This window comes from Nomascus leucogenys, chromosome 23 (genome assembly GCF_006542625.1).
Source record: "Nomascus leucogenys isolate Asia chromosome 23, Asia_NLE_v1, whole genome shotgun sequence".
Classification (NCBI taxonomy): Eukaryota; Metazoa; Chordata; class Mammalia; order Primates; family Hylobatidae; genus Nomascus; species Nomascus leucogenys.
Genome location: NC_044403.1, coordinates 25,535,494 through 25,605,453, shown reverse-complemented (window position 1 = coordinate 25,605,453; position 69,960 = coordinate 25,535,494). Strand labels below are relative to the sequence as shown.

The following is a 69,960-nucleotide window of genomic DNA, read 5'->3' as shown; positions in this document are numbered from 1 at the left end:
AGCTGCTTATTCTTAATCTCTGTCTTTTTCAGCTTTGCTGGTGTGACTTGCTCTTGATTTTTCATCTACTGCTGTACTGTTTCTCAGGCTCCTTTTCCAGCTCCTCCACCTGCCTGTAAATTCTGCTATTCCCCAGGACTCTCTCACTGGCCCCTCTCCCCACCCACCCCACCCCTATTCTATAACAAGCCCCTACTCTACTTTGGGGCCTACAGAGGCCAGGCAGATAGTGCGATTAAGTGAAGTGAAATATCATTTATTTTTTCTTCTCACTATTGACCTTGGCAGAGTCATTGATTTTCTTCATGTGGTGTCTTCAGTAGAAGCTTTTTTCATAACAATCTTGTAGGAACATTCTTTATTTCCATAAAGATATAGTTTCTCTCCAACCTTTTTTTTTTTTTTTTTGGGATGGAGTCTCACTCTGTCACCCAGGCTGGAGTGCAGTGGCATGATCCTGGCTCACTGCAACCTCCGCCTCCCGGGTTCAAGCGATTCTCTTGCCTCAGCCTCCTGAGTAGCTGGGACTACAAGCGCCCACCACCACAGCCGGCTAATTTTTTGTATTTTTAGTAGAGACGGGGTTTCACAGTGTTAGTCAGGATGGTCTCCATCTCTTGACCTCCTGATCCGCCCGCCTCGGCCTCCCAAAGTGCTGGGATTACAGGCATGCGCCACCGCGCCCGGCAGCTTCTCTCCAACTTTTAATCTTGTTTTTGGTTTTTCACTTTTGACAGATGCAGGCCATAAACATAATTCTCTTTACTCTCTACAAAAAGCACAGTGATAAATGATAACTGTTGATCTCAGAGTCAGGAACAATAAGGAGTAGTGGAGAGTATGGAAACCTTATAGAGTATGTTCCATGTAGAACTGCACACTAGATATTCTGTTTTATTCAAAGGAAAATGGAAATATGGAGGGGTATGTGTGTGTATAACTTTCTATTTTTAATGTTTTGGCATCTAATTATACTGTGTAGCAATAGTAAAGACGTGGAATCAACCTATGTGCCCATCAACAGTGAATTGGATAAAGAAAATGTGGTACATATGTACCATGGAATACTATGCAGTCATAAAAAAGAATGAAATCGTGTCCTTTGCAGCAATGTGGATGCAGCTGGAGGCCATTATCCTAAGTGGTTAACACAGAACCTGAAAACCAAATATTGCATGTTCTCACTTATAAGTGGGAGCTAAGCATTGAGTAAACATGGACATAAAGATGGCAACAATAGACATTGGGGATGTGTTAGGCCATTCTTTTTTTTTTTTTTTTTTTTTGAGATAGAGTCTCACTCTGTCACCCAGGCTGGAGTGCAGTGGCACGATCTCGGCTCACTGCAACCTTCGCCTCCTGGGTTCAAGCGATTCTCCTGCCTCAGCCTCCTGAGTGGCTGGGATTACAGGTGCCTGCCACCACACCTGGCTAATTTTTGTATTTTTAGTAGAGATGGGATTTCACTATGTTGGCCAGGCTGGTCTCGAACCCCTGACCTTAGATGATTCACCTGCCTCAGCCTCCCAAAGTGCTGGGATTACAGGCATGAACCACCGTGCCCGGCCATGTTAGGCTATTCTTGCGTTGCTCTAAAGTAATACCTGAGACTGGATAATTTATAAAGAAAAGAGGTTTAATTGGCTCATGGCTCTACAGGCTGCACAGGCATGGTGCTGGTATTTGTCCAGCTTCTGGGGAGGCCTTAGGGAGCTTTTACTTGTGGCAGAAGGTGAAGCAGGAGCAGGCATGTCACATGACCAGAGCAGAAGCAAGAGAGTTAGAGTGGGAGGTGCCACACACTTTTAAAACACCAGATCTTGAGAGAACTCACTCATCACCAAAGGGATGGTGCTAAGACATTCATGAGGGATTTGCCGTCATGATCCAAACACCTCCCACCAGGCCCCACTTCCAATATTGGAGATTACAATTCAACATGAGATTTGGTGGGGACATATATTCAAACTACATCAGGGGTCTACTAGAGATGGGAGGGAGGCAGACAAGGGTTGAAAAACTACCTTTTGGGTAGTATGGTCACTACCTCGGTGATGGGATCAATTGTCCCCAAACCTCAGCATCATTCAGTATACCTGTGTAACAAACCTGCACGTTTACCCCCTGAATCTAAAATAAAAATTGAAATTATTAAGAAAAATATAATTGTAAGTCACTTTATAAAAATGCTGTGTAGGCCAATATGACATAAGGCGAACCAAATAGATTCGCTGGCCAGGTTTGGCCATAGGCCACAAATTTAGAGCCTCTGGTTTGATGTGTTTTATCTCAGTGGCCTTCCTTTCTGACGGCTTCACCTACGTGGTGGGAGGCTGAGGGTGGCGACTTGGGATTCGTATATCTCTGCTCTCCCTTGTGAAGGGGTGAGGTGGGATTATGAGTAATCTATTTGCATGAGGAGCCTCTTGGGAAATAACTCACCCAAAGAGAAGAAGGCACTTGGCAGGATACGCTCAACTCAGTAACAAAAATCTCAGGCTCAGAGTTGACGTGCGGCTCTCCTGCACTGCACTGTAACTCTGGGAGGGTGAGGACTGTGTCCATTTTGTTTGCACCGTATAGGGTAAGCACAGAGCCTGGCCCAACTGTAGATACTCAATGAGTATTGGCTGACTGATTGAATTTATATTACTGCCCTGTGCATGTCCCCTAATTTGATGTTCACCTCAACCCTGATGAATTCGTGTCTGGATCCCGCAGGCCATATGTAAAAAATGCAGGAATCGTGTCACTGAAAACTCAGAAAGGCATTGGGAACACTTGCACGCTGCCTTGGTGCTCCCCAAAAAGAGTAACCAAAAAATAAAAGGAAGTGTTTTCCTCCTCTCCATTCCTTTCCTCACTCTACATTGCTGTGCAGTTTTAGTCCTTGTGGGCTTCTGTGCAATGGCAGGGGCCTCCCACCAGGAGATGACGCTGCTGGGGTGTTCTGGTCCTCACTGTATAGTGTGGAAGGTGCTGGGTGCTAACAGACAGACGTGTTTATAAACACGGGGCGGGAGAGCCTAAGTGGGTGGAAGAAGAGAGCCAGAGAAACGTTAATAGGACCCCAGGTGCACCCACAGGATGGAAAAATATGCATTATACTTGGAGTTTGTGAAAGAGGCCACTAGCTGCTCACCAAATCCTACTTTTCTCACGTTTCTGGGCATGCATCCTGTGGTTAGGTGTGGCCTGTGGTTGGGTTCCAGCCAAGAGAATATGAGTAGAAGTTATGTGTGCCACATGTAGGCCTGGCCCATACAAACCTCCTACTGTGTGACTGTCCATGTTCTTTTCTCACCGTGACCCTGGGAGGAATGTGCTGAGGATGGCAGGGCCTTTGCTGTCCTCCTGGGTCTGTCAGGGGTGAGCCCCACTGACCATTCGGAACCGTTTTGGACACTTTGTGTGGGGAACAATACACTTCCATGGCAGGCACAGTGGTTCATGCCTGTAATCCCAGCATTTTGGGAAGCGGGAGCAGAGACATCGCTGGAGCCCAGGAGTTGGACACCAGCCTAGGCAACATAGCGAGACCCTGTCTGTATTAGGAAAAAACAAACAAACACTTCCATTATATTTGAGCCAAAATAGTTTTTAGATGTATTTGTTATTGAAGTGAGCCTGCCTGACTAGTCCAGAGACTCAGCACCTGCTACTGGGTACATCTGCAACATGGGCGTTCAGGAATGGAAGTGGAGGCTCAGAGGCCACTGAAGATTTTGAGAATACTAGTCAGCTATGACAAGGCAGAAGGTGAAGAGATGCCCTGAGCCAGCGTGGGGTGCTTGGAAGGATTTTCAAAAGGGAAGGAAATATGAACGCAGCTTGTAGAGCTTTCTAGGAATAGCAGCAGGAAATGCAGCTTCCTGTAAAGTGATCTTTAAGCCCTCTAATTTGGACACTGAATTCAAAAAATACTGAAGCTCTTCCTAGAGAAAGAGTTGCAACGTGTGTGACAAGGAAGCAGTCCAATCTATTTCTGAATAATGAAACTGCCCTACAATTTAGTGCTTAAAACAACAACGTTCATTTTGAAGAATTATCTCTCATGGTTCTGGGTGCTCACAAGGCTCAGAGAGGTGGTTCTCAGAGCGTCTTCTGCAGCTGCGGTCAGAAGGGGCTGGAGTAATCTTGAAAAGGTCTTCATTCAGATGTTTGGTCCTGAATTCATGCTAATTGACAGCTGCAACCTTAGTGGGGGCTCAACCAGCACCCCAGGACATGGTCTGGGCTTCCCCACAGCATGGCATCTGGGTTCTAAGGGTGAGTGTCCCAAGAGGACTGGACAGATGCAGGATTGCCCCCACCTTCCTTCCCCTCCTCTCCCCTTCCTTTCCTTTCCTTCCTTTCTTTCTTTTTCAGAGTCTCGCTCTGTCACCCAGGCTGGAGTGCAGTGGCGTGATCCCAGCTCACTGCAAACTCCACCTCCTGGGTTCACGCCATTCTCCTGCCTCAGCTTCCAGAGTAGCTGGGACTACAGGCGCCCACCACCACACCCGGCTAATTTTTTATATTTTTAGTAGAGACAGGGTTTCACAGTGTTAGCCAGGATGGTTTCTATCTCCTGACCTCGTGATCTGCCCGCCTCGGCCTCCCAAAGTGCTGGGATTTCAGGCACCCACCACCACGCCCAGCTAATTTTTTATATTTTTAGTAGAGATAGGGTTTCGCCATGTTGGCCAGGCTGGTCTTGAACTCCTGACCTCAGGTGATCCACCTGCCTCAGCCTCCCAAAGTGCTGGGATTACAGGTGTGAACCACTGCACCTGGCCAGGATTACCTTTTCTTCCTCCCCTCCCCTCCCCTCCCCTCTCCTCTCCTCTCCTCTCCTATCAAGCTAGGAAGTCTAAAGATTGCCTTTTCTAATCTAACTTTGGAAGTCAAACAGACTCCACTGTGTTGTCTATTGGTTGTAGCGATCACAAATTCCCAAGCCACATTCAAGGGAAGAGGTGACATAGACCCCACCTCGCAATGGGAGGAGAGTCAAATAATTTTGGGACATGTTTATTTTTTTTTTTTTATTTTTTTATTTTTTTTCAGACAGAGTTTCGCTCTGTTCCCCAGGCTGGAGTGGAGTGGCGCAATTTCTGCTCACTGCAAACTCTGCCTCCTGGGTTCACGCCATTCTTCTGCCTCAGCCTCCCAAGTAGCTGGCACTACAGGCTCCAGCCACCACGCCCGGCTAATTTTTTGTATTTTCTTTTTAGTAGAGACGGGGTTTCACCGTGTTAGCCAGGATGGTCTCGATCTCCTGACCTTGTGATCTACCTGCCCGGCCTCCCAAAGTGCTGGGATTATAGGTGTGAGCCACTGCGCCCGACTGGGACATGTTTATTTTTTAAAAAGCTTTTAGTTTAGGTTCAAGGGTACATGTGCAGGTTTGTTATGTGGGTAAACTTATGTCACAGGGGTTTGTTGTACAGATTATTTCATCACTGAGGTACTAAGCCTAGTACCCAATAGTTATTTTTTCTACTGCTCTCCCTCCTCCCACCTCTACCCTCAAGTAGGCCCCAGTGTCTGCTGTTTCCCTCTTGGAGTCCATGTGTTCTCTTCATTTAGCTCCCACTTATATGTGGTATTTGGTTTTCTGTTCCTGTGTTAGTTTGCTAAGGATAATGGTCTCTAGCTCTATGCATGTTCCTGCAAAGGACATAATTTCATTCTTTTTTATGGCTACATCAATTTAGGTTGATTCCATGTCTTTGCTATTGTGAATAGTGCTGCAATGAACATATGTGTGCATGTCTCTTTATGGTAGAACTATTTATATTCCTCTGGGCATATACCCAGTAATAAGATTGCTGGGTTGAATGGTAGTTCTCTTTTATTTGAGACAGAGTTTCCCTTTGTTGCCCAGGCTGGAGTGCAGTGGTGTGATCTTGGCTCACTGCAACCTCTGCCTCCCAGGTTCTAAGAGATTCTCCTGCCTCAGCCTCCAGAGTAGCTGGGATTACCGGCGCGCATCACCACACCCAGCTAATTTTGTATTTTTAGTAGAGATGGGGTTTTGCCATGTTGGCCAGGCTGGTCTCAAACTCCTGACCTCAGGTGATCCACCTGCCTCGGCTCCCCAAAGTGCTGGGATTACAGGCGTGAGCCACCGTACCTGGCTGGTAGTTCTTGTTTTAGCTCTTTGAAGAATTGCCACACTGCTTTCCACAATAGTTGAACTAATTTACACTCCCACCAACAGTGTATAAGCCTTCTCTTTTTTCTGCAAACTTGCCAGCATCTGTTATTTTTTTGACTTTTTTTTTGAGACAGAGTCTCACTCTTTCACCCAGGCTGAAGAGCAGTGGCACGACCTCTGCTCACTGCAAACTCCGCCTCCTGGGTTCAAGTGACTCTCTTGCCTCAGCCTCCCGAGTAGCTGGGATTACAGGCCTTGCCATCACACCTGGCTATTTTTTTTTTTTTTAAAGTAGAGATGGGGTTTCACCTTGTGGGCCAGGCTGGTCTTAAACTCCTGACCTTAAGTGATCCGTCTGTGTTGACTTCCCAAAGTGCTGGGATTACAGATGCGAGCCACTGTGCCTGGCCTACTTTTTAATAATAGCCATTCTGACTGCTGTGAGATGGTATCTCATTGTGGCTTTGATTTGCATTTCTCTAAAGATCAGTGATACTGAGCTTTTTTAAAAGTTCTTTGGCTGTGTGTATGTCTTCTTTTGAAAAGTGTCTGTTCATGTCCCTTTGCCCACTTTTTAATGGAGTTGTGTTTATTGCTTGTAAATTTAAGTTCCTTTTAGATGTTGGATAGTAGAACTTTGTCAGATGCATGGTTTGCAAAATTTTTCTCCCATTCTTTAGATTATGTGTTTACTCTATTGATATTGTCTTTTGCTGTATAGAAGCTCTTAAGTTTAATTAGATCCCATTTGTCAATTTTTGCTTTTGTTGTGATTGCTTTTGGGATCTTTGTCATGAAATTTTTCCCAGTTCATGTGTCCAGAATGGTATTGCCTAGGTTGTCTTCCAGGGTTTGTATAGTTTTGGGTTTTACATTTAAGTCTTTAATCCATCTTGAGTTGATTTTCGTAAACGGTATGAGGAAGGGGTCCAGTTTTAATCTTCTTCATATGGCTAGCTAGTTATCCCAGCACCATTTATTGAATAGGGAGTTATTTTCCCATTCTTGATTTTGTCAGCTTTGTCCAAGATCAGATGGTTGTAGGTTTGCGTCCTTATTTCTGGGCTCTCTATTCTGTTCCATTGGTCTATGTGACTGTTTTTGTACCAGTACCATGCTGCTTTGGTTACTGTAGCACTGTAGTATAGTTTGAAGTTGGGTAACATGGTGCCTCCAGCTTTGTTCTTTTTGCTTAGGATTGCCTTGGCTATTTGGGCTTGTTTTTGGGTCCATATGAATTTTAAAATAGTTTTTTCTAATTCTGTGAAGAATGTCATTGGTAGTTTGGCAGGAATAGCATTGAATCTGTAAATTGGTTTGGGCAGTATGACCGTTTTAACGATGTTGATTCTTTCTATCCACAAGAATGGAATGATTTTCAATTTGTCTGTGTCATCTCTGATTTTTTAGAGCAGTATTTTATAATACTCATTGAAAAGATCTTTCACCTTCCTGGTTAGCTGTATATATTCCTAGGTATTATGTTCTTTTTGTGGCAATTATGAACGGGATTGCATTCCTGATTTGGTTCTCAGCTAGGCTGTTGTTTTTGTGTAGGAATGCTGGTGATTTTTGTAGGTTGACTCTGTATCCTGAAACTTTGCCGAAGTTATTTATAAGCTTAAGGGGTTTTGGACCAAGACTATGGGGTTTTCTAGATACAGAATCATATCATCTGCAAACAGGGATAGTTTGACTTCCTCTCTTCCTATTTGGATGGTCTTTATTTCTTTCTCTTCCCTGATTGCTCTGGCCAGGACTTCCAATACTATGTTGAATAGGAGTGGTGAGAGAGGGCATCCTTGTCTTGTGCTGGTTTTTAAGGGGAATGCTTCCAACTTTTGCCCATTCAGTATGCTGTTGATTGTAGGTTTGTCATAGATGACTAATTATTTTGAGGTATGTTCCTTCAATACCTAGTTTATTGAGAGATTTTTTTTAACATGAAGTGATGTTGAATTTTATCAAAAGCCTTTTCTACATCTTTTGAGATAATCGTGTGGTTTTTGTCTTTAGTTCTATTTATGTGATGAATCACATTTATTGATTTGTGTATGTTGAACCAACCTTGCATCCCAGGAATAAAGCCCAAGTACTTAATCATGGGGGATAAGCTTTTTGATGTGCTGCTGGATTCAGTTTGCAAGTATTTTGTTGAGGATTTTGCACTGATATTCATCAAGGACATTGGCCTGAAGTTTTTCTTTTTTTCTTGTGTCTCTGTCAGGTTTTGGTATCAGGATGATGCTGATTGCATAGAATGAGTTGGGGAGGAGTCCCTTCTCCTCAGTTTTTTGAGTAGGTTTCTGTAGGAATGGTACTAGCTTTTCTTCATACATCTGGTATAATTTGGCTATAAATCCATCTGGACCTGAGCTTTTTAGTAGTTGATAGTCTATTTATTACTGATTCAATTTTGGAGCTCATTATTGGCCTGTTCAGGCAGTTTCTTCCTGGTTTAGTCTTGGGAGGGTGTATGTGTCCAGGATTTATTAATCTCTTCTAGGTTTTCTAGTTTGTGTGTATAGAGATACCGGTAGTAGTTTTTTTGCTGGTTGTTTGTATTTCTGTGGTGTCAGTGGTAACATCCCCTTTGTTATTTCTAATTGTGTTTATTTGAATCTTCTCTCTTTTCTTCTTTATTAGTAGCCTATCTATCTTATTAACTTTTTCAAAAAAGAAAAAAGAAAAAACCCTCCTGGATTTGTTGATCTTTGAATGGTTTTTTGTATCTCAATCTCCTTCATTTAAGCTCTGATTTTGGTTATTTCTTGTCCTCTGCTAGCTTTGGGGTTGGTTTGCTCTTGCTTTTCTAGTTCTTTTAGTTGTGATGCTAGGTTGTTAACTTGAGATCTTTCTAACATTTTGTTGTGGGCATTTAGTGTTGTAAGTTTCCCTCTTAACACTGCCTTACCTGTGTCCCAGAGATTCTGGTATGTGGTATCTTTGTTCTCATTTGTTTTAAAGAACTTCTTAATATCTCCCTTAATTTTATTATTTATTTACCCAAAATTCATTCAGGAGCAGGTTGTTTGATTCCATGGTTTTGAGTGATTTTTTAAAGTCTTGGTTTCTATTTTTATTGCATTGTGGTCTGAGAGTGTGTTTGTTATGATTTCAGTTTTTTGCCATCTGCTGAGAATTGTTTTGTGTCTGATTGTGTGGTCAATTTAGAGTATGTGCTATGTGGCAATCAGAAGAATGTATAGTCTGTTGTTTTTGGGTGGAGAGTTCTGTAGATCTCTGTCATATCCATTTGGTCCAATGCTGAGTTCAGGTCCTGAATATCTTTGTTAATTTCTTGCCTTGATGATCTGTCTAATACTGTCAGTGGAGTGTTGAAGCCTCCAACTATTATTGTGTGGGAGTCTAAGTCTCTTTGTAGGTCTCTAAGAACTCACTTTATGAATCTGAGTGCTCCTGTGTTGGGTGCATTTATATTTAGGATAGTTATGTCTTCCGGTTGAATTTAACACTTTACCATTATGTAATGCCCTGTTCTTTTTTGATCGTTGTTGGTTTAAAGTATATTTTGTCTGAAATTAGGATTGCAATCCCTGATTTTTTTCTGATTTCCATTCACTAGACAGATTTTTCTCCATCCCTTTATTTCAAGCCTATAGGTGTCATTGTGTGTGAGATGGATCTCTTGAAGACAGCATAAGATCTTGCTTTTTTATCCAGCTTGTCACTTTGTGCCTTTTAAATGGGGGTATTTAGCCCATTTACATTTAAGGTTATTATTGATATGTGTGGATTTGGTCCTGTGTTGTTAGCTGGTTATTATGCTGGTTTATTTGTGTGGTTGCTTTATAGTGTCACTAGTCTGTATACTTAAGGGTCTTTTTGTATTGGCTGGTAATGGCCTTTCCTTTGCATATTTAGTGCTCCCTTCAGGACCTCGTGTAAGGCAGGTCTGGTGGTAACAAAATCTCTCTCGGCATTTGCTGATCTGAAAAGGATCTTATTTATCCTTTGCTCAGGAAGCTTAGTTTGGCTGGATATGAAATTCTTGGTTGAAGATTTTTTTTCTTTAAGAATGTTGAGGCCGGGTGCGGTGGCTCGTGCCTGTAATCCCAGCACTTTGGGAGGCCGAGGCGGGTGGATCACGAGATCAGGAGATCAAGACCATCCTGGCTAACATGGTGAAACCCCGTCTCTACTAAAAATACAAAAAATTAGCCAGGCATAGTGGCGGGCGCCTGTAGTCCCAGCTCCTTGGGAGGCTGAGGCAGGAGAATGGCGTGAACCCGGGAGGCGGAGCTTGCAGTGTGCCAAGATCGCGCCACTGCACTCCAGCCTGGGCGACAGAGCCAGACTCCGTCTCACAAAAAAAAAAAAAAAAAAAAAAGAGAATATAGGCCTCCAGTCTCTGCTGGCTTGTAGGGTTTGTGCTGAAATCTATTAGCTTGATGGGGCCCCCTCTGTAGGTGACCTGCCCTTTCTCTCTAGCTGCCTTTAACATTCTTTTCATTTTGACCTTGGAAAATCTGATGATTATACGTTTTGGGGATTATCTTCTTGTGTAGAATATTGCACGGGTTCTCTGTATTTCCTGAATTTGACTGTTGACCTCTCTAGGGAGGTTGGGGAAATTTTCATGGACAATATCCTGAAATATGTTTTCCAAGTCGTTGGCTTTCTCCCCATCCCTTTCAGGGATGCCAGTGATTTGTAGATTTGGCCTCTTTACATAATCCCATATTTCTCAGGAGTTTTGTCATTCCTTTTCATTCTTTTTTCTTTATTTTTGTCTGGCTATCTTATTCAGAGTGCCAGTTTTCAAGTTCTGCGATTCTTTCCTCAACTTGGTCTCTTCTGCTGTTAATACTTGTTATTGCACTGTGAAATTCTTTTATTTTTTATTTTATTTTATTTTTGGGACAAAATCTCACTCTGTTGTCCAGACTGGAGTACAGTGGCATGAACTTGGCTCACTGCAGCCTCTACCTCCCAGGTTCAAATGATTGTCATGTCTCAGCCACTTGAGTAGCTGGGATTACAGGTGTATGCCACCATGCCCAGCTAATTTTTGCAGTTTTAGTAGAACAAGGGTTTCACTATTTGGCCAGGCTGGTCTTGAACTCCTAGCCTCAAGTGATCCACCTGCATCAGCCTCCCAAAGTGCTGGGATTACAGGTGTCAGCCACTGTGCCCGGCTGCATTGTAAAGTTCTTGTAGTGTGTTTTTCAGCTTTATCAGATCAGTTAGGTTCTCTTTTATACTGGTTATTTCATCTGTCAGGTCCTGCATCATTTTATGGTGATTCTTAGTTTCCTTGGATTGGGTTTTGCCATTCTCCTGAATCTCAATGGTCTTCATTCCTATCCATATTCTGAAGTCTATTTCCGTCATTTCAGCCAACTCAGCCTCATTAAGAACCCTTGTTGGAGAACTAGTGAGGTTGTTTGGTGGACATAGGACAGTCTGGTCATTTGAGTTGCTGGAGTTCTTGCATTGGTTCTTTCTCTTCTCTGTGTGTGGGTGCTCCTTTAACTGTTGGGCTGCCTCTGATTGAAGGGGCCAGGTAAGGGCATGGTGGTTGTGCTGGAATCCCAGGTCAGACAGCCCTTCCCAGTGAGCAGAAGGTACATGCATTGGGATTCATCAAGAAAACAACTCGACCCACAGAGAACACAGAAAACAAGACAGGATGACCACCCACCCGGGAGCGACACCTAGTAACAACCTCAGTTCAAAAATCTGCTGAGGGTGCTGCTTTCAGCTGAAATGAACATGAGGGTGTGGGGAAAGCCCTCCTTAGGAAGAAGGCTTTTTAGGTCTTAGTGAGTCCAAAAAAGAGGAGTGGCAGAAGTCATAAAAGAAGCACACGATGGAAATGTCTGTCCTTTTTAATATCATGGAGGCTGCTAGAGTTCTAAGCTCACCAACTAACAAGACACTGAGGAGCCAACAGCTTGGGCTCATGGGGACAAGGTCAGGAGATGGTGGGAGGGGATGCAAATTTAAAAGTCCCACCTACGAGGATCCCGATATGGCAAATACAAAATGCCCAATTAACCTTTTTCTACATGATTTCTTCCAATGGCGTTTAAGTTCACAGGACATAGACTTTTTTTTTTTTTTTGAGAGGGTCTCACTCTATTGCCCAGGCTGCAGTGCAGTGGTGTGATCACAGCTCATTGCAGCCTTGACCTCCAGGGCTCAAGTGATCCTCCCACCTCAGCCTCCTGAGTAGCTGGGACTATAGACATGCACTAGCATGCCTGGCATTTTTTTTTTTGGTGGAGATAGGGTCTCACCATGTTGCCCAGGCTGATCTCAAACTCCTGAACTCAAGCAACCCTCCTGCTTTGGCCTCCCAAAGTACTGGGATTACAGGCGTGAGCCACCACACCTGGCCCACAGGACATGGATTCTGAACAATTGGCAAAAATCGACTGGCCTCAAGGTAAGGTTTTAAACCAAGCTTGAGCTTTTCTGTTGCCCTCAGATACCACTGAATTTCTTCTTCAGATTTTGGTGACATTCAGTGGTGGTTTCTGGAAATATAATTTACATTTTGCCTGGGATGATTGTCTTGGGGTCTGGGGATAGCTCATTTTCTAAATTTTGTGGTTGTGGGGCTGGTGTTGCAATATTCTTGTGTCTCATTAACTTTTTGGAATTTTAAAAACTGAGGCTCATGGAAGGTTTGCCTCAGAACTCAGTCTTTGAAGCCTTGGAGGAATTAACCTGTTCCAGCCCAGGCTGCAGCTTCTGAAGGGACCACAACACTGCCCAGGGATTGGAAACCCACTAGGTGGGATTAAACAGAACATAAATTGAAACTGATGGTTTTGTGACCTTAACATAGAAACTTTGGGCTTCAATTACTTTTGACTTTAATATCATAGTTTTAGTTTGCAATGAGATTTGAACTTTAATTTTGGAGTTTGATAAATGGGAGGGTTATTTGTTGTTCAAAAACTTTATTGTTGGCATTTCATTGTTGGAGCTTCTTAATACCATCATTTAATCTCATTGTGGATCTCCGATAGCTACTCAGATAACATGGCTGGATGAAATTTTATTTTATTTATTTTTGAGACAGAGTCTCACTCTGTTGCCCAGGCTGGAGTGCAGTGGTGTCATCATAGCTCATTGCAGCCTCAAAATCCTGGGCTCAAGTTATCCTCCTCCCTTGGCCTCCTGAGTAGCTGGGACTACAAGTGCATGCCACTATGCCTGACTAATTTTTTGACTTTTTGTAGAGATGAAATCTCGCTATGTTCCCCAGGCTGGTCTCAAACTCCTGGTGTCAAGTGATCCTCTCTTTTTGGTCTACCAAAGTGCTGGGATTACAGCACTTTGGCATGAGCCACCATGCCTGACCGAAGAAATTTGAGGTGGGAAACAGAGCACCCAGGCTGAAGGGCAGTGCTGTGGTCATAGCTCACTGCAGCCTTGAACTCCTGGGCTCAAGCAATCCTCCTGCCTCTCAGCCTCCTGAGTAGCTGGGACCACAGGCTGGCTAATTTTTAAACTTTTTTGTAGAGATGAAGTCTCCCTATGTTGCCTAGGCTGGTCTTGAACTCCTAGCCTCAAATGATCCTCCCGCCTCAGCCTTCTGAATTGCTGGGATTACTGGTGTGAGCCACTGCTCCTGGCAATGTATTTCAATTTCGTGGCAAAATTGCAGAAGTGAAAATAAAACACAGGTGAGGATAGGAGAGAGTCTAACTTTTCTGGCAAGACTGGGCAGTGTTGAGTTCCAAGGAAAAGGAGAAGGAACGCAGGACACGTTGATAAGGTGTCCTCTTTTCCTTGGTATTAACTGAAGCATGCTCTTGATGGGGAGGAAGCTGCTGCTACTGCTGCCATGTTTGGTGTTTGGGGAAGTTAATATGGTTTGTTATTTGTTAAAAGCTTACTGAGTACCAGGTATATGCTGAATGCTTAGCATACGTTATTTTGTTTAATCTTGGCCACAATGGGCCCTGACAGTGATAGCTATGTCTGAAGTAGGTGCTGTTATTCCCATTTTACACCTGACAAAGCTGGAGCTCAGAGAGGCAAAGTAACTTTTTCAAGGTCACACGGCTAAAACGAAAGGTAGTGAATGGTTTGAATTCACTTTGGCACATTCAATCAACCAATCCTCAGATACTCACTGAGTGTGTTGTATCAGCCATTATTTTTAGCTGCAAGCAGCAGAAAGTAACTCTGGCTGAGTTTAGCAGAAGATGAATTTATTAAAGGGGTCCTGGATTGCTCACGGAAATGCCAGGGGAGCTGCAGAGCCATATGTGGAAACTTCCCAGCAGGGACAATGGTCAGAACCTGGCTGCTGCTGCTGCCACTTCTTTGGCCGTGCCTGGATGCTTCAGCTTGCAATGCTTACCCACTGGGGCTGGATGCTGGGTGCTGCTGAAAACTGTACCTCCTCTGTGATCTTGCTGTGGCCACCACTGTCCCTACAGGCTCTAGGGTCCCTGCTTCCTGGCATTACTGCCTCTGGATTCAAAGCCTGGGCCTCTGATGAATGGAACGTGTGTGCATGTGAAACTGCCTTTGCAAAGATGATGACAGGGAGGGAAGTCTAGCAAGGGTGACTCCATCTTGCCTCTACCCTCACAGGCTGGCTGTCCTCACTCATTCCCAGGCATAGGCCAAGCTAACCATGGGAGGAATTTAGTTTACAGTTTAACTCTGAAGCAAAGATGATACTAGTCCCTCCCTAAAACAAACCCCCTCCTAGCTCAGGGACCTGCCTTTGTAAAACTAATGAAAGGCCACAAGATTAGAATTATGGGAGGGGCTTGAATTTTGCTAAGATGTGGGTGTAGCTAACCGATGACCAACCATTGACCCCTAGCTTGCCTTTCTATAATCCTTTGCTGCTCAGGAGTCATGCGGTCAGAGGTCACAAGATCTGTGACTTCCCCAATTGCTCCTATAGATAACCTCACTATTGTAAAACCAAATATTGGTCTTTTGAGATATTTTTCAGACTTTTGCATTCTGAAATGATTCATGACTCAACTGGTCCTATGGCTCCCACCCAGAGGTGGACTTAGTGCACAAGGTCTGTTTTCTACATCCTGTGATTTTATCCCCAACGAATCAGTAGCACCCATTCTCTGCTCCTACCGCCCACCAAATTCTCCTTAAGAACCCCAGCCTCTGAGTTCTTGCAGGGACTGATTTGAGTACTAAACTCCCATCCTTTCACTTGGCTAGCTCTGTGTCATTAAATTCTTTCTCTACTGCAATACCATGGTCTCAGTGAATTGGTTTTGTCCACGCAGCAGGCAGGAAGAACCCGTCGGGTGATTACAAATTAGCCTGCTCCAGAGCTGCTGGGGATGGGGGTGACACACTTCTTGTGCCTGCGTCTTCTTTCTTGGGAGGTTGGCTCTGTTCCCAAGACTGATATGGTGGGGAACTCCTCGAATGTGGCAAAGCAGTTTGAATGCTGGGCAGCCAGGGGAGCCACAGATGGTCGCATACACATCTGTGGTCTGCATGACACTGCTAGACATGGTGGAAAACACCAAGATGAGTCAGACCCAGCACCTGCCTTCCGAGACCTTATGGGCTCATGATTCTCTTCCTTTTAACATGTACATTTATTAGGTACCATAGTGTGCAAAGCTTGTTCACTCGAATTATTTTATTAGGTCCACCTGATAGTCATGTAGGGTAGGCAGAACTGATAGGATTTCTGTTTTATAGTTGAAGAAATTAGGTCTGTCAATAGTGAACCAGGTAAAAAAAAGAAAAAAAAAAGAAACTAGGAAGTTAGGTGATGAGCCTAAGGCCTCACCGCTGGTGAGGAGCAGAGCTAGGACATGAGCCTATCTTCCGACTCCAGGCCCAGTGCTGAGCCAACTAAAGGGGCATAAAGGGGAGCTGAGATCAGGGAAGGCTCTGTGGAGTGGCACTGCCCCTCGGTCCCTTGTCTGCAATTCTAAAATCCAAAGGACTCTGAAAACAAAGTCTCTCTCTTTTTTTTGTAATGGGATCTCATTCTGTTGCCCAGGCTGGAGTGCAGTGGTGCCCTCTGCAGCCTCGACCTCCCCGGCACGAGTGATCCTCTTGCCTCAGCCTCCTGAGTAGCTGGGACTACAGGCGTGTGTCACAATACCTGGCTATCGTTTTTTGTTTGTTTGTTTTCAAATTTGGGACTAAAACTCAATGTGGCAGCAAAACCTGACCCGAACTGATGTAATTTGTAATTTTTAGTTATCCATTTACCATAAGATCAATGTGTTTAGCTGCAGAAATCTTAATGTTCGTTAATAGGAAGTTATCCCAGTCCATAAAGGGAGGGAGAGGAGGAGGTGTTACCTAATATTGGGTCCATGGACTACACAGCCTTAAAGAAATCTATAAAATTTCAAAACACACCTGGATTCAGGGGTTATGGATAAAGGACTCTGGGTCGGATCTGAAAGGGGGCTTGGTTGTGGGGTAGAATTTCGATGTTTGGAAGGGATGTGGAGGGATGTTATGAAGAGGAAGCCTCAGGCCAGACCACCTTGGGTCTTGGTATAAGTCAGTATCAACCATCACATTTGCTTTAAAGCAGAGATGACTTGCATTTCTGTTAATTACTTTCCCTTAATTCATGATTCACACACATTTGGAGGGCTGGACTTTCTGGGTTTGGTTTTTTCCCCTGGTACCAATCCCCGCCTTTTCCCACAAATCACTTGACTTCCCCGAAAACTCAGAAACGCACCCTTTGGCTGAAAAATAGCATTAAGCAATCGGTGAAATTCCCCATTTCTCCTTTCCCCGCTGGAGCCCTGGACAGAACCAGGCCTCTCAGGCCTGGGAGGAGGACGCTGTCCTTGTTTCAAAAGCAGAGGGAGCTCCAAGATCAAGGCTGAGTTACTCTTTCCCTATGTCATGCTCTCCCAGCCCCCTCTGTTTTGATCAGGAATTTCAGACATGCACACTCGGGTAGGGAATCTTATGAACAGAACCCGGACAGGGAGGCTGGCCGGAGGTTCCTGCAGAGGGAGCGTCAAGGCCCTGTGCTGCTGTCCCTGGGGGCCGGAGGGGTTGCCCAGCATGCCCACTGGCAGGAGAGAGGGAACTGACCCACTTGCTCCTACCAGCTTCTGAAGGTAAAATCCTTACAAACGAGGAGCAGAGCTTTGATGGAGGAAAGAAGAAAGGCAGAAAACTTCACGTAGGAGGGCTTGGGGCAATGATAGAGGGCTGACAAAGGCAGCATAAAAAAAAGGCAGAATATAGACAACCTATTTCTCTTAGGCTCACCCCATCTACCCCTACTTCACCCCCTTACCTACCACTGTTTTCACGGTTAAAGCAATTTTAGCAAGACTTTGCTAGGAACTGTGGGGAGATAGCTTGTATTTTCAGTAAGTTGGTGGTGGGGAGCAGGGACAAACCCCAAACAAACTCTGGAAAACGAATGTAGGAAGTTTTTATGTTCCTTGTCATTTGGCCGTCCCTTTTCTCCTTCCTCACGCAACCCGGTCTCAGCGGGGCAGCACTTCCTTCTCAGACCGCTTGTCCCAGGGTCCCTGCCTTCCCCTAGTGAAAGAAGCTCCTGCCTCCATCCGTGGGCGTTGGGAGCATCAGTGGAGATGCACGCAATGATAAACAACAGACAGGGCTGCTTGAGGAGATAAGGAGATCATGGTTAAAGAAGAGGGGCTGTCCTAGATGGATGGTCATGATGCGTGAAGACTGCTGAAAACCTGAGTGGAAATGGGAGCATTGTTCTTGAGGGCAGGAGAGAGACTGATACCATGGGGGTGGGGCTGGTGGAGGACAATAGAGGAAGAAGAAAACTGGGAGAAAGTACTCGATTCCTTTGGAGAAAAATTAGGAGAAAGTCCAGAGAAGCAATGAGGGAAGGATACAATTTAGCTATAGTCTAGAAAGTTATTCGAAGTTGAACTAGGGAGGGTGTGAGGGGCCCGGTGCCATGTGGCGATGTTGGTGATATGCCCCCTGTGTTATCCCTTTGAAGGTGACACTGAGCCCCAGGTGACACCACACCACCAAAGAAGGTACCTGTGTTTGTCAGACAAATACAGCCAGGCCTGCCACCCCTTAGGCTCCAAAGTCCGGAGGTGCAGAAAGCCAGGACCAAGAGACAGGCAGCTCACCAGGGTGGACAAATCGCCAGAGATGTGGTAAGTGATCAAGGGTCTCTGAGATTACACAGACTCTATTCCCTTCATCTTCTCAAGAAAAGCACTCATGGACCAGGCATGATGGCTCACGCCTGTAATCCCAGCACTTTGGGAGGCAGGAGGATTGCTTGAGCCCAGGACTTTGAGACCAGCCTAGGCAACATAAGGAGACGCTGTCTCTATTAAAAAAAAAAAATTAGCCCAGCGTGGTGCGTGTCACCTGTGGTCCCTGCTACTCAAAAGGCTGAGGTGGTAGAATCACTTGAGCGTGGGAGGTCAAGGCCACAGTGAGCTGAGATCACATCACTGCACTCTAGCCTGGGTGACAGAGTGAGACCCTGTCTCAAAAAAAAAAAAAAAAAAAAAAGAGGGCTCTTATCTGAAGCCTGGGTTTTGGTTTGATCTGGGCCTTTTCTTTATTCCGACCTAAGATTCTCCCCCATGGCCAACTGACTGCCTCTCTTCTTCCCCCTTTCTTCTGCCTCTGGCAAATAGCATGTTCTGTCCTAGGCTACTGGTGCCTGGGTCACCCGCCAATCTATGCCTCTTTTTTTTCAGGTGCATTGTCCTGTTTTCCCTTTTGGCGTGGGTTTATGCTGAGCCTACAATGTATGGGGAGATCCTGTCCCCTAACTATCCTCAGGCATATCCCAGTGAGGTAGAGAAATCTTGGGACATAGAAGTTCCTGAAGGGTACGGGATTCACCTCTACTTCACCCATCTGGACATAGAGCTGTCAGAGAACTGTGCGTATGACTCAGTGCAGGTATGTTATAAGCACAAAAAGAATAGAGATGGAAGACTAGGGCTAAGGTAGTGGAATAAGGATGTGGGAGGGAGTGCCACGTGTACTCACAGTGAACTGGAGTCAAGTCCTAGGGGCGTAAATGTTCTATTCTCTCTGTCCCTTCTCTTAACCTCCATACCAAAATATTACCCTTTCCTAGATTTTTTTTTTTTGACTCTTCTCTTAGATAATCTCAGGAGACACTGAAGAAGGGAGGCTCTGTGGACAGAGGAGCAGTAACAATCCCCACTCTCCAATTGTGGAAGAGTTCCAAGTCCCATACAACAAACTCCAGGTGATCTTTAAGTCAGACTTTTCCAATGAAGAGCGTTTTACGGGGTTTGCTGCATACTATGTTGCCACAGGTAAGGCTCACCCTTCTGCATGTGCCTTATTGACCCAGCTAAAAGATTAGAAGTGAGAAATACACTGAGCAACGCATTGAATGAGGATTCTGTTCGTAATTCTTACAAAAAGTGTTGACTTGGCCTGGGTCCCTCCATAAATCACTTTTGTGAAATTCAAATGCATGATTGTATCTTAGTGGTGATGATGATAATGGTAATAACACATATTACATAATAAACAGTAATTTATTGAGAGCCACTATAAACTGGGTATGTATTGGGGATTTTTCCTATTTTAACACAATCATCACTTTAATTCTTCAAGGTAGGTATTATTTGCTCCATATAAAGATGAAGAAAATAAGGACTAGGAAAGTTAATAACTTGCCAAGAATCACACAAGGAATGGGTAGTATTTAAACCCATTCGATATATGGCATTCAAACCTTCAAATTCTGGGTACTTCTGTATCTCTCTCCAGGTTAAAATGAAGCTAGGACATCTCATAAAGCCAAACTATTGTTTAGATTTGACAGAAGGACCAACATCATATAAAGCAATGAATCTACTGATTCCTCCCTGCAGAAGGCATCGTCATGATGTTTACCTTGCAGAGTGTCATCCCTAGAGCTGAAACCCTCTGTACATGAGAAAAGTCAAGGTTCTCTGACATTAAGAGCTACCTAGGCCGGGCGTGGTGGCTCACACCTGTAATCCCAGCACTTTGGGAGGCTGAGGTGGGTGGATTACCAGAGGCCAGGAGTTAAAGACCAGCCTGGCCAGCATGGTGAAACCCTGTCTCTATTAAAAATACAAAAAATTAACCAGGTGTGGTAGTGCGTGCTTGTGTTCCCAGCTCCTCGCGAGGTGGAGGCACGAGACTTGCTTGAACTTGCTTGAAAAGGTGGAGGTTGCAGTGAGCCAAGATCTCACCACTGCACTCCAGCCTTGGTGACAGAGTGAGGCTATGTCACACACACACACACACACACACACACACACACACACACACACACACAGCTTCCTTATAGCTGTGTAGTGGTAGGGCTCAACTCTGGAATCATATGTCAGAAGAGTAATATAGAATAATACTAGCCTGAAATGTGATCCCTTTAGGGATCTTTAAGCAATAGGCCTTTCCTACTTTTTCTTACCCTTTTGGTTTTGGGAGTAACCTCATTCTCCCTTCTTGGTGTTTGTTCTTGACCTCAGCCTCTTTCTACTCTTTTTAGACATAAATGAATGCACAGATTTTGTAGATGCCCCTTGTAGCCACTTCTGCAACAATTTCATTGGTGGTTACTTCTGCTCCTGCCCCCCGGAATATTTCCTCCATGATGACATGAAGAATTGTGGAGGTGAGCTTGGCATCAAGAGGGTTGCATGTTCCCTGGGATTTGGAACGGGTGAGGCCTCAGAAAGGGCTTTGTCCACCCTTCCAACTGCGATTAGGCCAAGCCTTCATTTGGCACTTCTTTTTTATTTTAGAATTTATTTATTTATTTATTTATTTATTTATTATTTTTAATAATTTCAATGGTTTTGGGGGTACTGGTGGTGTTTGGTTACATGGATGAGTTCTCTAGTGGTCAATTCTGAGATTTTAGTGCACTTGTTACTTGAGCAGTGTACACTATACCCAATGTGTAGTTTTCTCGTCCCCCTTTCAACCTCCTCCCACATTGAGTCCCCAGAGTCCATTATATCACTCTGTATTGGCATCTATTCTTAGTTACTCATAAGCTGAGATGAAGCCACAAGAAGGGAGGAAGATAAGACTATAGGGTAAAGTTAGTTAATTGGAGAAGAGAGATAGATGCCTGTAAAGAGTCTACTGGGGGCTGTTCATAACCAGAAGAGGCTCCATCCTAAGCAAAGTGATGGAAACCTAATAGGGATTGGGTATTCCTACTGATATGTATTGCATGTGTAATTGCTATATCCCTCCAGTTAGGGCAGGGATCTTAGGTTAGTTTGAGTGCAGGACTGTCAGTTTCTGAGAGAAGGAATCATAGAATAGTGCAGGAATTCCTTTGCTTGACCCTGTATTTGATTCTCCCTTTCTCTTTTTCTCTATTAGTTAATTGCAGTGGGGATGTATTCACTGCACTGATTGGGGAGATTGCAAGTCCCAATTATCCCAAACCATATCCAGAGAACTCAAGGTGTGAATACCAGATCCGGTTGGAGAAAGGGTTCCAAGTGGTGGTGACCGTGCGGAGAGAAGATTTTGATGTGGAACCAGCTGACTCAGAGGGAAACTGCCTTGACAGTTTAGTTGTGCGTGATGGTTGATTAATACCCCCACCCTCAACTCACACAAAGAGATCTCTCCCTGAAGACAAAGAAATTTTTTTTTGAGACAGCGTCTTGCTCTGTTGCTCAAGCTGGGGTGCAGTGGTGCAATCACAGCTCACTGTAGCCTTGACCTGTTGGGCTCAAGCAAGCCTCCCACCTCAGCCTCCTGAGTAGCTAGGCCCACAGGCTTGCGTCATCATACCCAGCTAATATTTTTATTTATTTTTTTTTTTTTTTACAGAGATGGGGTTTCGCTGTGTTGCTCGGGATAGCCTGAAACTCCCGGCCTCAAGCAATGCTCCCACCTCGGCCTCCCAAAGTGCTGGGATTATAGGCGTGAGCCACTGCACTCAGCCTGAAGATAAACTTATCTTTTCTCCTGACCCTTATTTTCCTTCTTCTTATTTTATGTGACATTTAATGCCTCTCTTATTTTTATCTCCCACTCCCCAATTTTACCTCTTTCCTTTAGTTCTTTCCCTCTTCTGATTTCATAATTTTGTTCAGTTTGTTGCAGGAGATCAGCAATTTGGTCCTTACTGTGGTCATGGATTCCCTGGGCCTCTAAATATTGAAACCAAGAGTAATGCTCTTGATATCATCTTCCAAACTGATCTAACAGGGCAGAAAAAGGGCTGGAAACTTCGCTACCATGGAGATCGTGAGTAACCTAGAAGTGCCTCTTTGGTTGGTGATACCAAAGTCCCCAAACAATGTGGGATTAAAGCAGGTAGATGATCCAGGCACACTGGAAGCACCTGTGATCTCAGCTACTGGGGGAGGCTGAGGCAGGAGGATCCCTTGAGCCCAGGAAGTAGGAGTTTGAGTCCACTCTGGGCAACAGAGCAAAACCTTTTCTCTAAAACAAAACAAAACAAAACAAAAACAAAGCAACAATAATTTAAAAAACAGATAGATTGTTGTTCTGATAGAATCCTGAGATACTTCACTTTCTCAGGAAAATCTAAACCAGTCAATGGTTGCTAGAAATGCCTCAACCTCTAGTAATCCTTTAACTAGACCTGAGAGTGCAGACAGCTTGGGGGTGGTTAGTTGGTAACGCCATACAATTTTAGACATCTGCTGTATTGGAATGTTAAGCATCAGGATTGAGGACAACTGGGCGATTTTAGAAAGCGTGAGAATGATGTAAATAGAGTGAGAGTCTTCAACTATTTAGTAATTTTTTTTCCTGTCCCAACTTCTGTTCTTTCAAGCAATGCCCTGTCCTAAAGAAGACACTCCCAATTCTGTTTGGGAGCCTGCGAAGGCAAAATATGTGTTTAGAGATGTGGTGCAGATAACCTGCCTGGATGGGTTTGAAGTTGTGGAGGTAAAGTACCATCTTGGCTTCTCCCCAATCCCTGGCCCCAGATCAGGATGAGTGGACTGAAATTGTCCAGTTGTTTACCCAATGTATGTGTGTGATCAAGGTATAACACCTTTCCCATAAACACAACAGCTTAAGATCTGTAGTTCTTCCTTGTGAGTCATGGAGCTCCCTGGCCAGCTTGGCATTCTCTCTGCCTTCAGTCTTCTTGGGGAAGGGGAGTTGACACGTTGGGGCAAAGCTTTCTGTCAACCTCATCTCCTGGGTGCTTTGGGTCTGCTAAGATGTTCCCAAGCTTCTTGTGGTGAGGACTTCTCATTGATCCAAGGCCAGAGATCAATTCCAGTTTTGATTTTGGTTTCCCATATCTCTCTTCAAAAATAAGTGGTGATGTTTATTATTCTCCAGGGACGTGTTGGTGCAACATCTTTCTATTCGACTTGTCAAAGCAATGGAAAGTGGAGTAATTCCAAACTGAAATGTCAACGTATGTGTCTCTTCAAAGTGGAAGTCTTTCTTTTTCTCTCAGAGAGAATGGAAAGATCAGCACATCAAAATTCAAATGCATGGTTTCCTCTTAGGCATGTGAAGGAGTGGGTTGGGTTTTTGAAGGGAAGCCAGTCATGGAGGCTTTTCTAGTCCCAGCCCCGCATCTGGTCCCAGGCCAACTAGATTGGCAAGTTTCTTTCCAAGAAAGGGGCTATGGGATAGGTCGAGTTAGTAGCCCCACGTGGGTGCATTTGTGGCTTCCACTGGGCCTTCACCAATCACTGAGAACCAGGCTCTTCACTACGGCTTTCATGGGGCCATGTGAATTGGCATCTCAGTGGGCCAGGGAGCTGAGAGATGCCAGTTGGGGAGAATGGCCACAGAGAGGCTGGTGTGGGGAGGCTCATCCCAGGTGTGCCTGTGGATATGGGGAGGGGAAGCAGTGAGGATGAACCTGGCCCCGTGACTCTTCCTTGGAGGAAGTGGCTGTCCTGACCATCGCTCTCCTTCCTTCGTCTGGTAGCTGTGGACTGTGGCATTCCCGAATCCATTGAGAATGGTAAAGTTGAAGACCCAGAGAGCACTTTGTTTGGTTCTGTCACCCGCTACACTTGTGAGGAGCCGTATTACTACATGGAAAATGGAGGAGGTGGTAGGTTTCTTCTACTGGAGGAGAGAGAGAGAGAGAGAGTGAGAAGGTGTTGGAGGGTGGATAGCATAATCTGTCTGTGCCAGAGAGAGTTTGGAGACAAATGAAGGCGATAGGACAGACATTGTTCATCCCCTTGGCTTCGTCCAAAAGTACAGTTTTCATCTGGAGCAGGGCACGTTCATGGGAGCATCAGTCACAGGGAATCATAGAGGTCACCAAATGAGTTTCACAGCTGCAGCAGGAATTCCCCTACAACATCCATTTCATGGGATTATCCACCTTTTGACCAGTTATTTCATGTAAAACCCACAGGAGCAATGCCTCCCGCTTTAAGCCACCAAGCTACACTGACTGGCTTTCTTGAGGTGGAGGCTTTGGTCATGCTAGATGAAGGGCTGGATGAGATACTATACATTCTCTGCATTGCTTTGTATTTTATTTTCCCACTTTCTCAATGCCTTCTTTCTTTCTGCTTTGGAGATGTTCCCTTTGTCTCCCCAGCAGGCTAGACGCCTGAGGGATTGTTTGGAGGAAGATTTTTTTTTCTGGCTGATTTAATCTGATTTGCTACTTGAATCCTAGAGGAGCTGAGGCTCTGAAGGAACAGGGCAGGGTGTCGGGGTGGGGGGGAATGGAAGAAGGAAGATGTGGTGGTGAGTGTGGCCTGTGTTCTCTGTGCTATTCCAGGGGAGTATCACTGTGCTGGTAATGGGAGCTGGGTGAATGAGGTGCTGGGCCCAGAGCTGCCGAAATGTGTTCCAGGTAAGGAGGGCTGAAGCTTGGGGAGAGATGATAGCCACGGGTGACTGGGAGTCACCTTCTGAAAGCAACTGTAATCCTCTTGGGAAAAGACTGAACAGCGGCCTGCCAGAGTCCAGCTCAGTGAGGTGGCAGTAGCACTGTGCCGTGGGCTGCCAGGGCCATGGGGAACCTCCTCAGCCACACTGAAGCCAGGCCAACTGGAAGGAAATAGAAACGTCAGCCAGCGACAGTTGGTGTCTGATAATATAGCTGCAGTGAGAAGATACAGAACTGCTAAAAACAGGGCCTGAAAGCTGAGAGTAAGTAATCATCACTCAGAAACCAGACTAAATAGCCTAGTTATTATATTAAAAGTTTATATGGCAGCAAGATATAGAGGAATTCAAGGAATGAGGAAGATAAGAGTTGGGTAGCAGAAGGCTAGGGCAAATCCAGCAGGATAAAAACCATCCTGGGTGTTACTGAGAGCTAAAGACGGAGCTGCTTTTTTCAATTTATTATCTCATTCATGTCCTTGTAACAGCCCTGTGAGCTAGGTGTCATTAGTCTTATTTGACCAGTCAATGGGTGGGGTGCAAGTTTGCAGAGTTAGCAAGTGGCAAAGGCAGGCTTTGAGCCCAGGTCTATCTAAGTTCACAGCCCATTGTGCTCAACTTGGAGTCCCTCCAGGCTGTCTAGTAAGGGATTTAGGTAAGCAGCTTCACCTGAATTCAGTTATTAGTATAACTGAATGGTAATGGCACCAGTCACTGGATGTGAGCGGTCAAAGCCAAAGAAGGGACCCCTCTCTACTTCCTAGGCTGACCTGTGGTTTACTAGGAGGGACTCAGGTGCAACTAGGACTCCAGTAAAGAAGGTGATTAAAGTTTGATCTGGGCATCTGAAGAAGGCAGAAATCTTCCCTCCTCCACCATCTGTGTGAGAAAAGGGTTTCCAGCACTGGCTCTTGGTTGGGCACCGGCCTCACGTGCCGAGTTGGGAGGTGCAAAGGGGACCCCTGCCTCCAGAGGGTCTGTGAGTCACACTGTGGATAGTGTGAGGCACTAGTGCGTCTGGACTCAGTGATTCACACGTTGCCTCTGTTTAACTGAGCTCTCCCATGAGCCTGCTTATGACATCGGCAAAGCGGGATGTTTAGGGAAGGCCAGAGTGGGTCAGGTATTGAGATTGTTGACCAAATAGGGTTGACTATTTTGTACTAGAGAACGCTGCAACCTAGCAGGTAAAATTATTTGAGTGGTTGGAGGATTTGTAGGAAGGAAGCATCATTTCTTGCTCCTTCCCTGTGTTGCTTTATTCCTTCCTAGTCTGTGGAGTCCCCAGAGAACCCTTTGAAGAAAAACAGAGGATAATTGGAGGATCTGATGCAGATATTAAAAACTTCCCCTGGCAAGTCTTCTTTGACAACCCATGGGCTGGTGGAGCGCTCATTGATGAGTACTGGGTGCTGACGGCTGCTCATGTTGTGGAGGGAAACAGGGAGCCAACAATGTATGTCGGGTCCACCTCAGTGCAGACCTCACGGCTGGCAAAATCCAAGATGCTCACTCCTGAGCATGTGTTTATTCATCCGGGGTGGAAGCAGCTGGAAGTCCCAGAAGGACGAACAAATTTTGATAATGACATTGCACTGGTGCGGCTGAAAGACCCAGTGAAAATGGGACCCACTGTCTCTCCCATCTGCCTACCAGGCACCTCTTCCGACTACAACCTCATGGATGGGGACCTGGGACTGATCTCAGGCTGGGGCCGAACAGAGAAGAGAGATCGTGCTGTTCGCCTCAAGGCGGCAAGGTTACCTGTAGCTCCTTTAAGAAAGTGCAAAGAAGTGAAAGTGGAGAACCCTACAGCAGATGCAGAGGCCTATGTTTTCACTCCTAACATGATCTGTGCTGGAGGAGAGAAGGGCATGGATAGCTGTAAAGGGGACAGTGGTGGGGCCTTTGCTGTACAGGATCCCAATGACAAGACCAAATTCTACGTAGCTGGCCTGGTGTCCTGGGGGCCCCAGTGTGGGACCTATGGGCTGTACACACGGGTACAGAACTACGTTGACTGGATAATGAAGACTATGCAGGAAAATAGCACCCCCCGTGAGGACTAATCCAGATACATCCCACCAGCCTCTCCAAGGGGGGTGACCAATGCATTGCCTTCTGTTCCTTATGATATTCTCATTATTTCACCATGACTGAAAGAAGACACGAGCGAATGATTTAAATAGAACTTGATTGTTGAGATGCCTTGCTAGAGGTAGAGTTTGATCATAGAATTGTGCTGGTCATACATTTGTGGTCTGACTCCTTGGGGTCCTTTCCCTGGAGTACCTATTGTAGATAACACTATGGGTGCGGCACTCCTATCTTGCACTATTCCACAGGGATACCTTAATTCTTTGTTTCCTCTTTACCTGTTCAAAATTCCATTTACTTGATCATTCTCAGTATCCACTGTCTATGTACAATAAAGGATGTTTATAAGCAAATTTTGTCTGACTTACCTCATTCCACACCAAACCCTCAGAATTATAGAAGGGGAATGGGATGAGAAGGCTGTTATGTCACTGAAATTGGGCATCCAGCAACTAATATTTAATTTAATTGTCATGAAAACAGGGAATTCAGCTTTTCTTCTCTCTTCCAAATGAGATTTACTGAATATTGTGGGTTAGTATGAAGATCACCAATGTAAGTCATCACATTCTGCTTTTGAAACTCATTAATATTTACCTGGCCAAAAAAAAAAAAAAAAAGGAAGAAAAGAAAAATAAGAAAAAAAGAAACTCATTAAATCTCATCTGGTGCATGGCTCACACCCGTGATCCCAACAGTTTGGGAGGCTGGGGTGGGAGGATCACTTGAGCCCAGGGGTTCAAGACCAGTATGAGCAACATGGGAGACCCTGTCTCAACAAAAAATAAAAAAAAAATTAGCTAGGCATGGTGGTACATGCCTTAGTCCCAGTTACTCAGGAGGCTGAGGTGGGAGGATCGCTTGAGCCCAGGAGGTCAAGGCTGCAGTGATCATGCCACTGTACTCCAGCCTGGGCAACCAGAGTGAGACATTGTCTGGAACAAAACAAAACAAAAAAACCCCACCTCATTCAGAAGTCCATGTACAATAGTTTGAGTTGACTGTTTAAAATCTTCTTTAAGTATAAATTGTTTCAATATGTCAACTGAAAGTTAATTTTCCTTTAATACTCATTGTATCATGCAATATTATGACAACAAAAAAGAAAAACTAAAGAAATTGAGCATGCTCTTGTCTGCTTTCCTGGTGGTTTTGATCAATTTGTGACAATGTCTTCATTAGATTGAACTCTGTACCAAGATGACATAGCAGAAAATCTCAGTAAGGATGGACCCCAAAACTCTCCCTTCTATTTTCTAGGGGAAGGAAAAGAAAATATTCCTTCTCCAAAAGAATGATTAGTGATGAGAAATGACTACAGAATAGAGACTTAGCATTTTAAAAACTGAGGACAGGAGAACTATCTTAGGACAGCGGCTGCCCTAATAGGGCGTCTTAGGAAAGCGGAGGTCTGAGAAGAAGAGCTGAGGGAGAATCTGACCTGTTCGATGTGACACGTGGCTTTCAGGAGGGCAGTTTTTACCAGAAGCCAAAAAGGGTTTGTTTGGGCCCATCAAGAATGGACTTTGATATTCCACAGACCAAGAGGGCTAAATTCAACAGTTGACCTTAGACTGCAGGGTAAACACGATGAGGTAACCAGAGGAACTCTGATTAAAGGGCCTGAAGAATTGAAGGTAATTACACCGGGGGCCTCTGGGAAGATTATATCATCAACCAAGCAGCATAAAGTCACTGTGTTACTCCTGAACTGTATGCCTCATAGCCACCTCCTCACACTTCCTGTCATCGCAGGAGCAATGGAATTGACAGTGTGCCCTGGGTGAGAGTGTTTCCATGAGAGGAGGATTCTTCTAGAGATAAAAAGGCATTGGAGAAATATTAAGATTTAGAAACATGATCTGTGATAGAAATATTTTTCTTCTTTTTTTATACTTGGGGCAATAGCAAAAAATTAACCTGGAATCTGACAAGTAACAGAAAAAGGAAGTTCATCCCTCTCGGAGAATCACCAGTCTATTTGGGTTCTGCCCTTGCTGATGGGCTGAGGTATTGGTGAAAAATTTCCCTCTTTGCTGCCGCCCTGTATGGCATGACGGGAATGGGTTTTGCATCGTTGACTGTGCTGCAAGGTCATTTCTCTGGGTGAATGGCAGGGAGAAAACCTAAATGAATCATGATCAGAGACTTCAGAGCTAGGAAGAGCTCGTCACCAGGTCCTAGAGGGGCTAGAAAGTCATTCATTGTGTTTAAAGGGTATCCATCATAGTACCTTGCAAGTTGCTTGGGAACATATGTCCGCTTCATCTGAAACTCAGGAAAAGAGTTAGCTTTTTAAAGAAGGTGAATTGTCACTTTTCTTTGGTCAGAAGAAAATGGACTGGTGGGTCAGCAACTCATGCCAGGGAGGAAAGACAATGTCCAGTGGTCAAGAGGACTTGAACCTACTTGAAACCGGACAAGCCCAGAAGGGGCTAGAAGGGATCCTGGGACTCTAAAGTTTCCTTCACAGGGACTGCTAGAATCAGAAACATATTCTGTGGAAATGTAACTTTTTTCCTGCATATTGGTTATTATTTTAAAAATTGAAAATATGAGGCCAGGCGTGGTGACTCACACCTGTAATCCCAGCACTTTGGGAGGCCAAGACCGGTGGATCACCTGAGGTCAGGAATTCAAGACCAGCCTGGCCAACAGGTTGAAACCCTGTCTCTACTAAAAATATAAAAATTAGCCGGGTGTGGCAACATGTGCCTGTAATCCCAGCTACTAATTCCAGCTGAGGCAGGAAAATCGCTTGAACCTGGTATTGCAGTGAGCCGAGATGGCACCACTGCATTCCAGCCTGGGCAACAGAGTGAGATTCCGTCTCAAACACACACACACACACACACACACACACACACACACACACACACACACACACGTACATGACACAGCTTTATTTAATCTTGATCAAATCCACAAACTCTGCCATGGTTTTTAAAATAATGATTTAACAAAACCCTTTTTCTTTTGACATATTCACAAGAAGTTGCAAAGTTAGTACAGAGAGGCGCTACTTCCCCTACATCTTGGGTAACTACAGTACAATCTCTAAACCGGGAAGCTTATGTTGGTACAATGTGCACGGGCAGTTTTGTGTTATTTTACTACATTGGAAAGTCATGTAAGCACCTCTGCAGTCAAGATATGAAACAGTTCCATCACTACAAAGATTTTCCTCTTGCTACATTTTGTAGTCACACCCTTTTCTTTTTTGTTTTCTCTTGCAATCATAAAAAGACACATTGGAAAGATCCAACTTCTCTCAGTTGTCCTAAGAGGAAACTGATTTTGGGTATGTCCACCCTTGAACCAAAGAAAAGCAGAGACTGGACATATTGAGGGAGATGAATTTGTGGTAACAGGAACCACAATGCGGGAACCCCCCAGAGCAAAACCTACAGGGAAAGTCTCTGATGGACCTAGTTTGCTGAATGGAAGCATCTGTCTTAAAAAAATCTCTCTTCCTCTACAAGGGTCTACAAAGGACACTGAAGACCAGCAGCTGCCAGGAGGGAGCTCATTCTGATTGTAACCACTGTATTCTGCCTCATCTCCAAATGGGCTGTTTGCATTGTATATCTATCCCCCTTTAGGTTTAATGTGGAAACAAATCATTTCTTTTGTCTTCATTGCTTAAGGACTGAGTGTGAAATATTTTTGGCATAATATGCTCAGGTTTTTCTGGGTATCTGCCTATTCATGGATGAAATGAAAATGTTTCTTGATCTCTCTTAGAAAGCAAGAAGAACTTAAGGTTTTTAACAGAAAAAATAAAAGAGGATGGCGAGAATAAAAATTCATGGAAATAGGGCCGGGCGCTATGGCTCAAGCCTGTAATCCCAGCACTTTGGGAGGCTGAGGTGGGCTGATCACAAGGTCAGGAGATCGAGACCATCCTGGCTAACACAGTGAAACCCCGTCTCTACTAAAAATACAAAATTAGCCGGGCATCGTGGCGGGCACCTGTAGTCCTAGCTACTCGGGAGGCTGAGGCAGGAGAATCATTTGAACCCGGGAGGCGGAGGTTGCAGTGCGCCTAGATCACGCCACTGCACTCCAGCCTGGGTGACAGAGCGAGCCCCCATCTCAAAAAAAAAAAAATCACAGAAATAAAAATTCACAGAATAAAAATGCACAGAAGCAGGGATGAAAGCAAAAAAAGCACCTGAGCACCTAGTTGGGGGAGAAGTCAGGACAGCAGAGAAGAATCCTGGGGCCACTGCAGGTGAGTGTGTCAGACCTGAGTAGGACTGAAGAAGACCTAAAAGGGAGAATTTGATCTGCTCATAGGGCCAAGCAGAGGCCGGTTGTGTGGGGCAGGGCTGACCCCAAAAGGCTTGACAGAGACCCCCGAGGAGAGATTTTGGAAAACACTGAACACCTAGGTTGGACCTAGATGAACTTTACCTGCTCTGTCACATAATTGTGATATAATTTATGTAGAATTTTTTTCCAGCAATTTATGAAGTTGTCTGTGTTTGCCTTAAGTGGTCCTAAGCCTTTCAGGTCTCTTTTCCCGGTCCTTGGTGGCTTGCCTCCGTTTTGGTGTCCTGTGTTGTCCTCACTGTCATCATCTATCCTCTGAAAATATGACTTTTTTTCCTGCATGTCTGTTATTTTCCTTCCTTCCTTCCCTCTCTTCCCTTCCCTTCCCTTCCTCCCTCCCTCCCTTCCCTCCCTTCCCTCCTCTCTCTCTCTTTCTCTATATATATATCTATATATATGTTTCTTTCAGAGAGGGTCTCACTCTGTTGTCCAGGCTGGAGTACAGTGGCATAATGACAGCTCATTGCAGCCCCAAACTCCTGGGCTCAAGGAGTCCTCCCACCTCAGCCTCCTGAGACACTGAGATTGCAGGCACGCACCACCACACCTGGTTAATTTTTAATTTTTTTGTAGAGACAGGGTCTCGCTATGTTCCCCAGGCTGGCTGGTCTTGAACTCTTGGCCTCAAGCAATCTTCTCTCCTTGGTCTCCCAAAGTGCTGGGATTGTAGGGATGAGCCACCACATCTGGCTCTTCTTTGGTTTCAATATGCTCACTTGACATAATAAAACCCTGCCTCCTCTGTGCCTGAACTGGTATGGCTGCTAGTGGCTGGGGGAAAACATACAAGCTCACACAACTGTCTCAAAAAAGGTGAGACTCTCTCACAAAAGAACAACTGTCTCCCTTTTAATTGTTGGCCATGAATCTCAAATGAACCCTTCATGCTCCCAGGCAATCAAAATTCCCTAATCCATTCTCAATCCCACTGTCCCAGATAACTATTTCATTTCTTCTCTCTTCTCACACTCCTGAAATTCTCCATCCTCATTCTCAGCTGATGACCTTATTTTCTACCTCACCAAGACACATGAAACCTAGAAGAGAGCTTCTACCACCACATCTACCGGAATACTGGCATCTGTTCCCTTACACTCAGTTGGCCTGTGTGTTAACTTATCCACTGGTGACTTTCCATGCTTCCAACTCGATTCCATCTCCGCCCCCCCATCACCATTTCCCTCCCTATTGTGTAATTCCTATCTGTATGTAAACATGTTGTAATTCCTCTAAACTTAAGACAGACTTCTCTTGACCACAATTCCTCCAACAGCTTTCCCTATTTATTTGTTTCCGTTTGCAGCAAATTCCTTAAAATAATTGATTATACCCTGTCTCCAGTTCCTATTCTCCCGCTCTCTCTCCAACTTGGCTCTAGCTTTTCCCCCTATCATTCCACCATACTGTGCTTTTCTGGGTCACCAATGACTCTGACATTTCTCCATCCAAGGATGGATGCTCAGTCTTTATCTCCACCTCGATGCACTTTCTTTCCTTGGCTTCTGAGTACTGAACTCCTCAGGTTTTCCTCCTACCTCAGTGGTCACGGTCCTGGTCAGCCTGGGCCCTACAACAGAGGCGAGAGCCTCCTGCATTCTCTTCCCAATGCCCTGTGGGGCATGACGGTTTCCAGGCTGGCTGGTGGCATCAGGCACTGTTCCCAGGCCTGGTGATTGCCGGGTGGCGTTCCCTGTGCTGATGTTATTGGGATTCTCCCCATCCCCAGGTAATTTTCTCACATGTGAGTGCTGAGCAGTACTCAGTTGAATACTCGTGGGATCCTCTGCAGACCTCTGGCCATCTCTCTGTGTACCTTTCTCCTCCCTGATCCTCAGTTCTGTGACCTCCAGGGGCCTTGGTCTCCTGGATCTGGGGCTGTGTCTTCTCAAGTCAGGGAGCTGACTGAGTCCTACCTGGATTTCTCCTTCTAGCAACTCAGCTTGGAAACTCTCTCAAGGCAGTAAACTGGGCCCAGTCTCTCAGGGATCATTGTCTTTTTTTGTCCAATGTCCAGTATCTCAGAAACCGTTGTTTCATATATTTTAATCTTCTTTGTTGTTGTTTGGTTCAGGAGGTGGGTAAATCTCCTTTATCTTGGCCCTAAACTAGTAGCCATCTGAAAATCAACATGTTCCAGACAGAACCTATCAGACCTGTTCGTCTCGTACTCATCTCCATCAAGCTGACACCATTTTCTCACCCCTCCCCTTCCAGCGTCTACTCCATCAGGAAACCCTTTGGTTCTTGTTTAAGTTTTATCCATAATCTGACCACTTCTCACCACTTCCACCGCACCCCTGCTCTGAGCTACCATCACTTCTTGCCTGGATTACTGTAATTGCCACCAAATTGGTCCTTTTTATGCCCTTTTTCAGCTGTAGTACATCTTCAACTCAGCAGCCAGCATGAGCTTTTCAATGTGTGCATACGGAGCACTCTGCCCAGAACATGGCGTTGCTGCCTGCGCATTCTCTGATGGATCAGGCAGCTGCTCACTTCAGGGCCCTTGGCTTCTTCCTGGAATGTTCTTTCCCTAGGTTTCTGAATGTCTAACTTCCTCCAATCTTTGATACATGTCAACTTTTTCAATGAGGCTACTCCTTTACAATTTTTAAATTCTTATTTTCTATATATTTTTTGATACAGGGTCTTGCTCTGTTGCCCAGGCTGGAGTGCAGTGGCGCGATCATTGCTCACTACAGCCTCGAATCCCTAGGCTCAAGCGTTCCTCCTGTTTTAGCCTTCTGAGTAGCTGGGACCACAGGCACACATCGTCATGTGCAGCTAATTTTTAATTTTTTGTAATGATGGAATCTCACTATGTTGTGGGGGTTAGTCTTCTTTCAAGTTGTTTTTTTTGTTTGTTTTTTTTTTTTACATCTGATGTCACCAATTGGTTCTGACCAGGTTGGTCTTGAACTCCTGGGCTCAGATGATTCTCCAGCCTCGACTTCCTAAAGTGCTAGGATTATAGGCATGAGCCACTGATTCCGGCCTAAATTTTTTTTTTTTTTTATTTAAAGAGCACCATCTATTTTTTGAATAGGTAAAACACCTACATGGTTAAAAATTTGAAAGATCAAAACAGCATACAATGATAACTTTTCCTTCCACTACTATGTCCCCCCCGAGACCACCAATATTTCTTGTGTATCTTTCTAGGGATCTTTTATACACATGTAAGTGATATATGCCTACTCCTGTTATGTATACAAATAGTAGCATTTTATTTTATTTTATTTCGTTTATTTTTGAGACAGAGCCTTGCTGTGTCACTCAGGCTGGAGTACAGTGATGTGATAGTTCATCGCAGCTTCGACCTCCCAGGCTCAAGCCATCCTCCCACCCCAAGTCTCCCAAGTAGCTGGTACTACAGGCGTGTGCCACCACACCCGGCTACAAATGGAAATGGTAGCATTTTATACATTCTCCATCTTACTTGTTTTCACTTACCATGCTGTCTGTAGCAAGGATTGAATGGTTACATTGTATTTCATCATTTGGATATTCCATAATTTACCTGAAACTTTGGTACCAGATACCTTTCAGAATGCAGGATTCCAATATTTTATTATAAACAATGCTGCAATGACTAATCTACATGTGCCATTTATTTCATATGTGAGAAAATGTGGGCTAAATTCCTAGAAGTTGAATTGGTGAGTAAAAAGGCATATGTATTTGTAATTTGGTTACCTGTTACCAAATTGCTCTCCGTAGGGATACATTCCAAAAAGCAATGTGTGAGAGTGACTTTTTCTCTACATTTTCCACAACATGGTAGATTATTTTTGCCAATCTTACAGGTAAAAAGATGGCATTTTATTTAAATATTTTCCTTATTATGAGTGAAATTAAGCCCCAAAGCCTCAAAGCAATTTATATTCTCTTTTTTGTGAACCATCTATTCACAGATCATTGGTTTTGCCTTTATTTTCCTATTCCAGTGCACTTTGAAAATAAGACACTTATGAGTTTGGGGTGGGGGAATGGGAATTAGAAGGTCAGAGAAGTCATCGGACTCTCCTGGGAACTCCTCCGATTATTAAAATATGATGGCTGCGCATGGTGGCTCATGCCTGTAATCCCAGCACTTTGGGAGACCGAGGTGGGCGGATCACTTTAAGTCAGGAGCTCGGGACCAGCCTTGCCAACATGGTGAAACGCCATCTCTACCAAAGGTACAAAAATTAGCTGGGCATAGTGGCAGTCGCCTGAAGCAGGAGAATCTCTTGAACCTGGGAGGTGGAGGTTACAGTGAGCTGAGATCAGGCCATTGCACTCCAGCCTGGGAAACAGAACAAGACTCTGTCTCAAAATTGGTGGGTTCTTGGTTTCACTGACGTCAAGAATGTAGCCGCGGACCCTCGCCGTTAGTGTTACAGCTTTTAAGGTGGCGCATCTGGAGTTGTTCGTTCCTTCTGACGTTCGCATGTGTTCGCAGTTTCTTCCTTCTGGTGGGTTGGGGTCTCACTGGCTCAGGAGCGAAGCTGCAGACTTTCGCGGTGAATGCTATAGCTCATAAAAAACAGCGTGGACCCAAAGAACGAGCAGTAGCAAAATTTTTTGCAAAAAGCGAAAGAACAAAACTTCCACAAACTGGAAGGGAACCTGGGCAGGTTGTCACTGCTAGCTGCGGCAGCCTGCTTTTATTCTCTTATCTGGCCCCACCCACGTCTTGCTGATTGGTAGAGCGGAGTGGTCTGTTTTGACAGGGCGCTTACAATCCCTGAGCTAGACATAAAGGTTCTCCACGTCCCCATCAGATCAGTTAGATACAGAGTGTGGACTGTTGTGCTCACAAACCGTGAGCTAGATGCAGGGTGCTGATTGGTGTGTTTACAAACCTTGAGCTAGATACAGAATGCTGATTGGTGTATTTACAATCCCTGAGCTAGGCATAAAGGTTCTCCAAGGCCCCACCAGACTCAGGAAACCAGCTGGCTTCACCCAGTGGATCCCGCACCGGGGTTGCAGGTGGAGCTGCCTGCCAGTCCTGCGTCATAAGCTCGTACTCCTCAGCCCTTGGGTGATTGATGGGACTGGGCGCTGTGGAGCAGGGGGCGGTGCTCGTGGAGGAGGCTCGGGCAGCACAGGAGCCCACGGAGGCGGGGGAAGGCTCAGGCATGGCGGGCTGCAGTCCCGAGGCCTGCCCCGCGGGAAGGCAGCTAAGGCCCAGCGAGAAATCCAGCACAGCGCCGGAGGGCTGGCACTGCTGGGGGGACCCAGTACCCCCGCCGCAGCACTGGCCCGGGTGCTAAGTCCCTCATTGCTCGGGGCCGGCAGGGCCGGCCGGCTGCTCCGAGTGCGGGGCCTGCCAAGCCCACGCCCACCCGGAACTCCAGCTGGCCCGCAAGCGCCACGCGCAGCCCCGGTTCCCGCTCGCGCCTCTCCCTCCACACCTCTCCCTCCACACCTCCCTGCAAGCGGAGGGAGCCGGCTCCCGCCTTGACTAGCCCAGAAAGGCTCCCACAGTGCAGCGGTGGGCTGAAGGGCTCCTCAAGTGCCGCCAAAGTGGGTGCCCAGGCAGAGGAGGTGCCGAGAGCGAGCGAGGGTTGTGAGGACTGCCAACACTCTCTCACCTCTCACCAGCACTTTGGGAGACCGAGGTGGGCGGATTACTTGAAGTCAGGAGTTCGAGACCAGCCTTGCCAACATGGTGAAACGCCATCTCTACCAAAGGTACAAAAATTAGCTGGGCATAGTGGTGGGCGCCTGTAATCCCAGCTACTCGGGAGGCTGAGGCAGGAGAATCTCTTGAACCTGAGAGGTGGAGGTTGCAGTGAGCTGAGATCAGGCCATTGCACGCCAGCCTGGGCAACAGAACAAGACTCTGTCTCAAAAAAACAACAACAAAACAAAAAAAAAAGAATAAGGGACCCAGAATCTTAGTTTCCTAGGGACTTTAGAGATAATATGGTTCAGGCCAGGCATGGTCACTCACACCTGTAATCCCAGCACTTTGGGAGGCCGAGGCAGGTGGGTCACCTGAGATCAGGAGTTTGAGACCAGCCTGGCCAACATGGCGAAACCCCGTCTCTGCTAAAAATACAAAAGTCAGCCAAGCGTGGTGGTACATGCCTGTATGCCCAGCTACTGGGGAGGCTGAAGCAGGAATTGCTTGAACCCAGGAGGTGGAGGTTGCAGTGAGCTGAGATCTTCCCACTGCACTCCCACCTGGGCAGCAGAGCAAGACTCCATCTCAGAAAAAAATAAAAACAGAAATAATATGGTTCAGCGGCTTTTTATTTGTTTTGTTTTTACTACTCTCATCTCCTCCACTCCACTCCAGTCCCTGGTAGAATGCTGAAGGTGCTTCACTTCTGAAAACATTTCTAATCATTAAAAACCTGGAATAAATGTATACTCCTCAAGTGTATTACACACCATTTCTGTATGCTTCTGTGTAGATTGTGGGAAAACGTTTCTTATGTCATTTCTGCCTATACAGGTCCACATTCCTGAAATCCAATATGATCTAAAGACAGAAAGTGCTTTTGTAAGTTTGGCATTAAAACTTATTTAATGGCAAATCTGACCTGAATGGGTGGGTAGCTATTTAGAGGGTTTTTTTTTTAATTAATCTCACTTACTATGAATATTTAAATATTTTTGTAAAGAATTATTAATCTTTTATTATAGGGTGCCGCTCTGGACCATGCTGGGGACATCCTATAATACAGAGTGTATTAACATTGTGAAACCTATAGAATCTTGAATATTGAACAGCAGTTGGCCTTGAGGGTGTCAGATATGGGATTGTGGATCTGCATTTGGGCTTATAAACTCATCATCACTCCGGCTGGGCATGGTGGCACACGCCCGTAATCCCAGCTACTTGGGAGGCTGAGGCATGAGAATCCGTTGAACCTGGGAGGCGGAGGCTGCAGTGAGCTGAGATTGTGCCACTGCATCCAGCCTGAGTGACAGAATGAGACTCTGTCTCAAAAAAAAAAAAAAAAAAAGTTTAAAAAAAAGTTAGAAAAAAACAACTCATCACTTGGGAATGTTTTAACTCTGCTGGTCTTCCGAAGTTCAGGCCTGTGTGTGCTGGGTCATGTAAAGTTGTTTAAACAAGTCTGGAACAGTCAATTGTGCAATAACATCATGATACTGTTCTATTACAAATACTTATAATGCTTAATCCAGGTTCTGGGTCCTTTTCTGATTTTTAAAGAGATCTTAAAGAATACAAGTGATTTAACAATATTGTTAGTGATTCAACTTGGAAACAAAAATTTCATAGCACTCCTCTCCTAAGGAATATTTAGAGATTGGAAGATGAGCTGTTAAAAAATCTGTTATAGGCTGGGCGCAGTGGCTCATGCCTGTAATCTCAGCACTTTGGAGGCCAAGGCAGGAGGATCACTTGAGGTCAGGAGTTCGAGACTAGCCTGGCCAACATGGCAAAACCCCGTCTCTACTAAAAATACAAAAAATTTAGCTGGGCAGCAGCGACAGATGCCTGTAATTCCAGCTACTCAGGTGGCTGAGGCATGAGAATCGCTTGAACCCTGAGGCAGAGGTTGCAGATAGCCAAGACTGCGCCACTACACTCCAGTGTGATGACAGAGTGAGAGTCTGTCTTGAAAAATTAAAAGCTGTTATATTTACAACTATGCATGTGGGAAAATCAGCATTTTCTTTATATTGTACAATCAAAACAAAACACAGATATTTATTGTTATCCATAACCCTAATTGTAAATGTGTGCATAAACTTAATTGTTCTTGTTGCCTTCCTGAGTAAATATTTTAAATATGACCTTCCTTACAAAATATTTTTATTTAAAGTAAATACAACTTTTGACTCATTTTGCACACTGGCATTTCTCATAAAACTTTATTTGGAAAAAGTTATATTCAATGACCCGATGGTACGTCAATGGGACTACAGGAAAGAGAATTTCACACACGATCTTTCTGCATCAGTAACTTTAATAGAGACTCTTAGTGGTTATCAACAACTGGTCAGTTTTTTTTTTTCCACACCGCTCTCTGGATTCGAACCTAGTGAATTCTGGGCTCAGTCCTCCTCCTCCATCTCTTTCTTGATCCAGTCCACATAGTTGAGCACTTTGGTGTAGAAGCCATAGCCCCTGCTGCACCCGATGCCCCAGGACACGATGCCTGTGGCCACCCAGCGATCAGTGTTCGGGTCCCTTACTGCAAAAACGCCCCCACTATCCCCCTGGCAGGAATCCTGCTTTAGAGATGGGTGCCCAGCACAGAACATGTTTTGAGAGAACACATCCATCCTATTCTTTCCCCGGAGCCAGGTCTCACAGGCCTGTGGATTAGCTACGGGCAGACGGACAAACCTGAGGTCATGGGCAATCTTCTCCTCCATGACCCCAAAGCCACTGACATAGCCCATCAAGCCCAGATCATAGAAGGTCTCATTGTCAGGGAGGCAGATGGGGAGGAGGTTGGGACCCAGGGTGACACTATTTTCCAGCTCCAGCAGGGCGATGTCCCCCTCAAAATTGTGGGACTCATCCTGACGGTAGTCCGGATGGACGCTGACCCTGCGGATGGGGTGATTTCCTAGCTTCATGAGCTCTTCCACGTTTGTGTGGCCCAGGAACACATCCAAAGAGGCGTTGCTTTGCGCTTCGTGTTCCTTGGGATACAGGGTGTGGGCAGCCGTGAGGATCCAGCGGTCGCCCAGCAGGGCCCCGCCCCCGCGCCCGTGGATGTTGGTGAACACCTGCCAGGGGAAGTTGCCCATCTTGGCTTTTTGCCCTCCGATGATGCGCTGCCTCTGTTCCACGGGGTACACGGGCTTTCCACACACTGAGGGAGAGACAGGGAAGACAAGGGCAAGTCAGTTCCAGGTCCCACACCTCTTCCTTCTGCAGCCAGCCAGATCCCTGTTTGTCCTCTCTTTTTGGCTTCTGTCTCTTTTCTCTTTCTCCTCCCATCCCCACACCTCCGTCATTGGCCTATTGACAGGCTCTTCTTGTTATTTTTTTTTTAATTATTATTTTTATTTTTTGAGACTCCTTGCTCTGTTGCCTAGGCTGGAGTGCAGTGGCGCAATTTCAGCTCACTGCAACCTCCACCTCCTGGGTTCAAGCAATTCTTGTGCCTCAGCCACTCAAGTAGCTGGGACTACAGGCGTATGCCACCATGCTTGGCTAATTTTTCTCTTTTTAGTAGAGGCTGCGTTTCGCCATGTTGGCCAGGCTGGTCTCGAACTCCTGACCTCCAGTGATCCGCTTGCCTTGGCCTCCCAAAGTGCTAGGATTACAGGTGTGAGCCACCACGTCTTGCCCCTTGTTCTTGTTTATTTCTTCCTAGGGGGTCTCCCATTGTTTTTATTCCCTGATTTCCCATCTGCTTAGTGAAAATGGCAGCATTTCAGGACTGAATTCAGCACTCTGTCCCTCTCTCCCTTTCTCCTGGGATGTTCCCCTCTTCTCTCCTCTCTCTCCTTTTTCTGGGCCACACTGCTTTTGAGGCCCTGCAGGCTGCTAAAGACCCTGATGATGGCCCCAGAGTGTTTCCACTCACCTGGCAAGCACCGAGGAATCTTCTCTCCCTTCTGTTCATTCTTCCAAATGCCCTGTGCTGTGCAGGTGTACACCCCTGAGGGCAGAGGATGCAAGAATCAAGTTGGGGGGTGATGGGTAAGAAAACTAGGTTGCAGAGGCCAGCAAGTACCGAGTGTGCTTGATGGGGAGAGGGGCAGGGAGGAACTAACATGGCAAGGGCCAAAGGTCAAAGGCTCAACTCTAGAAGGAAAGAATGTCAAGTGTTCAGAGGCTCTAGACCTATATTTTGTTTTAACGCCAAGTAAAAAAATCAGAATGCTTAACTATTTTTTTTTTTCTTTTTTGGGACAGAGTCTCACTCTGTTGCCTAGGCTGGAGTGCAGTGGCGCGATCTCGGCTCACTGCAAGCTCCGCCTCCCAGGTTCATGCCATTCTCCTGCCTCAGACTCCCAAGTAGCTGGGACTACAGGTGCCTGCCACCATGCCCGGCTAATTTTTTGTATTTTTAGTAGAGACGGGGTTTCACCGTGTTAGCCAGGATGGTCTCGATCTCCTGACCTCGTGATCCACCCGCCTCGGCCTCCCAAAGTGCTGGGATTATAGGCGTGAGCCACCGCGCCCGGCCAGAATGCTTAACTATTAATATATGTTTGCTGTGATCCCTGTTTGTGAAAGTAGACATAAAAACCAGAAGGAATATATGAAAATCTTATCAGTGATTGCATCTTGGTCGTGGAATCATAGATGATAATTGTAGCTACATCTTCTGATTGCTGAAAATGTGCCATGCTTGTTGCTAAGCACTTTATCTGCATGATCTCATTTAAACACTACAGTGACACTTGCAGGTGTGTGTTATTATCCTCATTTTGTGGATGAGGAAACTGAGCTTAAATAATTTGCACAGGGTCACATAACTTCTAAGTGCCAGAACCAAGGTGCAAGAAGTTTTCTGACTCCAAAGCCCAGCTCTTAATGAATACCATTTATAATCCAGATTTTTTTCCTTTTTTCTGTGTTTCAAACCTATAATGCATGTGATTTCTAATATTTAAAAAAAGTTAGAAAAATACCCACTAATGAATGAGAGTCGTTTAGTAAAACTAAGTGCAAAAATCACAACCAGGTTGAGAGGGGAGAATGGAGAGGGGAGTTTCACTGAGTTAGCTGTAGTGATCATGACGGTGGTGAAGATTGTGGTGTCGGTGTTGGTGGTGATGGTGTTGTTAATGGTGGTATTGTTAATGGTGGTAGTGGTGATGGTGTTATTTGTTGTGATGGTGTTGGTACTGGTGGTAGTGATGGTGTTGGTAATGGTGATGGTGGTAATGGTGGTGGTGGTGGTGTTGGTGTTGGTAATGATGGTGGTGTTGGTGTTGGTAATGATGGTGGTGACAGTGGTGTTGGTAATGGTGTTAGTAATAGTGGTGGTGATAATGGTAGTGATGATGGTGGTGTTCATAATGGTGATAGTGATGATGGTGGTGGTGATAATGGTGTTGGTAATGGTGATGGAGGTGATGGTAGTGTTGGTGTTGGCAATGGTGGTGGTGGTAATAGTGGTGTTGGTAATGGTGGTGGTGATCATGGTAGTGGCGACAGTGGTGTTGGTAATGGTGATAGTGGTGATGGTGGTGATGGTGTTATTGGTGGTGGTGATGATGATGATAGTGGTCATGGTGGGGATGATGGTGTTGGTGGTGGTGATGGTGATGTTGGTGTTGGTAATGGTGGTGGTGGTGACAGTGGTGTTGGTAATGGTGTTAGTAATGATGGCGGTGATAATTGTAGTGGTGATGATGGTGTTGGTAATGGTGGTAATGATGATGGTGTTGGTAATGGTGATGGTGATGATGGTGGTGGTGGTGGTGATGGTGTTAGTAATGGTGTTAGTAATGGTGGTGTTGGTAATGGTGTTAGTAATGGTGGTGTTGGTAATGGTGTTGGTAATGGTGATAGTGGTGATGGTGGTGATGGTAATGGTGATAGTGGTGATGGTGGTGATGGAGATTTTAGTGTGGTGGTGACGATGGTGTTGGTGGTGATGATGGTGTTGGTAATGGTGATGGTGGTGATGGTAATGTTGGTGTTGGTAATCATGATGGTGATAATGATAGTGGTGATAGTGGTGTTGGTAATGGTGTTGGTAATGGTGGTGATAGTGGTGTTGGTAATGGTGGTGGTGATCATGGTAGTGGTGCCAGTGGTGTTGGTAACAGTATAGTGATGATGGAAGTGGTGTTAGTGTTGGTGGTGATGATGATATTGGTAATGGTGATGGTGGTGATGATGGTGTTGGTGGTGATGGTGGTGTTGGTGTTAGTAATGGTGGTGGTGATAGTGGTGTTGGTAATGGTAGTGATAATGGTAGTGGTGATGGTGGTGTTGGTAATGGTAACAGTGTTGATTGTGGTGATGGCAGTGATGGTGGTGATTGTGCTGGCACTGATGCTATTGGTAGTGTTGCTGGTGTTGTTACTGGTAGTGGTGGTGATAACAGTGATGGTAGCAGTGGGGGTGTGGTGGAGGCAATGGTGGTAGTGGGGATGATGTGGTGACAGTGAGCTGTTTATGCGATTTGAATCTTTTCTTTGCATCAGCTCAGATGCCTCCTTCTTCAAACCTACTAGGTTCCTGTTAGCACTATAATTTAGGCCCCTGAAGTCAGTGCCCTGGCAGATACCTTAATATGCATTCCCTAGGGATTCTACTGGCAGAAGTCTCAGAGGATACCCCAAGGGGATGGAAGGGAGGAAATTTCCATTTGCATTGGTCCCTACCTTGCTCAGACTCCCTGGTGCCAGCTTTGGCCTGCATCTTGTAATATGGCTCATGGCAGTAGTACTGGATACGGGCCTTGTAGGTGTTCACTCCCATTGCAGTGGTGTAACGGAAGGCACCATTAGGCAGGTTTCGGGGCTGCCCACAGTCCCTGACTTGGAGAGAACACAGGGCAGGGTGAGAGCTGAGAATGTGCTGGAACTTCAGTGGGGGGAGTGTGAGTTGTCTACCCGCAGAGCAGGCTGAGAAGCTTAGAAAAGATAGTCAGTGGGGAGGGCCCTTGCAATGGACAGGAGTTGGGTGGCATGAAATTCAGTTCTGGGTAGAGCCCATCCATCCCGCTGAGATGAGGGCTCACTGATTCCTGAGATGGGCGATAGGCATCAAAGGACAAGTCAGGGTGAGGGCCTCTTAGAATGAGGCTTAGTCTGGACCTCTCTTTCTTTCTTGGCCCAGGTCCTCAAGGCTGGAGGTGGGAGGTCCCCAGGGTCATATCCCTGAATTGTGACTTACTCTTGCATCTGGGCATGGCACGATGCCACGTGCCATCATCCTGGCAGACAGCTGTGAAGGAGTGCAACAGCTGGTTCCCCTGTTGAGCAGATGACAGAGGTGCTATCAGTGCCAAGAGGCAGTGCAGGTCCCCTTCCTGCCCTCTCCACACAGGAGTGGGAGGCAATACAAAGACATCTCTCAGCTCCCCTGGATGGATGGATGTGGCTTCCCCATGGATAAGGCTCCTTCTTCCTTCTCCCCAGCCCATTACAGACAGGAGCATTGAGCCACACCACAGCAAGTCAGAGCAGGGCTAATTGATAGACCCGATCATCCTCTCTCTAGACTGTGGCCTGTTCCCACTGAGGTCCAATCGAATCCCACAATTTGTAATTTAAAAAAATCACAAGCCACGTTTGAGTGTTTTCTGTATCAAAACAAAAGCCTGTGCTCCAGGGCAGAACGGTGTTTCTGATGCTGGTGTCCCCTGCCTCCAGGCCTGCATCACTTTATCTCTCCTGGGTTGCAGTTTTCCTAAGGACAGAGGCCTTCCCTAAAATACTAGAGCCACCTCGCAGCTTTGAAAGGTGCTGGAGACGTTGATGTATGTGAAGTGCTGTTGCTGTTGAGCAGGGGCAAGACTAGGAAATGGCAGTCTTTGAAATGAAAAGTTACTGGACAAATGAATAAGTTTTACTAAGACCAAAATTCGGCCAGGTGCAGTGGCTCACGCCTGTAATCCCAGCACTTCGGGGGGCCGAGGTGGGCGGATCACTTGAGGCCAGGAGTTCGAGACCAGCCTGGGCAACATGGAGAAACCCTGTCTCTACTAAAAATACAAAAATTAGCCGGGCATGGTGGCACACGCCTGTAATTCCAGCAACTCGGGTGGCTGAGGCACTTGAATAGCTTGAATCCAGGAGAATCACTTGAACTTGGGAGGCGGAGTTTGCAGTGAGCTGAGATCATGCCACTGCCTGGGTGACAGAGCAAGACTCTCTCTCAAAAACAAAACAAAACAAAACAAAAGACCAAAAATCATTCCATAGAGTTAGCCCTGGAAAAGGTTGCGAGAGAATGTGTATGAGAACTAGAATGTCTGAGTAAAATGTAGGTAATGTGAGAAACGGTGTGACTTGCTTTAAATTCTATGATGTGAATAAAAATGCAAAAGTAAGGGCAGTGGGTGGTGTAGGCAAGGGAGGGTTGTAATAGGAGCAAAGAGGTTGTTAGTCTCCAGTCTTCTGGACCCAGGACACCCACCCAATCCTCCTGATGGAGCTGGAAGCATCTTGGAGTAAAGAACAATGCATCAGGTGAACTCGACTTGATGCAACATTCAGATGTGAGCTCCACAAAGGCTGTGTGACTATGTGGGTTTCTTTTTACTGAACCTCCCACATCTAGGACGGTGCCTGACAGTAGACACTTAAAGTGTGCATTAAATGAATTAACTGTGACTTAAGGACATATCATAGGTCTCTTCTTTGATTCTGATTAAGTCTTCCATGTGGACCTGTTGAACAACGATGGGATGTCCAGTCTTGGGTCTCTGTCCAGAGAGACAGAGATTTTTAGTTTACCAGCTTTTGTGAGATTGATCAATGGATAAAACCATATTCCCTCCTGAATCTGCAGAGCTGAGGACAGGACGGTGGACCCAGGGTGAGACCACCAACATGTGTAAAAGAGCCCTGGAGCAGGAGGCAGGAGATTGGGGTCCTAGTCCCTACCGTACAAAATCGCTGTGTTGTGTTGATGAGTCACTACATCTCCACCCTGCCTTTTCAGTTCCTCAGCTCTCTTGAGTTATTGGACTAGGGCAATAGTTCTTAAACTTGGCTGCACATTAGAATCACCTGGGTAGCTTTAAATAGTCCTGATGCTCAGGCCGTACTCTAGATCAGTGGAATCAGAGTCTCTTTTGGGGGCCCTCAACTTCAGTATTTATTTATTTGCCTATTTTTATTTTTCAGAGACAGAGTCTTGCTATATTGCTCAGGCTGGAGTGCAGTGGCTATTCACATGGGCCTTGAATGAGTGGGCTCAAGCAATCTTCCAGTATTTTTACACTCTCTAAGTGTGCAGCAAGTTTGAGAGCTGGTGGACCAGGAGACTTTTCCAGCTGAAACGTCTATGACTTCAGGTGGGGTAAGACTAAATCCTCTGTGAACCCACCACTTGAATTCCTCCTGGGATGCTGGGCCAGCTCTCTCCCCTCTGCCCTGGGCTCTTACCTCTATGAGCTGGTAGCCTTGCTTGCAGGTAGCAATGAAGTAGTCACGGAACTGGTACTGAGGCTGCAGGTTCTGGATGATGGTGAACTCGTCTAGGGTCTTGGGCTGGGGGCACTTGATGACTATTGGGGAGACCAGGGGGCATATTTATTTCAGAGCCACTTGTCCTTCCTTCTTCCCACCTTTTCCCCATTGCTGGCCATCGAGGGAGGCCTCCGGGGAGCCTTACTCTCGGTGGTGTAGCGCAGCTTCCAGCCCCGGCTGTCCCCCGACTCATCTGTGAAGAACAGCAGATCCACAGCATTGCTGCTGGTGTCAAGGTCGGGGGGCCTTTGCTTCCCACAGAACTCGCCAATGTTCTTCCCGTTGGCATAGATCTAGTAGGGGAGGAGGGTTTTGATTTTTTTTTCAGCTTGGACATTTTTACACAGGGCCAACTGGGTAGTAGCCTGGTGGCCAGGGTGGTGGTGGTGGTAATGAAATCCTGCCTTATGTGTGTTTTCAGGGGAAGGTGAAAAGGGATCCCCATGACCCAATTCCAGTTGCGTGGGAACTTACCCAGCCCATGGGTGATGTTGGCCTTTCCTGCCCCAGCTGGCCAGGGGATCCAGGAGGAAGTTGGGACAAGAGGAGCCAAGTGCAGACAGAAGGGGATGAAGGGGTCTTTCAGGGGTAGGACGGCTGTACCTGTAGCTGGTCATAGGGGCAGTGTACTTGCTGGTGGTCATCAATATCAAAAGGCTCCAGGAACTTGAGGTGCAGGGTGAGGCCTCGCTCCACCCGGATGCTGTAGTTGCAGCGCAGGTCAGGGGGGTAGGACCGAGGGTACTCCAGGCTGGCGATGTAGCCTGATGCCTCCGTGTACAGCTCGCTGCTGCACTCAGCTGTGAGAGCAGAGCCGCAGGGCATCACAGGGGTGCTCCGGCTGGCCCAGCAAGCCCTGGCTCAACCTCTGCCTCCCTGCTACACCACTCTGGCTCACCCTGGCAGGAATGCCTGTCTTTCTGAAGCTCGTAGCCTGGACGGCAGGAACAGAAGTAGCCTCCAACGTAGTTGTGACACAGATGCTGGCACTGGGGCTGGGGATCCTCCTCCCCTGATTTGCTCTGGGAAGCACATTCATCAACGTCTGGAAGGCATTCAGGAAGGTGGGTTAAGCTCCTGTTGGGAGACCTGAGTAGTGGCTCTGATCTTAGGGAGGTCACTCACCAGAGGCCTAAAGACAAAGGCACCTTTAGGCCACCTGGACTTCCAGGCCTCTCCAATGCTGTCTGGGGACTGCTCCATGGGGACAGAGCCCAGGTTGACAGGCCTCGTTAGGAAAAGCTCTCATGAGGGGAGAAGCAAGGAAAGCCAGGCTTTCGGCTTCTTTGGATTCAAGATTCCCTTTCTTGGCCCCCATTCAATATGGCTGAGGTCAGAGAGAAGGGATTCCTGGGGAGCTACTCACCCACAGCTTGGTAGTAGGCCAGGAAGCCTTTGTAGAACATGATGGTCCCATTCTCCTCGTTGGAGAAGTCCGTGTGGAAGGTCAGCAGCATCTTGTTCCCTTGGGACATAAATTCCTTCTTTCCCGGGAGGTTGCCCAGTGGAGAACCCAGTTGCCCACAGAACCTCCCCAGGCTTTTCTTATCAGCAGAGATCTGGTGGAAGAGGGACAGGGGGTAGGAAGAAGACCTGCTGCGGAGTGGCGCACGCGGTGGCTCAGTGATGGTCCTCCTTGTCTCGCCCAGAGTGAATCATGCACCACAGTGGCTCCGGCTGGTCACTACCTGCTGGGCTCAGCTGCTGCAAATTTCCCTATGTGACTTTCAACTGTTCCCCGAGTTTCCCACTGACTCACTCTTTGCGTGTTGTCCTGCACGGGGTACCTCACCTCTTCCCTGTTTTCTGCTCTGCTGGCAGGTTTCGGGTCCTTCTCCAATCCCACCACCTCCTATGGCCTGTTCCCCTGGGGTCCTGGTTGTCTGTACCCAGCCTTTACCTGCCCCTCATTCCCAGAGCTTGGACAGCTCCGCTTTATTTTCTGTCTTCAGATTCCACCTCAGCCTAATCAAACCATTCACACCTCGAGTGCCTCCTGATGCCCTCGGGTGAACATGAGCCCTGGAGCCCACCAGTCTCAGCATCAGCAGGCATTGCCTCGTCCCTCATCCTTCCTCCTCACAGCCTCCTCAACCTCTCCTTGACTCTGCCACCAAACGCCCTCCCCCAACACTGCACACTCGCCAAGTCTTCTGAGCGGGGAAGACGTGCCATTTTCATGTAATTCACGCATAATCTCCAGGGGTCTCCTGGGAATGGTAGTTATTGGACCTTCGCAGGCTCCGCTTGAGCCCTGAAGCTCATTTTTACTGGCGAGAGAAAGACAGGCCTGGGAAGGTACCCTTGGTTGCCACAGAGATGAGGGTTCTGAGCACACTGTCCTTGCTGAAGGCTATTCCCATGCTGCCAGAGCCCACATTTCTCCTCCTCACGTCCCTGTGTTCCTGTTGAAGCAGGCAGCCATGCCAATCTTCTCCTTGGACACAGGGAAGCTGAGGCACAGTGGTTTCCCAAAGACTGTCAGCTAGACAGCAGATGGGGAAGGTTTTCCTGGCTCAGTGGACGGTGAATTTCCTGAGTGGGTCCTGTCCCCTTCCTTCTCTGTGCTTCTCACCTCAGTGCTCACCGAGGGCCTCTACACAAGTGAGCGCCCATCCAGGGCATCCCCCGGCTGTCAGAGAGGCCGTCGGCCATCAGCTTTTGTGGGGCTGGGCTGTGTCTGGGGGTGTGCATGCCATACAGATCCCAGATCCCAGAGGGCCCAGTTTTGTCTCCCCTCTGCCTGCCCATCCTGCCCCTACCTTGACATAATCATAGAAGCAGCCTTCAGAAGGCTCCAGGTCAAAGTGCTGGAAGATGAGCTTCACCCTGTATCCCGTGGGGACTGTGATCACAGTGGTTGTTTCAAAGTTGTTGGGGTAAGGCTTGGGGAACAGAGGGGAAGTCACCTCCCCAAATAACTTCTGAGGGATGGGAATGGAGCCTCCTGCCCTGCAGAATAGGGCCGGCACCAGGAGGTACAAGAGCCACCTGCCAAAACAAAAGAGAGTGTCTGGAGCTGGAGGGGTTCAGCACTCTTGCCATGTGGGCAGTGGCCGTGGCAGGGGATGAGATGGCCATACCGCTGGGCATTCTCCTCTCTGCCCACCCTGGACCTCACAGACATGTTCTCAGCAGGGGTACGTGGGTGGGGAGGGCGGTCTTTGTAGCTGCTGCATCGGGTCACTCTCCGGGGCAATGTTCAGTCCAGAGGCCACCACACTCCCCTCACACTCCCTTTCCAGCGTCCTCCCCTGCCCAGACCCATCCCTCCCCTCCCCTTCCAGGAATAGGACTGGCTTGGGACCAGTTAATGGAGGGTGAGGGTTTCCACTCATGGGTCTCTGAAAGGGCTCCCACAGGTTCAGCAAGAACGTCTGGGAGAAACCATCTGTGGAGTGTGGGACACAGGCACAGAGTGTCCCCTCCTGGGCAAGGGGTCCCCTCCTCTCCCTGCTCCCTGCCGTGAGCCCAGAGGGAAGAAAGGACCATGGCATGAGCTTCTGTGTATTAAGGTCTCCTCTGATCCCTAGGAGGAGGGATGGGGCGTGTGTTGTGTGTGTCCACGCGTGTGCACAGTGGGATTGATGAGGTGTGTGAAGACAGAAGGGTGTTCCTGTCTCCCTGAATTGCCTCCCATGCCCTGGCTTCTCCTCGGGCTTCTCCCTCCCACCTGGGTGCCCATCACTCTTACTCACATTTCTCAAGGCCTGTGTTGAATCCTGGGCTCTCCCGACAGCGTCTTCATGCACTGTGTGCAGAGGGAGGCCGCGTCATGCACAGCAGGGAGGGGAGGGTTTTCTGTGGAGTGGAGGGGGGACCATTCCCGGAGCAATGTTGGAGGGAATGAACTATTTGCATAAACAAAAGATCTGAGTTTCCACTTTAGTTTAGTTTTGGTTTTGAAATCCCTGTTGGTGGTGCCACCTGCTGGTCTATGAGGGAAAGGGCTAAGGAGACTGGAGTCTGACTTTATAGGGCCAGGGGAGCCTTCGGTGGGAGGCCCTCTAGATGCCTCAGTCTCTAAATCTGATCAGCTTCTCCTTTCTTCCAAGACTTCCCTGCGGGCTGCTGCTGTGTTTACAAGGTTCCTACCAAAGCAGTGGGAGGGAGACCACAGGTTGCAGTGAATTCTCTTTTCTGGGCTGTCCTTTCCCATTGACCCTGTTCTTCCTGCCCTCATTCAGCCCACAGCCCTGGTCCAAGAATAGCCCGGGTTTCCATGCCCAGGACGTAATGATAGGAACACTGGGGCAGAGGAGGGCGCGTGGGAGTGGGCAGAAGAGAGAGGAGCTTGGTTGCCTTGGGGCCCTGGCCTGCTTTAGCCATGAATGACACTTGGACATAGAATAGGGATGGCCATGTCAGGGCAACCTGAAATCAGCCCTGGGTTTGAGACCCTCTGGGGCAGCTGCGGAGGGGGTAAAATGTCCCCATCTCCTCAGCATCTGCTCAACACAACTGCCAGGGCTGAAGCTAAGGGTGTGGGTGTGGAGCAAGAGGGACTTGGTTTTTCTGAGATGAAGCCAGGCCCCTGTGAGGGAGGAGGGACCCTCGTCTCTCCTGTCCATCAGGCCATAGTGTCCTGCTTTAAAAATTTTGCTCTTGGCCATGTGTGGTGGCTCATGCCTGTGATCCTGGCACTTTGCAAGGCCAGGGTAGGAAGATCTCTTGAGCCCAGGAGTTCGAAACCAGCCTGGGCAACATAGTGAGAAGTTGTCTCTAAAAATTAAAATAAATAAAAAACAATTTCACTGTTTTTGGAAGCCTTTCTTCATCAACTCTCCGTGGCACCAAATATCTGATGGCACTTCATCCCATAGAGGGGCTTGGGCTACAGAACAGGCCTCTGCGTTCTTAAGCCTTTGTAGGCTGTTCTGCTTGTTTCCCTTATTAGATGAATCCCTCCAACCTCCACCCTTCTGCCCCCACTCCCTGTCATCCATTTATGGTCTACCTGTTTAATGTGCAAGGCACTTTCCCAGGCAATAGATTGCAAGAATTCACAGAGCTGATGCAGTTGCCCATCAGGCAGTGACCACATCATCAGTAGTGAGACAGCAGGCACACAGAAGGTGCAAAATCCACCAATGCTTGGAGGGTTTCTCCAGCAGGCCTGTGTGTCAGAGCTCAGGACTGAACCTAATGGAGGGCTAGTCTGTGATGGGATCAGGATATGATCCATAGCCTTGTTAGATCAGGAAAGACAAAAGATAGGAGAGAAGGAAAAGCACCAGATCAGAGGATGAGAAGGAAGGGGAATCTCGTCTAGCAAACTGCACATTAATATCCTAGCAGCAGTGTGTGTGTGTGTGTGTGTGTGTGTGTGTGTGTGGTGTACGCATCCACTGTATGTTCATAATGGAGGCAGAGGGAACAGGTAAGGAGGTAAGTCTTAGCTGAAGCTCTTCCATCCATCCTAGGGATTCTCAGTTCTGCGTTGGCATTGTGCAACATGCTTGGAGAGCGGCAAACCTGGACGTCATTAGCTCAGTCCCAGCCCTGTCTCCACTCTGCCCAACCATTCAAAATAACCTTTACTCACACATTTTTGTTAATGTCCTTGACTTGTACGAAGAAGGAAAAAAAATGCATATGAATGTTGCTGCATTTGTTTTAAAACAAGTATTGAGGACCTTGTCTGTTACAGTGTTTGTTCCTTTAAGGATTTGATTCTTGGGAAAAAGATTTCTCTCTTAAAGTAGTGGTAGGTTTTCCTCTGTGGATATGTCTCTATCACTAGCTCATCTATCTCCACCATCTCTATCTCTAACCTACCTCTCTCCCTCTCTCTCTCTCATTGTCTATATCTCTATCTCTAGACCTAGAGACAGCAATGGAGATGGAGGTATAGATCTAGACGTACCTATATAAATATAGGTGTATATATATTTTTTTGCCTTGGTATGGAGAAACTCATATCATTTTTTTAATCATAAAAATAAGTAAAATAAAAATGTTTCATGCTCATTAAACAAAATTCAGCAAATAGAGAATAGTGGAAAACCAGACAGCCAAAATCTTATCAATAAAGCTCCTTTCTTTAGTATTTTGAGAGAATTATTATTATATTTTTGGAGATGGGGTTTCACTATGTTGCTTAGGCTGGACTTGAACTCCTGACCTGAAGTGATCCTCCTGCATCAGCCTCCTGAGTGGCTGGGACTGTAAGTGTGCATCACTGCATCCGCCTTTTGGGAATATTTTTAATAATCTTTTGTACTGTGTGTGGGTGTAAAAAACAGAAGTAACCACATGTATGTTCAACTTTGCATCCTGCCATTTTTTTTAGAGATAAATTTAACCTTTGACCATATAGTAACGTGACTCTTGATGCCAACAAATTACCTCTCTTCTCTCTTTTACGGTGTTTATCTTCTATTTCCATTGAACAGTTGTATTTTATTTGTGTCTTTCACTGTTAATCACCTCCAATTTTTTTTTTTTTTTTTTTTTTTTTAGACAGAGTCTCCCTCTCTTGCCAGGCTGGAGTGCAGTGGCAAAATCTCAGCTCACTGCAACTTCCGCCTCCTGGGTTCAAGTGATTTTCCTGCCCCAGCCTCCTGAGTAGCTGGGACTACAGGTACGTGCCACCATGCCCAGCTAATTTTTGTATTTTTAGTAGAGACGGGGTTTCACCATGTTGGCCAGGATGGGCTGGATCTCCTGACCTCATGATCCACCCACCTTGGCCTCCGAAAGTGCTAGGATTAGAGGTGTGAGCCACTGTGGCTGGCCCATCACCTCCAGTCTTTACTAAAAATTAAAGAGTTGGTCCTCTCAGGTCGAGCAGCTCCCTTGATGATGGAGGCACCGGTGGGGTGTCCGCAGGAAATTCAGTCCAGTGCGGGGCTCACCTGGCTTCTGCAGGAGATGGTGCCAGCAGGAAAGTGTGAGCCAGAGGATGCCATTTTCACAGAAGCAGGAATTCTCAGGGAGGGAAAATGGTAAGGATGTGGGGGCTGGGAGGGAAAGTGGGTGACACAGCAAGTCAGAAGAGAATTGAGAAGTATCGCGGCACACTGGGAAGAGCACAGTCTCCGCAGTCACGCACCAGCTGTGGGACTTGGGCAAGTCCCTTTATCCCCTGAGCATCAGTTTCCTCATTTGTTGCACATGGATAATAACACATCCTTTGCAAATATGGTATGAGGATTAAGTGAAATAACAGGTGAAGCACCTGGCATATAGAGGACATAAAATAAAAAAGGAGTTATTTCTATAATTGCTTCTTGGAGCTGCAGAATAGCTTGAATATTTGAAGGTCAACTAAAGGGTCTTAGGAATCTTTCAGAAATGAAATGCAATGAAAACCCCTTCCTCCATACTCTAATAGCGGGTGAGAAGATGACTCTTCCACAGGTGAGTATAAAAGCTGTGTCAACAGATGAAGTAGGGGAAGGGGGTTCTAAGGACATTCGAGGCGAAAGTTGCTGAGATGTACAGGCTTCCCTGGGCCTAGTGCATGCGCACGGGGAGGTAGAAGGTGAGGAGGGACGGTCTGTGGGACCCTGCTTCCTGTCTGGCATGGTGCAGGCTTGTCGGGTGGGGGTTTCCCTTGCAGTGGCTTGGTGCAACAGTGATGTGAATACGATTTCCCTGCCTCCCCCAACCCCCACCCCCAACCCCTACCCCAGCGCTCAGTCCTCACTCCCGGCCCTCTGTTGCCTGGGGCCTCCACTGTGCTGGTCAGTCACTGTTCGAGCCCCCAGGGTCAATTCTTGCCATTCATCACTCCCTTGATCCAGTCCACGTAGCTGAGCACTTTGGTGTAGAAGTCATACCCTTCGCCACACCCTATGCCCCAGGACACAATGCCCGTGGCCACCCAGTGATGGGCATGATCGTCCCATACCACATAGACGCTGCCACTGTCCCCCTGGCAGACACTGGGCCTTTGCGTCTCGTCCCCAACACAGAACATATTGTCCGAAAACACCTCAGGTCTCTGTCTCTTTTGGAGCCAGGCGTTGCAGGCCTCCCTGGAAGCTACAGGCAGCCTCGAGTACTTCAACTCAGTAGTTAGCCAGCCCATCTCCATGCCAAACCCACTGACGTAGCCCAACAAGCCGCTGCGGTAGAGGGTCTCATTATCGGGCAGACAGACCGGGAGGACGTTGGGGCCCAGGGGGATGCTGTGCTGCAGCTCCAGGAGGGCGATGTCCCCACTAAAGTTGTGGGACTCATTCTGACGGTAGTCGGGGTGCACAACGACACGGTGGACAGGGTGGTTCCCCAGTTTCAGCATCTCATCTATGGCTGTGTGGCCCAGGAACACATTCACACTCTGGTTCTTCCTGAGAGAAACACTGTCCTTGGGGTAGATGGTGTGGGCAGCAGTGAGGATCCATCTGTCACCCAGCAGGGCCCCGCCCCCACGACCATGGATACTGGTGAAGGCTTGCCAGGGGAAGTTGCCGAGCTTAGCTCTGGAAGAACCGAGGGTCGTCTGATTCTGGGCAATGGGGGTGACTGGTCGTCCGCAGACTGGGAGAGAGGAGGGGTAGGGGTGACAGTCAGCAGCTGCGTCTAGACACATTGATTAAAGACCTACTTCTCTGAAGTGCTGTGGTAGGGGATGCGTGAAGAGGCTCTGGGATCAGGACTTTTTTTTTTTTTGATACCGAGTTTTCGCTCTTGTTGCCCAGACTGGAGTGTACTTGCGCGATCTCGGCTCACTGCAACCTCCGCCTCCTGCGCTCAAGCAATTCTCCTGCCTCAGCCTCCAGAGTAGCTGGGATTACAGGCACTGACCACCACGCCCGGCTAATTTTTGTGTATTTTTAGTAGAGATGGGGTTTCATCATGTGGGCCAGGCGGGTCTGAAACCCCTGACCTCAGGTGATCCACCCACCTCGGCCTCCCAAAGTGCTGGGATTACAGGCGTGAGCCACTGTGCCTGGCCGGGATCAGGTCTCTTGTACTGATGCAGACCCACAGTGTAGACCATGTGGGCAGACAAGGGCAGGTAATCAATGCCAAGTATACAGGGCACCCATCCTGCATGGGACTCAGGACAGTGGACTGAGGGTAGGGAGCACAGATGAGCACATGTTTGGGGCTGGTTCTGCAGGGCTCTCCTTCCTGCCTCCTCAGAGGCATTAAAGCCATTCCTTTGGACCATCCTGGGCCCCCATACTACAGACAGAGTCTGTTTCAGTGCCTCCTGCCTCAGTTTTGTGTCACTTCTTAATTTGTAACATCTCCCACTACCACCTGCCCTCCAACCCATCCCCAAAGCACTGTGAGCCTTCAGGCTACCCCTAGAGTTTTCCGTGGATCAGATTGGGTTAAGAAGGCAATGCTTTCGGCCGGGCGCGGTGGCTCACGCCTGTAATCCCAGCACTTTGGGAGGCCGAGATGGGCGGATCATGAGGTCAGGAGATCGAGACCATCCTGGCTAACACGGTGAAACCCCGTCTCTGCTAAAAAATACAAAAAAAATTAGCTGGGCGTGGTGGCGGGCGCCTGTAGTCCCAGCTACTCGGGAGGCTGAGGCAGGAGAATGGCGTGAACCCAGGAGGAGGAGCTTGCAGTGAGCCGAGATCATGCCACTGCACTCCAGCCTGGGCGACAGAGCGAGACACCGTCTCAAACCAAACAAAACAAAAAAACAAAAAACAAAAAGCAAAAGAAGGCAATGCTTTGCTTTCATTCAAAAGTGTGGATCTCAAAAATGGTGGGCTTGAACCCTCATGTATTGCTGGTGAGATGTAACATGGTGCTGCTGCTGTTGAAGACAGTTTGGTGGTTCCTCAAAAAGTTAAACAGAATTATTATACAATCCAGCAAGTCTACTGCTAGGTATATACCCAAGAGATTTAGAAACGTATGTTGATATAAAAACTTGTACACAAATGCTCATAGCAGCATCATTCATAATAGGCAAGAAATAGAGACAACCCAAATGTCCATCAGTTGAATGAATAAACCAAATGGTGTATCCATAGAAAGGAGTATTATTTAGCCATAAAAATGAAATACTGATGGATGCTATAACAGGAATGAACCTTGAAAACATTACGCTAACTGAAAGAAGCCGGACAGAAATGGCCACACATTATATGATTCCACAGACATAAAATCCACAGAGGCAAATCCACAGAGACAGAAGACAGATTAGTGGTTGCCGGGGCGGGGGAGGGGAGAGTTGGTGGAGATGTTGTGGAATTAGTGGTAAAGGTTTCACAACATTGTGAACACACCAAACATTACTGGATTGTACTGTTTAAAGTGGTTAAGGCTGGGCACGGTGGCCCAAGCCTGTAATCCCAGCACTTTGGGAGGCTGAGGCGGGTCGATCACCTGAGGTCAAGAGTTCGAGACCAGCCTGACCAACATGGCGAAACCCTGTCTCTACTAAAAATACAAAAAAAAAAAAAAAAAATGAGCTGGGCATAGTGGCAGGTGCCTGTAATCCCAGCTACTCAGGAGGCTGAGGCAGGAGAATCGCTTGAACCCAGAAGGTGGAGGTTGCAGTGAGCCAAGATTGCACCATTGCACTCCAGCCTGGGCGACAAGAGAGAAACTCCATCTCAAAAAAAGAAAAAAAAAAAAAAAAGTGAGCCACTGCACCCAGCCGTGAATTTTATGTCAATAATTTTTTTTAAAATGGTTGACTTTCTGGCACTGTGTGGCATCTAGGTAGGGAGATATTTTAGGAATAGAGAGCCTGTCAGTATATCCTTAAAATGTATGGCACAAAAAGACGGTTTTCTCTTACTTCAGCTTGTTGGTCTCTCTTCTTCCCTTTCTAGTCCATCTCATTAACGTCCTTCATGCTTTTCCTCAGCTGTATCTTGACCCCTGAAGAATGAGGAACAAGCTCCCTGCCTCTTTTTTCTGGGCCTTCTTGATTGCCCTGTTCTTCCTCACCTTCTGCTTCTTATCTTTCTTTCTATTCTAAGGCTTTCCTTTGACCCCTGTGTCCCGTAGGTCCCAGCTGCAGCTGAGGCTTGTTGGGGGGATGGTGCTAGCAGGTGGCTACTCACCAGGCATACACTGAAGAACCTCCTCCCCATCCTGTCTGTCTTTCCAGGTCCCTGGGGTTGCGCAGGTGAGTGCCCCTGAGGTGCAAAATGAGGAGAGGCAAAGAAATAGGCTCAGAGTTGAAGCTGTTGGTTAACAAAGCAGGTGCTCGGAGGGTGTCAGGCATTTGGGTGGGAATGAGGCGGATGGAAGCCACCCCTCAGCAGGTGGGGACTCACCTGCTGCCGCGGCCTGATAATAGGGCTCCTGGCAGTGGTTCTGGACCTTGGCGGGGTTGTCTCCAGGTGCGTTGATGGCCTCAGAGCCCCTGCTGGCCTCGCTGATGGGCTGACTATAGTTCACAGCTATAGGAAAACAGCACCTAGCACAGACTTGCCAACTGGCAACCCAGGGGCTGATTCTGGGCCATGGCTATACTTGATTTGACTTGCACAGTGTTTTATTTTTTATTTTTAGTTTTTTTTTTTAAAACATTTGAGTTAGTTTTCACTGATCAGATTGACAACACTCAAAGAGTTTGAAGATAACCGTGACAAGCAGGGTAGGGGGGAACAGGCACTTCCATATATGGTAGGTATGTAAATTAGCAAAACATTTTTGGAGAAAATTTTAGCAATATCAAAATTTAAAATGCAAATATTTTTTAACCTACTACTCCATTTCTAAAAATTTAGTCTAAAGATATTCTCACACGTGCTCAAAGATGTAAATGCAAGGATATGCACAGTAGCACCATGTGTGGCAGCAAAGTATCTATCAGGAGGGCTGATCAAATACATTATGACACATCAATCAAGGAGATTTTATGTGGTCATTAAAAATAATAAGTTCGCCAGCTGCGGTGGCTCATGCCTGTAATCCTAGCACTTTGGGAGCCTGAGGCAGGCAGATCACCTGAGGTCAGGAGTTTGAGACCAGCCTGGCCAACATGGTGAAACCATTACTAAAAATGCAAAAATTAGCTGGGTGTGGTGGCATACCTATAATCCCAGCTACTCAGGAGGCTGAGGTGGGAGAATCGCTTGAACCCAGGAGGCAGAGGTTACAAGGAGAAGAGACTGTGCCACTGCACTCCAGCCTGGGCGATAGAGTGAGACTCTGTTTCAAAAAACAATAAATAAAATAAAAACTAAAAAATAAATGGGTTAATGCTGTCCATATGGAATGGGATGATCTTTAACATATATTATTCAGTGGAAAAATGCCAAGTTTAGAACACTTGCAATACAGACACACACAATTTATCCTTTTCCTAGGAAGAATACCTAGGAAATGGAGAACACAGTTGTTTCTGGGGAGGGCAGCCAGGAGTTAAGAGCCAGAGATCAGAGGAAGACTTACTTTTTAGCATACTTAAAAAAATGATATTTTATCATGTGCACCCTTCCCTTCCTTCCTTCCTTCCTTCATTCCCTTCCTTCTTCCTTCCTTCCCTCCCTCCCTCCCTCCTTCCTTCCTTCCCTTTTTACTTTCCCCCTCTCTCCCTCCCTCCCTTCTTTCTTTCCCTCTTTCTCCTTTCTTGCTTTCTTCCCTTTTTTCCCTTCCCTTTCCCTTCCCCTTTCCCTCCTTCCTTCCTTCCTCTCTTTCTCTCTTTCTTTCTTCTTGTCTTACTATGTCTCCCAGGCTGGAGTGCGGTGGCGTGATTATGGCTGACTGCAGCCTCAAACTCCCTGGCTCAAGCAATCCTCCGCCTCAGTCCCCGAATATCTGGTACTACAGGTGTGCACCACCATGCCTGGCTAATTTTTCATTTTTTTTTGTGGAAACGGGGTCTCACTATGTTGCCCAGGCTGGTCTCCAACTACTGGTCTCAAGCAATCTTCCAGCCTTGGCCTCCCAAAGTGCTGGGATTACAGGCATGAACCACTGCCTCCAGCCAGTATTTATCTTTCAAAAACAAATCTGAGTCATCATTTGAAAATTTATAATTTTACTTAAAAATCTGGATTTTTGGCATCTCTTTAAAAATGAGATGATCTGCAAACACTGGGCCTGTAAATCTGTGTGGAAACAACGCTGGGGCTGAGCAACGGCTGTCTCTTAATAGGGTTGTTTGCCAGCAGGGGCAGGGCTGGGGTCCAGCCCAGGTGTCCCTGAGTCCCCAGCCTCAGCTGTCACTCAAGCTTCCACTTAAGGCTTGAAGATACCAGGGTCATGGCTGGGAACAGAGGCTCCCTCCCTGCACCCCCAGGAGGGACACTCACCCACGGTTTGGTAGAGGGCCAGGAAGCCCTTGTGGAGGTGGGCAGTCCTGTTCTCCGAGGAGGGCTGTGTGCGGAAGGTCAGCCGCAAACTCCTCCCTGAGGATATAAACTCCCTCTGACCAGGGGGCCTGCCCAGAGGGGAGCCTTGCTGACCACAGAACTGGCTTGGATCCGACCCGCTGCCTGAGATCTGAAAGCAGGAGGAGGAGTGAGGCTGCAGGTAGGTGTGGGGTGAACCTGCGCTGCTGGCGTCACAGGGGCACATCCTCGGTGTGACTCCAGCCCCATCTAGACGGGCCGTGCCCCTCTGGGGCTCAGAAGGCACCTTGCAGAGGCTTCCTCAGCTAGCTTCTGGTTCCATTATTAACTCCTGAGTTTCTTCCAGACATGACCACATACTACAATGTTTCTTTAGCCTACCATAATTATTTCATATAACCCACTATATTTTCCTTCTTTTAAGAAGTTCCTTGGGAACCCCAGGGTTCCCATAAGAGTCACTGGATTATAAATTCTAAGAAGGCAAGGACCTCTTCTGTCTTTTTCACCACTGAGTTCCTGGTGCTCAACGTGGTACCTATAGCACCACAGCTTTGACTCAATGAACATGGGCATAAGCCCCTCCCATCCAGCTTCTCCTCCATCCCCAAACCCCATCCCATCACCTTCCACTTCTCTGAGTAACTTTCTTTGGCCAACATCTGTGAAGCAGTAAGACCCTCTGCAGAGACTGACCCTCTGGGGTCCCTGCCTTTTCCTGCTTTCCTTCTTTTGGGGTGCCCCTTCTCGTATCCCATGCACTTTGTAAACGAAGCTCTCACAATGTATGAAAACCTAAGGACACAGGTGTCCACAGTCCAGGTGCACTGGATGGTGTTGCTTCACCTGGCAGGTTGTCTCTGTTTCAATGCCCTTTGACTGTCTCACCTCTGCTCAAATCCCTTCCTGTGGGTTCCTCAACTCAAGGAAGGGGTGGCTTGGAGGGAGTTCCTGGGCCATGCTTCCTGCTTCATCTCTGTTCCAGGCACACAGCTCACTGCTTGGCTCATTTTATTTCTGGTTTTCATACTGATCCATATATCCTAGGTTTTTGCTAGCTCTCCATTCCCTCATTCTCCACAAGTCCCAAATTCATTCAAGACTTCATCCAGACCATGTCATTATGATCAGAGTAACTGGGTAAAAGTTGCGATGAAGAAAATTTCTCAATCGCCTGAAATACCTGGCTCAGACAAATCCCAATACTGGTCTTTTGCTTAGAATATCAACAAATGTAACTCCTGGCATTTAAGAGGCCTGCCTTTTGGGGAAGAAGCAATTTGGTATAGGAAATGGTGCTCAACTGCTCTACTTGGTTGTAAAACCCTGCAGTTTTCTTTTTGCCCTTTTCCCTGAATTGTTAGCTAAATACAATTGCTTAGGATTCTAACTAGGAAAGTAGAGTGGACACAGGACTGAGTCCTAAGACTCTTAAATTCTAGACTTTGCTACTAACTCCATGTGTGAAATGGGGAGTTTCTGAAGCACCCAAGATCTCAGTTTCCTCTCCTGTATAATGGTCTGTGTGGCCTCTTCCAGCATGTTCTATGGCATCTTCCAGAGTCCACACTAAGAGCAGTGGTGAGGATGGATACTCAATACCTGCTCCTTCAAAATTCATCCTGTTGTGTGTCCTGCACACACATAAGCTTGCGTTTTATTCACGCTCTCACTTATTCCTTTAATACATTTACTGATTGTGTACTATGGGTAAGATACTGTGCTAGGTGCTGGGGACACAGATATGACAAAGGCACAGTTCTGCTCCCGAGGAGCAGTGGCTGAGGACACTGACAAGTAAAAAATAAACTGGATTATAGTGTGCTGAATTCTGCATTTGAGGGGGGCGGTGTGTGTGACTTACTCTGGGAGGAATCCTACTTCTGAACTTGAAGTTTCTCAATGACAAGAAAAGAGGCCAGGATTAAAAATCTCTCTGATTTAAGAGGAACGGGACTCATGGTAGGTGCTCAACAGACATAGGCTGAATTGAACAAAGTATCATCCTGACTGGTGAAGTCTGAAGCAATAAATGCACGCAGGTATCTCCTCTCCCACCTCAAACCCCAGTCATATGACAGCAAAGGGATAAAATGGTACACATAACCAAGGACAAAAAAGGGAGAGAGGATGACAGCAGATGACAGGTGTCAACACACTTTGGAAGATGGAGTGGAGATATCAAGTGATAACTTGAGTTTGCAATGATGGGAGCCAACATAAAGCAAGCAGGTTCTCATCACAGAACCAGGGGAAGTTTTAAAAATTGGAGGAATCAAGATAGGGATGAGGGAAGGGCTGGCACAGGGATGGCAGACCGGAAGCCTGTGAGGGAGACTGCAGAATCCTAGAATCTCTGTGCACCCAGGCAACTCTCTCTGGCCCACCCTGGCAGAAGGCATGAGCTTAACAAGAAACCCTGGACTTGAGGCCCCGCGGCACACTTGATAGAGGGGGCGAAGGCCAGTGCAGCAGGTCCATGAATGACGTCGTTGTTTCATTATGATGTTGATGAGAAAAAATACTGCCCCGTGGCTGGGGCCACTGGGTGAAGTTTGCACATTCTTCCCATGTCTTCAGTGGCTTTCTCCAGGTCCTCTGGTTTCCTCCCACATCCCAAGCTGTGCCTGTTAGGTGACCTGGCGTGTCTCCATGGTCCCAGTGTGAGTGAGTATGAGTGTGTGAGTGCGTCCTGAAACAGGATAGTGTCCTGTCCAGCACTGGTTCCTGCCTTGCATCCTGAACTGCTGGAACAGGCTGTGGTTACCCGTGACCCCAAACTGGAATAATTGGGTAAATAATCTTACTCGTTTTTATTAACCTTTCTTACATGTAGGCATAGTTCACATGTATTTCAATATTTAATAGTAGAAGTGTTTGGGGTCTTTGTTTAGAGGTTTGGTGATGTTTCTGTGATCAGTAATTGCTGTAGAAACTTCACTTTTGTCTATATCAATTAGCTCTATGGCCAAATTGGTTTCATTCTATGTTATTTCTCTTAAAGTCATACTTTCCAAGAACCTATGGATGATATTAAGTGAGGACTCACTGTACCCAAAACAGAAGGATTAAGTGAAAGTCTACCTGCCACACAGTGAGCTGCATCTCCCTCCACCAGGCCCTTTTCTCAGCTTGTTGACCAGAATGCTGGGTCCCTGAGCTGGAATCTGCAGGAGTCCTCTCAGGGGAAACTGGCTGCCCCCAAATAAAACGCTTTTACATCCTGACAGTTGGGAGGCCCCCAGTGGCACATCTAGGTCACCTTGTTGATAACCCTATTTTCAAACCTATCATTTGACAAATTTTAGCTATCTACACAGAACTTCCAATTAGTATTTTAGTGCTCCACTCTTTTTTTTTTTTCTTTGAGACAGAGACTCACTCTGCCCCTCCCGCCCCCGAGGCTGTAGTGCAGTGGCCTGATCTCAGCTTACTACAACTTCCACCTCCCAGTTTCAAGCGATTCTCATGCCTCAGCCTCCCAAGTAGCTGGGATTACAGGCGTACACCACCATGCCTGGCTAATTTTTGTATTTTAGTAGAGACGGGGTTTCACCATGTTGGCCAGGCTGGTCTCAAACTCCTGGCCTCAGGTGATCTGCCTGCCTCGGCCTCCCAAAGTGCTGGGATTACAGATGTGAGGCACCGTGCCCGGCCTTAAATATGAATGGACAGCCAAGTATTATCAGATATTGTAGGAAAGTCTCTAACACAAAAAGCAGAGACCAAAACAGACAAACGGTAAAAAGGAACTTGGATGAAATAGACCGACTATAGATAACAGAAGAAACAGTTAAAAATAATCCCAAAGGAGGGAAAGGAGTTGATATTGCATCAATGAAACAAGAACAATACTCTATAAAAAGGCACATTTAGAAAATTAGAATGAATCCTTAGAAATGAAATAATATGTCAGTGGAAAGAAACCATTAACTAAAAGGTTGGGATTTAAAGATGAGGAAATTTCCCAGAAAGTAGAACAAAAGAGATGGTAAATAGAACAAAACAGATAACAAAGCTAGAGGATCAATCTAGAACATACAACAGCTGAATTACAGGAGAAAGAGAAAATAAGGAAATGAGATATCTAGAAATTATTTAAAAAATAGCACAAGAACATTCCTAGAATTGAAGGACTAGAATAAAAGAGGCTCTAGATTAAAAGAAACTTGCACAATGAGTGAAAAACCACATGTATCAAAGAACATCATAATGAAAATCCAGAATACTGGTAATAAGGAAAATATTCCAGAAGTTCTAGAGAGAGAAAACAAAGGATTAGGAATGCTAAGGGCATCAAACTTCTTAACAAAGTCTAGACCTAGAAGACAATATCAACAAAATTCTGGAAGAAAAAGGTTTCCAATCTAGAATGCTATACCCAGATCAACTATCCATCCACTGTGAGGGTAGAACTGAGACATTTAGACATATATAAGATCCTCTAAAATTCACTCTAAAATACTCTTTCTAAGGAAGCCACCGGTGAAGGTGCTCCTCCAAAATGGGAGAATAAACCAAAAAAGAGAAAGGTATGGGATTCAGGTTCAGCACAGGACAGGTAAAGGAAATCCCCGGAAAGAGGGAGAAGAGAACTCCCAGAATGTGTGACAGCTTAGAGAGCAAAGAACTCAGGCTGTGAAAATAAATCGAGAGATCTTCAGGAGGGATGTCACCAATTAAAAGGAGGACCGATAGACTGAAATTCATGCTTGAGTATTTCAGAAGAAGATTTACACTCCTGGCTAAGAGTCTGGTGAGATTAGTTACAGAGACAACTAAGCAAACTGAAAAGCAAAACAAAAACAAACACCCCCCACCAAAAAAACAAAACAAAACAAAACAAAAAAACTCCATGTAACTATTGACTCCTAGGAAACCCAAAAGTTGGAGAAGAAAAGAAATATAATTATTTTATGCCATGTGCTCAGATGTGAATATTTTACAGTCATCATAATGTCAATAATGAATAAAGATTTAACTAAAAATGATAATATAGGTAAACTGGCCGAATGGGGAGGGGAAATGTGGGTGGTGAAGACTGAAGACAGATAAAGCTAGTCCTTATCTTCTATACTGTAGTTGAACATTAATAGAAAATATGTAAAAATACAAGACAAATAAGCATGTTATTTATACGTATGAAGTTAAAGACCAGATGAAACAGCTACATGAACTGGCAAATGACTGCTCCTGAGGAGCAGCACTCAGGGGTGGGGAGGAACAGCTTGGAGACTGTTGTTATTCATAAACCTTTTTAAAAAACTTTTTTTTTTGTTTGGAGACAGGGTCTCACTCTGTCACCCAGGCTGGAGTACGGTGTCATGATCAGAGCTCACTGCAGCCTCTACCTTCCAGGCTCAAGTGATCCTCTCACTTCAGCATCCCTTGTAGCTGGGACCACAGGTGCGTGCCACCACACTCGGCTAATTTTTAAATTTTTTTGTAGAGATGGGGTCTTGCTGTGTTGCCCAGGCTGGTCTCAAATTCCTGGGCTTAAGTGATCCTTTCGCCACAGCCTCCCAAAGCGCGGGGACTACAGACATGAGCTACTGTGCCCAGCCTTAGGAAACTTTAATTAAAAAAAAAAAAAAGTGTTACAACTAATATGTATCCATAATAATTAAAAATTTTAAAATTGGAAAATAAAGTTCGAAAATTTATGTGTGTCATTTTGATATAAATAAAATTTAAATCAGAAGATAATGTGCTCTTTTTATTTTTGTTTATTATTTCCTTATTTTTGAGATGGGGTCTTGCTATGTTGCTTAGGCTGGCCTTGAACTCCTGGGCTCCAGCCCTCTGATCCTCCAGACTCAGTCTCCTGGGTATACTGCTGGGACCACAGGCTTGCATCACTCCATCAAGTACTGTTTTTAAAATGTCCTTATTCTGAATAAGGCTTTGGCGTTAGAAGTTTTGTGATAGCTCTTCCAAGGTAAGTGTGAACAGTGACTTAATCTTTTCTTATTATTTGTGCGCACCTTCCTTACCTGATAGAGCAGGCACTCAACAAATACATGATGACATATTTTTAACAACCAATATGTGCGTCCCTGCCCCTGGCTCCATAGATTTGCAAGATTTGTGTGTCCCTTCATAAGTCTTCCAAACGCAGGGCCTGCTTGCTGCCCTCTTTGCTCTGTGGCGCCCAGATGGCAGCCCTGGAGGCGCTGGTGGGAGGCTGTGCCCTGGGGTCCACCACTGCTCCCCGGTAAGCCAAGCCCGACTGCCCCTACATGGAAAATTCATCTCTCCTCCAGATGGGTGATTCAGGGCACCGCCACTTCCCACAACCCCGGGAGTCTCCCTGGCCACAGTCCTGGCGGGACCCCCTCATCCCCAGCTCACTGTGACAGAGTCCCCTGCACAGTCCTGGGACGGCTCCAGGTCGAAGTCCTGGAAGATGAGGCTCACAGCAAAGCCCTCTGGAGCCTTGATGTCCGTGCTGCTCTCTTGGCCTTTGCGATACGGCTCTGGGTACCCGGGGGATGTCAGCTGCTGGGGTAGCTCTTGGGCCAAGAGGAGGGAGCCCCGGGTGGGGCAAGCCTGGAGGACTCCCCAGAGGAGCAGCCACCACCTGCGAGTGGGAGGGAGGGTAAGGTGGGGCCGCGCAGCTATGGCCGGAAGCCTGTGGGTGTGGGAGGAGCGGGGGAGCCGCGCTAGGACTGAGAGGCCTCGCGAGGCAGGGCTAGAAGCGGTGGCCTCGCCCTTGAGGCCCGGGCACTTCCCGTCTCCTCCCTTGCTCCTCTTCCTCACCCCAATCCCTACAGCCTCCCGCGCAGCCTGAGCTCTAGGATTGTGGGTTTCCCATCCTCCGAAGACATCCCCTTTGCTCATCTCCCAGGAGAGTCTCATCCAAAGGAGGGGGGTGCATGCTGTTTCAGCAGATCCCACCCTACCCTGGGATCGAGGGAGCAATGGTGGGGCGAGTGAGGGGCTGCCGCAAATATCCCCCATCACCCTCAGGGAAGGTGCTAGAGGCCACAGGCACATTTCAGTTTCCCCATGGAATATCTGCTGTGCTGCTGCTGCTGCTGGTGGTGTGTGTGTATGTGGGGGATGTGTGTGTGTGTGTGTGTATGTGGGGTGTGTGTGGGGATGTGTGTGTGTGTATGTGGGGGATGTGGTGTGTGTGTGTGTGGGGATGTGTGTGTGTGTGTGTATGTGGGGTGTGTGTGTGTGCATGTGGGGGATGTGTGTGTGTGTATGTGTATGTGGGGGATGTGTGTGTGTTTATGTGTATGTGGGGATGTGTGTGTGTGTGTATGTCGGGGATGTGTGTGTGTATGTGGGGGATGTGTGTGTGTTTTTATGTGTATGTGGGGGATGTGTGTGTGTGTGTATGTGGGGATGTGTGTGTGTTATGTGTATGTGGGGGTGTGTGTGTGTGTATGTGTGGGATGTGTGTGTGTGTATGTGGGGATGTGTGTGTGTATGTGGGGATGTGTGTGTGTATGTGGGGGATGTGTGTGTGTATGTGGGGATGTGTGTGTGTATGTGGGGGATGTGTGTGTGTATGTGGGGGATGTGTGTGTGTTTATGTGTATGTGGGGGATGTGTGTGTGTGTATGTGGGGATGTGTGTGTGTATGTGTGGGATGTGTGTGTGTGTATGTGGGGGATGTGTGTGTGTGTATGTGGGGATGTGTGTGTGTATGTGGGGGATGTGTGTGTGTATGTGGGGGATGTGTGTGTGTATGTGGGGGATGTGTGTGTGTATGTGTATGTTATGTGGGGTGTGTGTGTGTGTGTGTGTGTGTGTGTTAGGGTGGAGGGAGGGAGGGTTTGCGGCCACACACCCTCCCTTCTCTTCCCCTCCCGTCCTCTTCCCTCCTCTGCCGGGACCACACTCACATTGCGCCTGGACAGTCTGTGGAGTGAGGGCTTCTGCAGGGATATTTCCCCCACACTCTGGGTCCAGGCATCTGGAACTGGACATCTGGGACCTGCGAGAGAACTGGCCCAGGATAGGGAACAAAAGGTGAAGGCCGGTGGGGGAGGAGGAAGTTCCTGGAAATGTTAAGCAACTCCACAGTTCCCCTTCTCCAATTCTCCGGGCTGAGCGCCACCTGCCGTCTGACTCAGGAACAGCGGGCCCGCCGCAGCTTTAGGGGAAAAAACGTCCAAAAGCCTTGCTGGCCCTCAGAGGTCAGAGTGGCAGGGCTCTGACTCGACCCTTTTGTACTATTTAACATTAATTTTTGCCGTGTGTATAGGATGGCTCCTTGTGAGTTATGGCTGCTGCCTTCAATCAGCCACGTCTCTTCCTCCCCGACCTTTCCATTCACCGACATACCTGGGAAGCCTCCCTCTTGTAGAATTGAAGTTTGTGATCCTCGATCTTGAGCTTTCTCTTCCTTCCCCTCCTCACCAAGCAAGGGTGGGGGACATGCGCTTAGGTGGTCTTTTGAATCCTATTCACAACCTCTGGAGGCTGCTTGTCCAGCATGGTCAGGGCTGGGGTCGAGCCCAGGTGTCCCTCAGTCATCACTCAAGCTTCTTTAGGCAGATACTAGAGCCCATGGCTGCTCTCACCGCTCCCCGAGGAAGGACACTCACCCACAGCTTGGTAGGAGGCCAGAAGGCCCTTGTGGAGTTGGGAGGTCCTGTCCTCAGAGAAGGCAGGTGTGTGGAAGGCCTTACATTGTACACACACACATGCATGTGTGCACGCACACACACACACACACACCTCTTAAAGAGAAGAATCTATTGCTTCCTCCATTTTGCATATAGTAATAGGGCAGCAAGTTACAGACCCAAACAGGGTATGCTCTGCACCTTTGGTTTTTTAGGCTAGAGAGATTTAGGAGAGCCACAGTCTATGGCTACAAGGAGATGACAAGAGAGTGATGGCCAGGACAGATGCAATTTCTCAGGTACAGTCGAGATCAAGCCTACCTGCCTGCCACACCCCAACCCCAAACACGACTGGGGATGATCTCCCATACCCATCTTTTAGATGAGTGGGCCCCTCTGACTAGGACTTCTTTCCTCCCCTGAGACCACTGAAACCTGCTCTCTCATAGAGCTCTTAGGGTCACTGGAGCACCTTGGGAGCCAGAGGTGCAGCCAAAGAGTGAACAATGGTACCAATCCCAAGACCCATGTGTTAGGAAGAAACCAGCCAAGACTCAGATCAGGACTGGGGAGTCCACCCCTCACCTCCCTTCAGAGCATTATTTCCTAATGAGGGGCAGGAACTAACTGGAAAACCCAGGCTAGCCCATCTGAGAAGACTTTCTTGGAGATGAGCTGGAGGAGGGAGGAGTAAGACCTTGGAAAGAAACTCCAGGACAGGTAGGGTGACCGACTGTTCTGATTTGCATGAGACTGACGGGTTTCCCAGGACATGAGGCTTTCAGTTTTAAAATGAGAGAAGTTCTGGGCAAGCCAGGACTGGTGGTCACCCTAAATGGATAGGGGTTAAAGTGCTGGAGTGAGGCTGGGTGGGAAAGAGGACAGGGAGCCAAGAGGGTGGGGAGGCAGTGATGCACCGGCATCCCCAGGTGACTGGGCAGTTCAGGGCCTGGATGTGGTCCCTGTTTGGGGTAATCCAGCACTCTGAATATGAGGGCCCACCTTGGTCTCACCCAGGTGGTGTGTGTGGCTGCAGCGTGAGTTAGTGTCAAGGGCAAGGGGAGGAATGGCTGGTGATGTGAGACTGGAGAAGGAGCTGATGGCTCAGTGCATAGCTGGTCACTGCAGGCCCCTGTGGGCTAGGGCTGAGCTGTGCCTCACTGTGTTTTCAGCACCACCTCCCCTACACTGGAACCTCGTCTCTAACTGGCAGAGTGGTCAATTAAAAAAAGGGCATGCCTTGGCACATCATGGTCAAACTGCTAAAAGCCAAAGACAAAAAGAAAATCTTTTTTTTTCAATCCCATCCTAAAGACTAGACAGAACAATATTTTCAATGTCAGTTTTCTCATCAAAAACAATATAGACCAGAAGACAGTGGAATATCTCTAAAATGCTGAAGGAAAAAAAAGTCAACTCGGAATTGTTTTTCTAGTGAAAGTATTCTTCCAGAATGAAGATGAAATAAAGCTATTTTCAGATAAAAGAAAACAGAGATTCTTGTCACCAGCAGACCTCCACTATGAGAAGTGCTAAAGAAAGTTCTTCAGGACGGGCACGATAGCTCACGCCTGTAATCCCAGCATTTTGGGAGGCCAAGGTGGGAGGATTGCTTGAGCTTGGAAGATGGAGGCTGCAGTGAGCCATGATGGTGCCACTG

General features: G+C 46.9%; 3 protein-coding genes across 5 annotated transcripts; 1 reads left to right on the top strand and 2 right to left on the bottom strand.

Moving 5' to 3' along the window:
- Positions 1–17,019: 17,019 nt before the first annotated feature.
- Positions 17,020–27,411, top strand: C1S (complement C1s). Of its 2 annotated transcripts, none has more exons than XM_030804714.1 (12): positions 17,020–17,220; positions 18,096–18,261; positions 18,820–19,027; positions 19,236–19,413; positions 20,628–20,753; positions 21,476–21,675; positions 22,201–22,354; positions 22,911–23,026; positions 23,432–23,510; positions 24,036–24,161; positions 24,852–24,926; positions 26,234–27,411. In XM_030804714.1, the coding sequence occupies exons 2-12, from the start codon at positions 18,257–18,259 to the stop codon at positions 27,028–27,030; spliced, it is 2,064 nt and encodes a 687-aa protein (XP_030660574.1). In that variant the 5' UTR covers positions 17,020–17,220; positions 18,096–18,256; the 3' UTR covers positions 27,031–27,411. The 2 variants fall into 2 exon arrangements, with proteins under 2 accessions (XP_030660574.1, XP_030660573.1); XM_030804713.1 differs by having other exon boundaries at positions 24,036–24,164.
- An 11,899-nt stretch (positions 27,412–39,310) lies between these two features.
- Positions 39,311–50,405, bottom strand: C1R (complement C1r). Its single transcript, XM_030804712.1, has 11 exons — positions 50,185–50,405; positions 49,249–49,477; positions 47,853–48,045; positions 47,385–47,531; positions 47,090–47,286; positions 46,632–46,779; positions 46,403–46,524; positions 44,184–44,262; positions 43,670–43,825; positions 40,909–40,983; positions 39,311–40,188 (listed from the first exon to the last, which is right to left on the bottom strand). Coding segments are annotated over exons 1-11 (2,118 nt in total). The 5' UTR covers positions 50,187–50,405; the 3' UTR covers positions 39,311–39,418.
- Positions 50,406–52,361: 1,956 nt separating this feature from the next.
- On the bottom strand, positions 52,362–67,732 carry C1RL (complement C1r subcomponent like). 2 transcript variants are annotated; one of them, XM_003273779.4, is made up of 6 exons: positions 67,575–67,732; positions 66,070–66,298; positions 59,680–59,869; positions 57,694–57,819; positions 57,478–57,552; positions 52,362–54,973 (listed from the first exon to the last, which is right to left on the bottom strand). In XM_003273779.4, the coding sequence occupies exons 1-6, from the start codon at positions 67,643–67,645 to the stop codon at positions 54,201–54,203; spliced, it is 1,464 nt and encodes a 487-aa protein (XP_003273827.1). In that variant the 5' UTR covers positions 67,646–67,732; the 3' UTR covers positions 52,362–54,200. The 2 variants fall into 2 exon arrangements, with proteins under 2 accessions (XP_003273827.1, XP_004092185.1); XM_004092137.3 differs by lacking the exon at positions 57,694–57,819 and having other exon boundaries at positions 53,629–54,973.
- Between the last annotated feature and the right edge of the window lie 2,228 nt (positions 67,733–69,960).

Coding starts and splice junctions, on each gene's coding strand:
- C1S (XM_030804713.1), top strand. Junction 23,027..23,431: donor ATGGGTTTGAAGTTGTGGAG/GTAAAGTACCAT, acceptor ATTATTCTCCAG/GGACGTGTTGGTGCAACATC. Junction 24,927..26,233: donor GCTGCCGAAATGTGTTCCAG/GTAAGGAGGGCT, acceptor ATTCCTTCCTAG/TCTGTGGAGTCCCCAGAGAA.
- C1R (XM_030804712.1), bottom strand. Junction 46,780..47,089: donor GCCCCTATGACCAGCTACAG/GTACAGCCGTCC, acceptor CTCCCCTACTAG/ATCTATGCCAACGGGAAGAA. Junction 40,189..40,908: donor GATTCCTCGGTGCTTGCCAG/GTGAGTGGAAAC, acceptor TCTCTCCCTCAG/TGTGTGGAAAGCCCGTGTAC.
- C1RL (XM_003273779.4), bottom strand. CDS start 67,645: ATGCCTGGACCCAGAGTGTGGGGGAAATATCCCTGCAGAAGCCCTCAC. Junction 59,870..66,069: donor GTGCAGGGGACTCTGTCACA/GTGAGCTGGGGA, acceptor TCCTGCTTTCAG/ATCTCAGGCAGCGGGTCGGA. Junction 54,974..57,477: donor GGTTCTTCAGTGTATGCCTG/GTGAGTAGCCAC, acceptor CCTCTCTCCCAG/TCTGCGGACGACCAGTCACC.